Source organism: Heteronotia binoei, chromosome 8 (genome assembly GCF_032191835.1).
Source record: "Heteronotia binoei isolate CCM8104 ecotype False Entrance Well chromosome 8, APGP_CSIRO_Hbin_v1, whole genome shotgun sequence".
Taxonomy (NCBI): domain Eukaryota; kingdom Metazoa; phylum Chordata; class Lepidosauria; order Squamata; family Gekkonidae; genus Heteronotia; species Heteronotia binoei.
The window spans coordinates 82,768,505-82,839,824 of record NC_083230.1 but is presented as its reverse complement, the minus strand read 5'-3'; the positions used below and the strand labels follow the sequence as shown (position 1 = coordinate 82,839,824).

The 71,320-nt window shown below is 44.7% G+C and overlaps 2 protein-coding genes and 1 non-coding gene across 4 annotated transcripts in view; 1 reads left to right on the top strand and 2 right to left on the bottom strand.

Annotated features, from left to right (window-relative positions):
• Positions 1-13,986, bottom strand: part of RPL3 (ribosomal protein L3) — a 16,102-nt gene extending 2,116 nt beyond the window's left edge. Inside the window, exons 1-9 of the mRNA XM_060244430.1 lie at positions 13,969-13,986; positions 13,047-13,239; positions 11,961-12,129; positions 10,806-10,941; positions 10,108-10,294; positions 9,492-9,652; positions 7,421-7,522; positions 6,947-7,042; positions 6,415-6,534 (exon numbers count right to left, since the gene is read on the bottom strand). Coding sequence (XP_060100413.1) covers positions 6,415-6,534; positions 6,947-7,042; positions 7,421-7,522; positions 9,492-9,652; positions 10,108-10,294; positions 10,806-10,941; positions 11,961-12,129; positions 13,047-13,239; positions 13,969-13,986 — 1,182 coding nt within the window. The remainder of the gene's footprint in view (positions 1-6,414; positions 6,535-6,946; positions 7,043-7,420; positions 7,523-9,491; positions 9,653-10,107; positions 10,295-10,805; positions 10,942-11,960; positions 12,130-13,046; positions 13,240-13,968) is intronic.
• On the bottom strand, positions 9,861-9,953 carry LOC132576730 (small nucleolar RNA U83B). The gene has a single exon (XR_009555781.1). It is a non-coding gene; the product is annotated as a small nucleolar RNA U83B (small nucleolar RNA).
• A 16,937-nt stretch (positions 13,987-30,923) lies between the features above and the next one.
• SYNGR1 (synaptogyrin 1) lies at positions 30,924-66,922 on the top strand. Of its 2 annotated transcripts, none has more exons than XM_060245431.1 (4): positions 30,924-31,594; positions 54,443-54,680; positions 62,183-62,328; positions 65,218-65,681. In XM_060245431.1, the coding sequence occupies exons 1-4, from the start codon at positions 31,493-31,495 to the stop codon at positions 65,314-65,316; spliced, it is 585 nt and encodes a 194-aa protein (XP_060101414.1). In that variant the 5' UTR covers positions 30,924-31,492; the 3' UTR covers positions 65,317-65,681. The 2 variants fall into 2 exon arrangements, with proteins under 2 accessions (XP_060101414.1, XP_060101413.1); XM_060245430.1 differs by lacking the exon at positions 65,218-65,681 and adding an exon at positions 66,474-66,922 and having other exon boundaries at positions 31,101-31,594.
• Positions 66,923-71,320: the final 4,398 nt, after the last annotated feature.

The following is a 71,320-nucleotide window of genomic DNA, read 5'->3' as shown; positions in this document are numbered from 1 at the left end:
TGGGTACTCATTTTACCAACTTCAGAAGGATGGAACCTTGGGCTGAGTCAACCTTGGGCCGGCTACCTGAATCCAGCTTCTGCTGGAATCGAACTCAGGTCATGAGCAGAGTTCAGATCACAATACTGCAGTATTGCTGCTTTACCACTCTGCGCCACGGGGCCATTGCTTCCTAGTAGACAGGGCCGCAATTTCAGAGGATCTTTGTGCTGACGTTACAGCCCCTAGGAAGGCCACTTTCCATGATAGGTAGCACAGTTCTACTTTCCTTAGAAGCTCAAATGGGGGTGCTGTTAGAGCCCTGAGGACTTTTGGGAGACTCCATGTGGGAAACCTGCGACAGACTGGTGGTGCCATCTGTCTAGTTCCCAAGAGGAACCTCTTCACATGCTTTTGGATAGGCCCTTGAGCTTCCCCAGGCCCAAACAGGCCTGCAGTGCCGCCACCTGGCGCTTGAGTGAGTTAGGCCGAAGGCAACGCTTCCAGCCATCAAAGAGAAAGAGCACCACCTCCTTGTAAGATGCTTGCAATGGGTCCCAGTTGTTTTCGTACACCCACTTGGTAAAAGCTGTCCACGTGTGGTTGCAAATCCGTCTAGTTGCTGGTCGCCTGGCCTGAACCATAATTTTGATCACCTCCCTGGGGAACCCGAGTCTCTAACCCTGACCTCTCAACCTCCATACCGTCAGTTGTAACCATTCTGGGTGTGGGTGTAGCACAGGACCTTGGTGTAATAAATCCAGTCTGAGTGGCAGTCTCCATGGTTCTGCCATCTGTACCAGGTCAGAGAACCAAGGTCTCCTTGACCAGTAGGGGGCCACAAGCAGTACTTCTGCCTGCTCCCCCCTGATCCTGTTCAGAATCCGGCCTGCAGGACAGGCGGTAGGAAGGCATACAGGAGTCCTTTGGGCCATGGGTGCATCAGCGCATCCATCCCTTTTGCAGCTGGCTCTGTTTCTCGAGGTTGCTAGAAGATCCAGTACAGGAAGTCCAAATCTGTTCACTATCTGGGTGAAGACTTCTCTGTTCAAGGCCCATGCTCCCGGGTCCAGGTCCTCTCTGCTCAGCCAGTCCGCCTGGCAGTTGGCCTGGCCCTTGAGGTGCTCTGCTCTTATGCTTGTGACATTCTCTTCTGCCCATAGGAGCAGAGCTCGTGCTTCCTGAATGAGGGACTTTGGTCTGGTGCCCCCTTGCCGGTTTATGTGGGTCTTCATTGTCATGTTGTCAGTGCGCACAAGAACGTGGTGGTTCTTCAGCAAGTGGCTGAAGGCTACCAGTGCCAGTCTGACTGCCCATAGCGCCAGCCAGTTGATGCTCTGCTTCATTTCGGTCTCTAACCATTTTCCTTGTGCTACCTGATGCCCGCAGTGCGCTCCCCAGCCTCGCTTTCTGGCATCTGCTGTGACCACCATCTGTTGTGGCTGGAGGAAGCTGGTCCCTTTGCTCAGGTTCACTGACATTGCCCACCATTTCAGCTCCCTCTTGAGGTTGTCTGTCACCACAATCCATCTGTCACCAGGTCCGGATGGCATACATCCAAGAGTTCTGAAAGAACTTAAAGTTGAACTTGTGGATCTTCTGACAAAAATCTGTAATCTTTCATTGAAATCTGCCTCTGTTCCTGAGGACTGGAAGGTAGCAAATGTCACCCCCATCTTTAAAAAGGGTTCCAGAGGAGATCCGGGAAATTACAGGCCAGTCAGTCTGACTTCAATACCGGGAAAGTTGGTAGAAACCATTATCAAGGACAGAATGAGTAGGCATACTGATGAACACGGGTTATTGAGGAAGACTCAGCATGGGTTCTGTAGGGGAAGATCTTGCCTCACTAACTTGTTACATTTCTTTGAGGGGTTGAACAAACATGTGGACAAAGGAGACCCGATAGATGTTGTTTACCTTGACTTCCAGAAAGCTTTTGATAAAGTTCCTCATCAAAGGCTCCTTAGAAAGCTTGAGAGTCATGGAGTAAAAGGACAGGTCCTCTTGTGGATCAAAAACTGGCTGAATAATAGGAAGCAGAGAGTGAGTATAAATGGGCAGTCTTCGCAGTGGAGGAGGGTAAGCAGTGGGGTGCCGCAGGGCTCAGTACTGAGTCCCATGCTCTTTAACTTGTTAATAAAGGATTTAGAGTTGGGAGTGAGCAGTGAAGTGGCCAAGTTTGCGGATGACACTGAATTGTTCAGGGTGGTGAGAACCAGAGAGGATTGTGAGGAACTCCAAAGGGATTTGTTGAGGCTGGGTGAGTGGGCGTCAACGTGGCAGATGAGGTTCGATGTGGCCAAGTGCAAAGTAATGCACATTGGGGCCAAGAATCCCAGCTACAAATACAAGTTGATGGGGTGTGAACTGGCAGAGACTGACCAAGAGCGAGATCTTGGGGTCGTGGTAGATAACTCACTGAAAATGTCAAGACAGTGTGCGTTTGCAATAAAAAAGGCCAACGCCATGCTGGGAATTATTAGGAAGGGAATTGAAAACAAATCAGCCAGTATCATAATGCCCCTGTATAAATCGATGGTACGGTCTCATTTGGGGTACTGTGTGCAGTTCTGGTCGCTGCACCTCAAAAAGGATATTATAGCATTGGAGAAAGTCCAGAAAAGGGCAACTAGAATGATTAAAGGGCTGGAACACTTTTCCTATGAGTAAAGATTGAAACGCTTGGGGCTCTTTAGCTTGGAGAAACGTCGACTGCGGGGTGACATAATAAGAGGTTTACAAGATAATGTATGGGATGGAGAAAGTAGAGAAAGAAGTACTTTTCTCCCTTTCTCACAATACAAGAACTCCTGGGCATTCGTGAAACTGCTGAGCAGACAGGCTAAAACGGATAAAAAAAGAAAACTTTTTCACCCAAAGGGTGATTAACATGTGGAATTCACTGCCACAAGAGGTGGTGGCGTCCACAAGCATAGCCACCTTCAAGAGGGGGTTAGATAAAAATATGGAGTAGAGGTCCATCAGTGGCTATTAGCCACAGTGTGTGTCTGTGTATATAATTTTTTTTTGCCACTGTGTGACAGAGTGTTGGACTGGATGGGCCATTGGCCGGATCTAACATGGCTTCTCTTATGTTCTTATCTGTGGCTCCATCTGGCAATGTCCTTCTGGTAGGGAAGAAGCACCCACTCTGGCATGAAAACGTGCCCATGGTACTATGTCTATGCAGGAGATCAGCCCCAGACTGCCGCCAGATGCATTATGTCGGCTTGCCTCTGAGACCTGATGCCTGTCACCACATTGTGGATCTTTTGTTGTGGTTTGGGATGTACACACCCTGGCCCCGAGATGCACTAGGTCTCTCGCTGGTATCATGTTGCTCTTGTCCTCGTCGATGAGGAACCCATGCATGCGCAGGAGGGCAGCTGTCCTCCCTGTGTGATGCATGGCTGTTGTGTGGTCCCTTGCCCATAGTAAAATATCGTCCACATACAGGTAAGTATGAATGCCCTCCAGGCGAAGACCTGCCACCATTACCTTGGTGAAGACCCTGGGCGCTGAAGCAAGGTCAAAGGGCAAGGCTTTGTATTGGAAATGCTGCCTTTGGAAATAAAAGCAGAGGAAACATCTGGATTCCGGGTGTATGGGAATATGTAGATAAGCCTCCTTGAGGTCCATGAATGTAAGAAAGTCCCCTTGCTGCAGCACTTGTAGAATATGTTGCAGGGACTCCATTCTGAACTTCCGTTTTTGCACCCACTTGAGGCCTCTCAGGTTCAAAACTGCTCTCCAGTCCCTTGATTTCTTTGGAACAAATAGGATGGACAAGATCCCTTTGTAGTGTTGCTTCTCTGGAACTTTCTCTATTGCTCCTATGTCCCATAGGTGCTGGATGGCATGTTGTAGCAGTAGTTGTCTGCCTTTTAATTTCGGTGCTGGGGAGGGTGTGAAACTGTAAGGTGGGATAGCACTGAACTCTTATTTTGTAGCCTTGATGAATGATGGACGATACCCACCAGTCTGTGGTGGTGTTGCCCAAGCCTCTGCAAATGCCTGAAGCCAGCCTCCAATCGGATAGTCATGCGGTCTGCTTCTTGCTTGCGGCACCCTTGTCATTCTTGAAGGATGCGGGTTGTCTTGAGTTGTTTCTGGCTCTGTACCTGAATGGTCTGACGTCTCTGTAGTCTTTGTTGTCTCAAAGCGAAAGCTCCAAAAGGACTGTGCAGGTCGGCTTTTGTAGTCCTTGTCCTTATGGAAAGATGAAGGCATGGCCTTTTACTTTTCCTGTCTGTACCAGAACCTTATCCAGGTTTGATTCACCAAAAAGCAGTCTGCCTGAGAACTTCTCTGTAGATAGGTTGCTCGGAGTGTCCACTTTCCAATGTTTTAGCCAGATGTGACAAATTATGATGCCTGCTGCCTGTGCCCTGGCACAAAACTGAACGTTGTCCTGCAATGCATCCAAAGCCAACTCAGCTGCTCTCTTTATTTTAAAAGGGCTCTCCTTAGCTCCAGTGGTGAGACATCTGGGTTCTGGAGAAGACTGCCCAAATGACAATGGCTCTAGTGAAATTTGAGAGTACTGCTGCAGAACGCAGGGCTAGTGACATTGCCTCATGAGTTTTTTTGAGAGCTGTCTCATTCTTTCTGTCTGTAGTATCCTTCAAAGCATTTTCCCCATCCTTTGGTACAACAGCTCCAGAATGTAGAGCTACCACTGACGCATCCACCAGGGGAACCTTTAGGTCCTCCATTGTCTTTGCTGGTAACATGTAGTTTCTTGGCCATTGATAACAAAGAGTTCCCGCCTCCAGGGATGGCCCACTCTGCCTTCATATCGCCAAAGAAGTCTGGGAAGGGAGAAATGGTCTGTACCTTGACTGGTTTCTTGAAGCCCCTTGTGTCCAGTTGAGCTGAAACTGAGGATATAGGCTTCTGTTTCCTGCATCTGGTAGTTCAGTGTGGAAATCACCTTACTCAGCAATTGCTGGAAGTGTTCCATTTGAAACAGTCTAGATGAGGTCTGAGATTCAGATTCTTCCCGACCATTCACCATCCCCCCCTCTCTGATCTTCCCTTACCCAGGGAAGTAATCAAGGATGCAGCATCTCCTCTGTCTGATCCAGATGAGGGGGGGGAGTCTCTGCTGAAAGCTATTGTGCTCATTGCTATTACTTAAAAGGTGCAAGCTGCTCTGCCCCAGCCTCTTCTTCCCCTGAGGCCTCTGGTTGTGCAGGTCTGGCAGGACCTCTGGATCTCTTAGAAGAGGGTGGGGGGGACCTTGATCCTGAAGAGGAATTGAATTGGGGGAAGCATGGTCTCTGCGACCCCTGTGGACCTTGGATGCTGACCTTCCCCTCTGCACTGAAGCAGGGTGATTCTCTGCTGTGCTGGTCACCTCCCCTTGTGTTCCAAAGCTGGGTGCCCATGGGGAAGGAAGGGGCCAGGCGCTATGTCATAGCATGTTGCCCCCTGCTGTTATAAGGGCTGAAGTGGCTGTGGAGGCCCTAGGGGGTGTTGGCTAGCCTGCCCCCAACTTCCAGGCACCCCCGAACCTGCCCAAGGACCTAAGCCTGGCCCCGGGGCCGGTTCTCGCACACCTCCATCAGGCCCTCCCCCGGGGCTGGAACAGGCTCACCACATGGGCTTGCCGGCCCTTTTTGCTTCCTGCGGCATCTAGTTGCTTCCTTTCTGCTGGCTTAAGTCACTTTCTTCGGGTGCAGAGGGGAGCAGGAGCCTGCAGACTCAGACCGCTCAACCTCCCTGTTGCCGCTGTTGTTTGCCAGGGGCTTCTTCTCAGCCTCCCTGATGGCTGTTCCGTCGCTAGCTGCGGTCTTACTCATTCCCCCCCTTCACCTCCGAAGCCTTGGGGGTTAATGGGTCTGGCGCTGCTACTTCCTCTGACTCCTGTGCTGGCCCCTCCACTCCTCCGCCTGAAGCCTCGGATGTGGGAGGGGGCCACTTCCTGCCGGTCTTCTTGGACAGCGTGGAAACAGTCTCTGCAGCCAGCATTCCCTAATCGCTCATGCTTTTGCTGCTGCAAAACTCTCTTCCAAGGGTCTGCCTGTAAACAGCACCAAGCGCTCGCTTTTTTTTTTTTTAAAGCTTGGAGCAGGAGCTCAAGCGACCTATTGAGCACAGGGCTATACAGAACTGGAGGTCAGCTGGGTCTCTCCGACAGGAGCCACACATAACAAAAGAAATCTGCATAGTCCTATCGAGCGAGCAGAAGCTTGATGACTTCCCCCCATTGAAGGAGAATGGGTCTTTCCTAGATAACTAATGCTTGGCAGGAAAAAAGGCTGCTCTTATGCCTGGACTATTCCCTTCACATTTTGGGGAACAAATTCCTGAACTCACAAGTAGCTCAGCCACCACAAATGGGTTGAAGAGTCAATTCAACACAATGAGCATGCCAACATTACATTTAGGGATATGTGCAGCAAGCAGCTATACAACAAATTATCTTACCATGAAAGCCTTCTTTTCCTCTGCTGTCTGGAAACGGCCATGACCAAACTTGGAAGTTGTGTCAATAAACTTCAAGTCAATTTTCTCCAGGGCCCGACGCTTGGTCTGCACAAGCAAGGACTAAAGAGAAAGAGAGGATTAGAATGAACTGGCAACCACAATGACTACAGCCTTCAGACTGCCACACAGGAACACCAGAGACAGGGTGAGAAAAAGCCATAGCCTAAGGGTATTATTCTAGAGCTCTCTCCTCATCCTAAAATGTCTCATGTACAGCAGCCCTGACTTCCTTCAAGGTCTACAGCAGCCCTGACTTCCTTCAAGGTGTGCATGTTGTGCCTTCTGTTCTGGAATGTACCTTGCCTTATATGGCACAGGAAGTATCATCCAAGGTCCTCCTCAGTGTTACTGTATAGATTTCACAATATCCAGGAAGACACACGCACACAATACCACCTCCTTAAAGATGTCAGTTGCTAAATGACCTAGCAATAGAGATTGTGTGACCCAGAAATATCCTTTTATTGCTCACCTTGCGCAGAGTGAGAACTCTCTTCTTGGTCCCAACAACACAGCCTTTCAACATGATAAAGTCATTGGTCACTTCACCATAATGAACAAATCCACCCTGTATGATGAGAACAGCAAGTCAATGTACAAGGCAGGTCTTAATACTAAATGTCCCTAATTAATTCTGCTATCTACCAGCAGCAACGCCAAACCATGGCACCAGAAGTTATTAACTTCACCCCAAGCAGGATTTACAGCAGAAAACTAGCCTGGGGAATCTGCTTGTATGTTTTGTTTTTTTTTAAAATCTACTTGTACGCTGAAGCAAAGCAGCAACTACAGAAGTTGCCAGAGCTATTACTCATCCAAGAACTGGGATTTAGCATCTGTGCCTCAGAGCATACCAGGCTTTCAAACTCTGGCCTACACACAATGCAAATGCTACTGCCTAGAAGTACTCCACCCACAACCCAGTTTTTAATAGAAAACCACTCACCAGAGGGTTGATGCTTTTGATAGACTGATCATACTCCGTGGAAGCATTATTTTTGATCAACTTGCCATCCTTGATTTGGTATCCCTGGCCAATCTTGTAGATCTAAGAAGCCGAGATGGGGGGTGGGAGTTGTTAATGAAATGTGGAAAACTGATGACCAAACCTTGATTTTCACTCTCTTAGGCTGACCTCTTCCACTAAGGAACTAATTCTTCCAATATCTACCAAATGTGAGGGTTTCCAGCTAGCATGCCAATACCATCTATACTGGGATTAATGGACTTTGCTAAGTTTCCCTTAAAGCTATGCTTACAAGAAAGTAAATTTGTTTTAATTTTTAGTTTCAACTGCAGTTATTGCTTTTAGCATGACAATCACTCACTTGGCCATTACAAAACTGCTTTAATTCATTCCTGCATGAGGGAAACAGCAACAACCACTCATCGTTATGGGATGTATTGGATAGACTTAGTTTAAGGAACTAGAAGCATGGATCCTTCCCCAAGCAGCCTGTTTGCTCTGGAAATTCTGATAGCAACAGCCTTGCAAAACAGAATTTATCACAGTATAAAGGACTATTGCAAGGAGAACAAAACACTGCCCCTGTTGGATCCCACCAGTGGTCTCTCTAGCCCAGCATTATATCTCTCACAGTGGCCAGACAACTAACTCTGGAAGGCCAAAAACAGGGCAGACGCGAAGGCTTCAAAAAGTGCTGCCTCCTGGCTCTGGTTTTGAAGTTTACTGTGTCTGAATGTGGAAGAGGAATCAGGTAACATTGCCACCTACTGGAACAAAACTAGATTGTCCCAACGCTATCCAAGAGCCTTTGCTTTTTCATTCAAATAAGCTTTAACAAAGAGTATTATGTTTTGCTGAGATACCACATAAGCTTGGCAAGTAACTCCAAAAGTTGTCTGCAGGCTTACATCCAGCTATCATCCGGCGAAGACAGAGGTCCTTTGCTTGGGTCGTCGGGGTCCGGGGGGAATCCCCCTGCCAGTTTTTGATGGTGCGCCGTTGATAGCGGCGAACAGGGTCAAAAGCCTGGGGGTACTATTGGAGCCTTCCTTAAAGATGGAGGCTCAAATAGCAGCCACTGCCAAGTCCGCATTTTTTCATCTTAGGCGGGCAAGGCAGTTGGCTCCCTTCCTGGAGCGCGACGATCTAGCAACGGTGATCCATGCTACGGTCACCTTGAGGTTGGACTACTGCAATGCCCTCTACATGGGGCTGCCCTTGTGCCGAACCCGGAAGTTGCAGTTAGTGTAGAATGCCGCTGCCCAGCTGTTATTGGGGCTCCCAAGATGGGAGCACATTCGGCCGGGGCTCCGGATTCTGCACTGGCTGCCAATAATATACCGAGTCCGGTACAAGGTGCTGGTCATTTACCTTTAAAGCCCTTTATGGCCTAGGACCTGCCTACCTGAGGACCGTCTCTCCCCACATGTTCCCCAGAGAGTACTGAGATCGGGAACCCAAAATCTTCTCGTCCCCGGGCCAAAGGAACCCCGCCTGAAATCTACCAGGGACAGGGCTTTCTCTGTAATGGCCCCTTCCTGGTGGAACCAGCTGCCGGAGGTGAGAGCCCTGCCGGACCTTGCTCAGTTCCGCAGGGCCTGTAAGACAACCCTCTTCCGGCTGGCCTATAACTAACCGGCATAGGAAAATGAGTGTAGCTCTATTAGATTTCTGCTATGTTTTAATGTTTTTAACTGTGTAAAATGTTTAAACTTAATATTTTTATGTTAGATTTTATGTGCTGTGAGCCGCCCTGAGCCACCTTGGTGGGAAGGGCGGGATATAAATCATAAATAAACTAAACTAAAACTTTTATCTGCACATATGCAGTAACTTCTATGGAGCACATACACCAGGGGTGACCAACGGTAGCTCTCTAGATGTTTTTTGCCTACAACTCCCATCAGCCCCAGCCAGCATGCCAATGGCTGGGGCTGATGGGAGTTGTGGGCAAAAAAAAAAAAAAATACATTGGAGAGCTACTGTTGGCCACCCCTGACATACACCATCAACCCTGTTTACAGCTGTATGCTGCATAACATGTCCATACCTTCTTATTGATTTCTGTGCGGTGATGGTAGCCCTTCTGACCAGCTCGAGCTACAGAGAAGGCTACACGAGCAGGGTGCCACGCTCCAATGCAGGCCACTTTGCGCAGACCTCTGTGAGTCTTGCGGGGCAGCTTTTTGGTATGCCATCGGCTGGTAACACCTAAAAACAAGACAGAACACATTAATCTATTGAATTCAATTCTGTGGAAAAGTAACTGACAAAGCTTTAACTACCTATTCTATACCCCAGACACTTGCCACCATCAGGATCTGACTGCTCTCTTTTTTAGTACTTAATCAAGTCACCCACACATACAACAAAATCACTTTTGAGTGAGAAAAACTCATTCCCAGCCATTGTTTCCAAAGCTGATCTCAGAAGGAAGGCAGCATGGAATGACTCCTCATGGTTATCAGGCACTGTGCCCAGTGCATATTCCATGACCTCATCACTGAACAGCTTCTATCAAGTAACGGCACAATGTACTCCCCCCTCTTTCTTCCCTATGTCCCCAGGCACATATACAAAACCACTGGACATTGTGCAGGGGGTGGACTAGAGGTCCCTTCCAACTCTATGATTTATATCTGCCATACCATCAGGTGGGGAATTACCTTTATACCCTTTTCCCTTGGTGACACCAATGACATCTATCATTTCATCCTGGCCAAAGACAGTTGCTACTGGCACCTGCTGCTCCAGCTTCTCTCGGGCCCAGTCTACTTTTTGAGCCACAGTGCCACCATTCACCTGGATCTCCATCAGGTGAGACTTCTTTTGCCTCAGAGGAAGCATGCGCATCTGAGGACCCAAAAAACAGGTGCTTTTAAAACATGTTCTTATTTTCTAAAAAAATTTAATGCAGCATGACTTACTAAACCCGATTTTGGAACCAAATGCCATTAGAAATAATAACACCCTTCATAAGTTGGTAGTTTTTCCAGGGAGTTCACAGATCTTGCTATATAAAGTAAACAATGTTTTGCAGTGTCTTCAATGTTAATGAAGAAACAGAACAAAGTGTACTGTGCAAGAACTGGTAGTCTTGCAGATAACAGTTGCCTCACTCTCAAGCTGGGGATTCCAAGATTTTGTACAACCTATGAAAATGATCAAGTTCAATAGCCAAAGAGCTGACTTCAGACAGGGTCCTGCCCAAAATGCACAGCAATGTAGAGTTTGGAGCACACTAGCATCTAGACTACATGGCACCAAGAACCACATTACAGTCCCCATTCCATTCAGCTTTCTTCCCTCAGTAAGCAAGCCCCATTAATTCCCAAGGTCTTCTCTGCCAAAAAGAGAGACTAACCTGGGTGTGAGCTATGACCCTGATAACCTGGCAGTACTTCTTCATGCTGTTGAAGTCCTTCTCCAATTGCTTTTTGCCTTCATCATCCTGCCACTTCTTGCAGTACTTGGTAAAAGCCTTCTTCTTGGACTTATGCCTTCAAGGAGGAGCAGAGAGGAGGATTGGCACAGCCCTTCATCAATGCACCCAGGGAGGTGATTGAGTGGAAGAAGCTGCCACAGGAAGTTGGATCTGGCTCATTGTTGGCTTCTAAGGACTTTTCCACCAACAAGTGGAGCCTGGAGCTCATCAGACAAAGGCAAAGCTGCCAAAGCTGAGCGGAGCTACCATAAACACATGCAAAGAATATTAGTATGCACTGTACAGAACAGACACAAGAAATTGCAGTATTTAGAAATTTATTGTACTTGATAGCTACATGCAAGTGAAGCACTCTAACACAATTTTTCCTCTTAAGACTACACAGCAGTGAGTGCCTCCTTCTTGACTCCATTCATTTACAGGAGAAACCTTTGGCTGAGGACAGTGATGGGACAGTAGCTATCCAGCACTCTCAGGTTTCCCAGCCCCCCCCCTTGCCTACCCTCAGAAGCAGGGGAGCAGTGACATTTTGTTTATTCGCTACCTGAATTGTTTTAATTAGCATCTGCTTTTAATGTTATTTAATCTTGGTTTAGACTATGTTGTTTTCATGTTTTATCTTGTTATAAGTTGCCCTGAGCAATTAAGAGTTCTGTATGTGGGAGGAAAGTCTCTGTAGGTGTGAAGATGGCCCAAGAAAAAAAGCTGAAAGTGCATTTCCCACCAATAAAAGAGATAACAGGGCATGCCACCCTGAAGACAGCCTACTACACTCAGTACTCGACATTCAGCAACAAGCGCCAAAGGCGATTTTCTTATGTCCGCCCGTCGAGGAGATCATCATGTGTAGTATTCATCTATGAGTACCAGAGAACTTCCACCACCTTTATCCTAACACAGTATAGTTCCTATAAAGAACCTACCAAAAAGTGTGTGCTCTTTTAATTATTTTTTCCAGATCTACAACATGGAAATCCTGAATTCTCAAATGCTTCCAGAAATACTTTATATTGCCTAGGCTTAATCTTCATAATGCATCTTTCTAACTAGAAACATTAATCGCTGCCCTCATACCAGTTCTTGTAGAAACGACGCTTGCATTCATCACTAATGTGCTCAGCAAAGATTGTCTTGAAGGTGCGAAGGCCCCGGGGAGTTTCCACATAGCCCACAATACCCACAGTGACCATGGGAGGGGTTTCCACTATAGTAACTGCTTCTACAACTTCTTTCTTGTTCACCTCTGTGGAAATAGAAATACAGTTGATATCAATGCTCAGTAACAAATCTAGACTTTCTTACAAGTGAGGGAACTTCCTAACAAATTCCAGAGACATAGCAGTTATCAGTCTGTGGCAGCAACCATAAACAGAAGCCTTCTAGCACTTTAAAGATTAGCTGATTTACTGGGGCAGTAGGTTTTGTGAAATTAAATGATATCAGTTCAAGTTTGAAACACAATGCTTTTGTCCATCTTTAAGGTTTAACAAGCCTCAAGAGGGGGTTAGATAAAAATATGGAGCAGAGGTCCATCAGTGGCTATTAGCCACAGTGTGTGTGTGTGTGTATATGTGTGTGTGTGTGTGTGTGTGTGTGTGTGTGTGTGTATATATATATATATATATATATGTATGTGTACATATAATTTTTTTGCCACTGTGTGACACAGAGTGGATGGGCCATTGGCCTGACCCAACATGGCTTCTCTTATGTTCTTAAATGCTATGCTCAAAATAAAGCATTTTCCCTTTTAATGTAGGTCCAATGAAATAGTAGCAGCTGAAGCTTTCTTTCATTTTGTATGAACTAGTGTAGCATAAAAACAAAGCAAACTGTGAACTGTCGGGCGATTCTTGCCTCTGCACACTCACATCCTTCATGCTTATCTGTCACATGGAGATGATAACGCCCTTATGGCCTATCAAGAGAGCTGCAATAAGGTTTACTGGGTGCATATGTAAAGCACTCTCAAGCAATATATTTTTAATTGGTCTTTTATTGTTTTTATTGTTGATTGCTTTATGATGCAATCTGCCCTGAGTTTGTCCTACAGGAAGGGTGGGCTAAAAATCGAATAAAATAAAAATAAATAAATAAAACGTTTGGTATTCATTTCACTTTCCTCCCTCCCAAATGTGTTCCCATTTCATAAATACATACTTGATCCAGGCCTGTCAACCTCACGAACAATGTGGGTCATGCCAGCTTTATACCCAAGAAATGCAGTGAGGTGGATGGGCTTGCTGGGGTCATCCTTCGGGAAGCTCTTCACTTTGCCCCGGTGGCGACGGCTGCGCTTGCGAGGCAGAAAGCCCAGAGAGCCATGCCTGGGAGCTGAGAACTTACGATGGGACTAGAAGAAATACATATATTACTCAGTAGGTAGTTGTGGTCAGATCATACCCTTCCCCTACCTCAAATTAGGGTCCTTGTGAGGATAAGATGCTTTACACTCCTTGGGAAAATAGGACACAAACTTTCCATGAAACCCTTTCCTCCATCAATCTCCTAAAGTAAGAACCACAATGTGCTTCTGCTATCTGCCTACACCTACACAGTCTGCTTACAAAATATGCAACAAAATTTTTAGAGCGATGGTACTATAAGCTCATTTCAGGATTTAGTCTCAACCATTGCACAATTTAAGCAGGATTATGTTAATACCATTTTAAAATGATAAACTAACTCTCTTATGGACTTTCCAGGATATTTAGGAACCAATACCAATTCTGTTTCAGCATAGTTCCAGAATATAAGTCTGTCATAAGTCTATCAGCAACAGCAATTATGGGATGCATTACTGGTTTTGCATCTATCAGACAAATACTCTATGCTATTACTACTCATGTAACAGTACAAGGTAACCAACCCCCTTGCCCCAAATATCCTACAACTATGGAAGACCATGCTGTGTAAAAAAACAACCCCCATACCTGAAGTTGATTATTCTTATATAAAAATCAATTCCCCTACTACAAGCACCCACCAATGATAGAAGCGTCAACCGCTTACTGTATCCGAATACCACTGGAGACTCCCCTCCCTACTTAACAAAAAGCATCCCCATAATCGTTAGACCTACGTCAGCTATCTGTGACATTATCACCAGCTTGTAATTTTTTTTATTAAACGCTTATATTCACAGGATGGCAAGTAACAATTCTAGATAGACCCCCTCCTCCCCCACCCCGTTAATGGAAGGCCTGTTCTACGCTATCCATGCTTTTTGGTAGGACAGGCCTTAAGAGTGGAAAAGGCTAAAAAAAAATTACGCACACATCCCACTTTCCAAATATTTTTAAAGAGATGGGTCAGCTGCTAAGTGGGTTTACTGCCAATACACTCCAACTTAAGCAGCCATTAAAAGTTTCAGGGACATCGAGGCAGCGTCTACAAAATTCAAAAAGCCGATATCACAATCGAAACTAAACCATATACGGCTTGCACAAATAAGGAAGAATTTCCTCACACCATCTACGGACAGGCCTCAGTGTTGGGCCTAGTGTTGCTTCAACGAACGCAGAGTGGGGAAACTCCTAAATAGTTCTCGAATTACCGAAAACAAAAGCCCTGCGATAAGAAAAGGTAGGGCCCCATTTGGTAAAAGCGATCACATAACCGATGACGATGGATAACATTTTCTCTACACACAGCTACCACTCACCATTTTGCGCCCGAGCCGACGAAGAGGACGAAAAGAAAGCGCATGCGCTATTTATGTCCTCACCCTTGTACGCGTATACGTAAGCACGCCATTCTAACAGACGCGCTTTCTAAAACATCTATGCGCGTTCGAACTCGCGAGATGTTAAAACTGAAACGTTGCGAGCCGGTAAATCAGGAGTGGGGAACCACCGGCCCACGGGCCCTAAACGGATTGGCCGGCGCCAGCCTCTCCGTGCCCAGCTTACCGGCGGGGATCGCTGAGCCGGCCCAGCGATAGGGTTGCCAATCCCCAGGTGGGGACAGGGAATCCCCCGTTTTTTAGGCCCTCCCCCTGCTTCAGGGTCATCAGAAAGCGGGGAGGGAAATGTCTGCTGGGCACTCATTATTCCCTATGGAGGCCGATTTCCATAAGGAATAATAGAGAATTGATTGGCGGGTATCTGGGGCTTGGGGGGGGGGCTGTTTTTTGAGGTAGCGGCACCAAATTTGCAGAATAGCATCCGATGCCTCTCCTCAAAAGACCCTCCAAGTTTCAAAAAGATTGGACTGTGAGGTCCAATTCTATGAGCCCCCAAAGAAGGTGCCCCTATCCATTATTTCCAAGGAGGGAAGGCATTTAAAAGGTGTGCAGTCCCTTTAAATGTGACAGCCAGAACTCCCTTTGCAGTTCAATCATACTTGCCACAACCTTGCTTCTGGCTCCACCCCCAAGGTCCCCAGATATTTCTTGAATTGGACTTGGCAACCCTACCCAACAATCGGCCTGCGAGCTGGAGGTTCCCCACCCCTGAGCTAAAAATTAAGAAGCACTTCCTTACCATTACAGCAGTTCCTCAGAGAACAAGCTTCCTCAGGAGATGGTGGGTCCTCATTTGGAGGTTTTTAAGCAGAGGCTAGATGGCCATCTGACAGCAATGCTGAATCTGTTAACTTAGGTAGATCATGAGAGGGAGGGCAGGAAGGCTTGCATCAGTACTTAGTTCTCATGGCCCTTTCTTACATGCCCATGGAAATACTGATCGCCACTTAGGGTTGTCTGCAATTTTTCTCCAGGCCAGTTTTGCCAGGGATCCTGGAAGTTTTTTACCATTTCCTGGGCATGGAACAGGAGTGGGGGGAGGTATTTGTGAATTTCCTGCATTGTACAGGGGGTTGGACTAGATGACCCTGGAAGTCCCTTCCAGCTCTATGATTCTAATCAGAAGAAACCATGTAATTTATCTGAGACTTATAGGTACAAGGCCATTCTCAGCGGTTGGCAGTGATGCAAGCGGAACCAATGTCTCTTAAGTGCTGTTATGTTCATGTTATGTCTATGATAGTCACAACTCGAAAGTTATGTCAGACAGATGAGGAAAAATGACTGCTTGAAAAACAGTGTGAAGCTCATTCTGTTAGTAACCTTTACACAGTGGTGCAGCAAATGTGTGTGTGGCTGTATCCAGGAAAGCCTAGAGGCAGAAGATGGTCACTCTGCCTCAATATGACAATTTAGTCCTCTTTCTGATGCAATCAACTGTAATGATATCACTCAGCCTTGTGAGGAGAAGTGTCCAACACTGAAGCTGAGGTCAGAAGAGATCAAGACATTTGTAGTAGGATAAGTGTGGCTTTACAGCAATGTTAACAAGAAAGAACCTATAGTTTTCTAGCCATCTGGGAACTGCTACCAGACTATGATGAGGGCAGAACAGACATGGGGGTTGCCCCAAACTCATCTGATAGCACTCTTCTTAATGTACTCTTTTTCTGTGAAAATCTACAGGACACTGCTGCATCCCCTTAGCACCATAGCAAGTTTAATCTTCCATTGGGTCACTGTCTGTGTGGCTGGGATCTTCATCCTTTGGCACTGCAGCCTAAAGATGTCGAGCATGATGCTTTCAGTTCTGTTTAGGAAACTTGGGAGGGAAGTGCTGCTCCCAGTAGTCCAAATCATCTGGCAATCCCAGTTGGCTGTCCAGAGCTGTTGCTCTTATTTGGCCAATGCCTTGTTGTATTGCGTTGCCAGACAGGCTTTGGAACTCTTGAGACAACCAGTCTTGCCAGCTGCTTCATCTACAGAGCACCCATCCCACTATTGCCTGGATTCCTTTCTCCAACACAACAGTGAAAGCTACCAGACAGCATTGCGGCCAGTTATGCAGCAAATAGCTATTGCACTCTTCCTTGGGTTCCTTGATGGGGTGCAGGAAGCATTCCGTCAGTCAGTAACAGCAGTGAAAGATGAACTAATCCAATTTTTTAAAAGCGTCAGACCAACACACTATCCAGCATACAAAGAAAACATCTTGGATGACATCACCTATGGCCTCCCACTTACCCGCATCCCTTTGTGCAACCGTTTCAAGAGTTCTGCACCTTGTACTGTCAAAGACATACCTCATTCCATTGCCATGCTTAAGTTTGTTGTGGCTAGTGAGAACATCATCACGGGACCAGGCAAGTATGGTTTAGAGGCCACAGCTATCCCTCTGCATGTGAGATTCCAGAACAGCAGCAGAATGAAGAGTGCAGTTTCGACACATGGTGCAGACCCAGCTGTGAAGCAGATGAAGAAGGCCTGTATGGTCTTCATTGCTTTCTATCTTTCTGTGCTCTCCATCATCATGAAGATGGTCAAATAAAGAGACAGGACATGTCACTGCTTAGAAGCTGGATTTCTAATGTAGGAAAAATTCTTCTCTTAGTGGTTTTGAACAATTAAGGGTGGGTTTATCCAGAAGAGTCCCTCCCTGACTTTGATGACAGATGATAATAGTGGAAATGATGAAAGTGCAGGATCTTCCAGGGCCTAAAATGCATGTGATGTGTTCCTATTTTGTGACCTTCCAAATGTGAAGTGTGGTCTGGGAAATCAATTAAGTGTTGATTAGACAGCACTCAAAGCTGAACTACAAATTACACAAGAGTTCTATATTGAACTTTCTGGGGTTTTTGTTAGTGTTTTAAAGTTGTATGGGTACTGAATTTGTCTGGAACATTGACATTTGTGGTAAGTGGGATGGGGTGTTCCTTTCCCAGCACACAAACAATTTCCCTGATTGAAGCTGAACACACTGAAGCTGGTGTTAGCTTGGGTGAGGATCTGAATTCCATCGCACCCTTCTGAAAAGTTAACAACAGTTTTGAGGGAATGATTTAGACTAGGAAAATAATGGGAGGATGAAATTCTTCCTTCTCTAACACCACTGCTCCAGCTGACTTCAGAGCTCACAGTGGCTGCTTGAAGCATCAGAAGATTCAAGTGTGGATCTCACATGTAATATGTTTGCCCTCAGGAGATATAATTGCATGCTATGAAGCAGTCATTATTATATTTCTCCATAAAAACATAGTAGCTGGTGTTTGTTTGCTCATTCATCTCGGGGCTTTTTCAGTGGAGTCGGGACAGGAAAAGAGTGCAGTTCAGTGAGGTGGTCAGTGCAGGCCTGTTCTGCAATTGGCAGGAAGGACTGACAGCTCTGCTTCTTCTGTCAGTATTTTTATCACTTTGTAGGAGAACTTTTTATATCTTCAGTAAACAGGATCTGGACATGGGAAAGTGATACAACGTGTGCCATAAAACACAAGTGGTGATAAAAACCAACAGAATTATTCAAGGCTATGATAAAATCTGGCGATATACTAAATATCAGTCTTATCAGAACAATAGCAGGCACATTCAGATTGTGAAATACTTTCAAGGCTATATATGGGAACTTTAGGGGACACTGTTTCATCCACTGGAGGGTCCCAACCCTAGCTATCACACAAACATTATTTTCTCTCTTCAAAATATGACTGACTCCTGGTATTTTGTAAGAAGGGGATGTCAGAAGTTGAAATATAAAGCACAGTGTGAAAAACTGCTTTAGCGGTCATAACAATAAGATTATCTTTACATTGCAATATTTAAAATATACAATATATATATATATATAATAAATACAAATATGCAATACGATATATTATCTTCCTTAGACCCTATCATATTCCACACTCTGTACAATATGGATATGATATTAATAAGTGATATTATTCACTGCTGTTGGATGTAATCATGTCATTTACAGATTTAAACCAGAATTTTCTGATAAGGCACTGTGTACAATGCTGGCTAAGTAGATCAGAATTGCAACCTGAACAGGTATTAACTGAGAGCTAGAAGATCAGTGATGAATTATTAATTCTACTTTTGGCAAACAGACAGTTATGTTGAAGGTGAGTTGTACTCTCTGAAGGCCATCTGGATTTGATGCCATGCAAGTCCTAAAATGCTTTCCTGGGAGTAAGTCCTATTGAATAACATGGGACTTGTTTCTGAGTAGACCTGCTTATAAGTACTCCCTAAACTAACTTAAAGAGTCCTGTGGCATAGAGTATTAAAGCTGCAGTACTGCAGTCCTAAGCTGTGCTCACGAACTGAGTTCGATCCCCAGAGGTAGCTGGGTTTTCAGGTAGCCGGCTCCAGGTTGACTCAGCCTTCCATTCTTCTGAGGTCGGTAGAAAGCTTGCTGGGGGGAAAGTGTGGATGAATGGGGAAGGCAATGGCAAATAACCCTGTAAAATGTCTGCTGTGAAAATGGGAAAGCAACGTCACCCCAGAGTTGGAAACGACTGGTGCTTGCACAGGGGACCTTACCTTTCCTTTTCCTAAACTAATTTAAAGCTGTAATGTTCTCATAATCTCACAGTGAAAAGTGTCAATGGATTGTTATAAATAATGATATAGCATTTCCTATCTTCTTAAAAAACAAAGCCTCCCAGGATGGTAACCATTTCCAGGTATCCCATTAGTACATTGTGACAAGGTGCAAACACATCACCATGCCCCCCAGGTAACACTTTGCCTATAACTGGATGCACACAGCTCCATTATAGTGTTTCTTGTCTTGGGAGCCTAGTGACATGGCACCCTCAAATCTGTTTGGGTCCTTCCAGGGTTTTTTTCCCCTGGAAAAAAAGGTGCTGGAACTCTCGAGAAGGAAATGAAGGAGAAACATACGGGTGCCCCTCAATAACTTTTAATATTTTTTTGAGAATTTTGTTTCCAATAATTGGTTTCAGAACTTTGTTCTACTGCTTTCCCACATGGGAAAAATCCCGGGGTTCCATGAGATACTGGTTTGTTTCACAACCTTTCTCTGCATAAGCTGCCCTCCTGAACAGATACCTATCATCCCTTGAACCCCCTGCTATATGCCCTCTGTGAGGATTTGCCAGTTATTGATCTCAAATCAACACAGCACATATAGGAATGGTCAGTTTATTCAGGATCAATACAAACAATGGATCTTTGTGCTACGAAGCCATTGCTGAGAATAGCACATATAAAGAACCAATAATATACCTAGCAAAAAGGTGCACAAATTAAGACAGTCGCTGGCAGTTATGTTTCCGGGGTTAGGTGTACAGCATAGAGAGCTGGATGCTCAAGGTCGTCTGGCTGAAGGCAGATGCTATCATTGTTACTAGATAAGAGTCCTACTTCCCACATCTTCCTGTGCATCTTGAGAAAGTTACAGCAAGCAAAATATCAAAACATGTTCAATTAGAAACAGATTTGAGCAGAATATGACTTGACTACATAGTGCAGATTATATTGGTATGCGGTGCCAGGTTATGCAGACTAAAGACAATGAGTAAACAAGCAAGACCCCCCCCCCCCCCGCACACACAGCAGAACCGATTGTCAGGAAACCTGACATCCTCTCACCTCTGTATTGCTGCTAGCTGGTGTGTTTGTTTTCAACATGCATTCAACATCTGTATATGTGCATTATTCATTTATTTCCTCTTTCAATAAAGCCTTTCTTGATTAAGCAATGGATGTGCTATTTCTGAGAGTTCTTAAGGGGAAAATCCCAGTAAAAAGCAGGTGGAGAATCTCGCTAGTTACCTCCCTCTTGCAAGATTTCTGTCTTGTGACTAATTCCCTCAACAAGAACAGGAGACAATGTTCCTTTTGGGACAATCAGTAGCATTTGATATAACACTTAATGTAAGTGCATCCATTGAGAAACTTGCAACATAGGTATGTGAGGTTTTGTCAGGCCTGGTGCCAGGGATTTTGGCACCCTAGGCTGCAGGGCCCCCCACACCTGACTTCCTGCCCTGCCCCCATGCAGGAACATACTCCAGCATATGCCTGGGGTGGGCTGGAGTTGGTGAGGGCAAGTGCATGTGAGCCCACTAACTAAACAAGGTAGGCATGCAGGAGCTCCCCCTGCTGCCAGATGGCACTATAAGCGACTGCCTACCTTGTTGCGCTGGCCCTGGGTGTTGCATTGCTTTGTGGATGCTGGTCTGCATGTTAAATGCAGAGCTGGTGCCAGGCTTTTTGGTGCCTTAGGTGAGACTAGGGTGCCCATGTCCACCCGCCCATGTCCACTTGCCTGCAATGCCTCTGCCTACCTGTCTGCCTCACCTGCTGGCCCATCCACCTTGGCGGACCCTGCCCTTGACCACCAGCTGGGGGAAGATATGGCAGCCTTACCTAAGTGGGTTGGCCTCTGCCATTGGCCACGACCATTGCCACTCTGGTAGGGGGTGTGGTGTGCAGGGCACACAAGGTTCTGCTACCAATTACTTGTGGGGCCTGGCTGCAGGAGGCCGCTTCTACCTTCTCCTGTGCTGTGGCATCCTTAACCCTTAAGTTCCCAGGGTGGTGGAGGTAGCCCCAATGGCATTGCAAGCTTTTGGGCAGCGGCAGCACGGAATGTTTCAAGGCATGCAGAATGTTTTGTGCATGCAGGACCCTGCCTCTGTGACCAGATGACACTCTAAGCAACAGCCTACCTTGTTGACTCCCTTGTGCCAGCCCTGGTTAAATTTGAGAAGTGCATATTTGGTTGTCTCAGACTGAATTCCTTGGCTATCTTACTGATACAGACAGTATTCATCCTACTCTGGCTGAGGTTAAACCGATCCATGATGCCCCAGTGCCAGAGACTAAGCAGGAACTTCAAGCATTTTTAGGACTTTTGAATTTCTATATTCCTGCATAAGGCAACAGTAGCAGAACCTTTGCATCACCTTCTGGATAAGCAGGCTAAGTGGCAATGGACAGCGCGGCATGATAGGGCTTTTTGTGATGTAAAAAGTTTGTTATAATCTGATAATGGCTTTTGTTCATCACAGTGGAGCAAACCACTAATACTTACATGTGATGCTTTCCCATATGGTATTGGGACTGTTCTAAGACATCAACTTGCAGCTTCTCATGAGGCCCGTATTGCATTCTATTTATGACTCCCAACTGAATGGAATTATGCACAAATTTATAAGAAAGCTCTTGTAATTGTAGCAAGTATGAAAAAATCCCATGATTATAGTTGACCCTTTGTCATAGTTACTAACCATAAACTGTTGTTGTGACTGTTTGCTCCTAATTGACAGACACTGCAGATGTTGTTTCCATGTATACTTTCATGGATGAATGCTTTTGATCACACCCTGTTGCCTAGGCCAGGTAAGGGTATTGCCCATGATGATGCTTTGAGCCATCTTTCCCTTCCATCAGTTGAGGTGGATCCTCCTTACCTGAACCACCCCTTCATGCAACTGAAATTGCAACTATGTCATCTGAGTGCACAGGTCTTGCTCATGTTCTCAACAGAGTGTGCAGGAGGTGGCCAGTAGAGAAGCCTGAGGAGAAATTTGTGCCATTTGTGATGAGACAACATGAATGATCATTGCACAAAGGTCACCTCCTTTGGGAAAATAGAGTTATCATTCCTACAGCCTTAGGGCATCATGTGTTGGACACGCTACACTTTGGGCACCCTGGCATTGTGCGGATGAAAGCTCTTGCACGCAGTTATGTGTGGTGGCCCAAGATAGATAGTGAGGTGGGAGAGTGGGTCAAGAAGTGTGATGAATGTCAGGCCTCAAGGTCAACTCCACCACATGTTCCAGTTCATCTGTGGAAGTCAACAAAAACTCTGTGGTCACAGCTTCAAATTGATTTTGCTTGTCCAGTTCAGGGCCAAAGTTTTTTGATACTGGTGGATTCGTATTTCAAATGGTTGGAAGTTGTTCCTGTTTAATGACATCCTGTGTTGTTATTAGAGCATAACAGCAACTCTTTGTAGCACATGGACTGCCAGATGCTGTTGTCTCTGAAAATGGCACCCAGTTTACATCAGAGGAACTAATGGGCAAGCTGAGAAAATGGTGAGAACAAAAAAGGATGCATTAAAACAAATTGTTGGGGGTGACTGGGATCATCACCTGGCAAGTTTTCTTTTGATGCAACACATCACACCTGTATTACCAAAAGCAGGAGGAGTCCTGCTGAATTGTTAATGAACAAGCAGCTCACAACTCTTTTAGATCACATGCACTCTGATCAGGGCTTTTTTGTAGAGAAAGCCCAGCAGGAACTCATTTGTATATTAGGCCACACACCCTGATGTCACCATTGCTTCACACAGGGCTTTTTGTAGAAAAAAGTCCAGCAAGAATTCATTTACATATTAGGCCACACACCCTGACACCAAACCAGCCAGAACTGCGTTCCTGTGCATTCGTGCTCAAAAAAAGCCCTGACTCTGACCAAATGATGGAGGTGGAGTTCAAAGGCCAGTCCACACATTTGCCCCCAGATGATCCTTTCTGTGTCAGGAATCATGGTTCCAGTTCAGCATGGATCCCTGCCTACTGTAATGCAAGCTACAGAGCCATTATCCTATCAGACAGGCCTTGTGCTGGTCTTGATGGTCTTACATTAGATGGTCTTGCGCTGAAGACATGTGGACCAAATGAGGGGACAGGTGCCTGGATTATCTGTTGCAAGTGTTAATGAAGCATGTGTCAGCAGTGCTCCAGCAGTGGGAATGGTTGAGTTAACTTCTGCTCAGGAATCTGTACAAAGACTTTTTTAAAAATTATTTTTCCAAGTTTTCTCATATGTACAAGGACATGGTGATATGAAGCCTGAACTTCAAAATGAGCTATAAGCTACTGAAACATCAGAGGTTACATCAGCCCCAGTGCAGAACCAAGGTTGCCCACAGTTTGACCACAGCATCTGCAGGACTATGTCAGCTAGAGGTAATGGGTGTACTGTACTGGCCCCTTTGGCTTGCCATACATGGCGGTGCTGGAGCTCAGCCCTTTAATTTCATAAGTACTGGGGGGTGGGGGCAAACCTTTTCTTGCACACAGACAACTCCCCTATCTCATGCCAACAGTGTCCTTTGGTTCTGAACATAGGGCAAACAGGACAAACCCTACACCAAAGGATAAATGGACATAAATATGACACCAGGAATCACAAGATTGAGAAACCTGTAGGAGAACACTTTAACCTCCTAGAATATTCAGTGGGTGACCTCAAAGTAGCTGTTTTATTGCAAAGGAACTTCAGGAACAGAATGGAAAGAGAAATTGCTGAATTACAGGTTATTACAACACTCAGAAGACACCCCCCCCCCAGACTTAACAGGGATACCAGTTTCTTATCTCTACCTATGCTAAATCAGAGATTCAAAACCTTTAATGGTATAAAATAATGAAACAAAAACACAGACAAAATCCAAAACAAGCAAAACCAAGTAAAAATTATACTGTCCAGAAAGGCCTTCAAGACAACACCACAGAAAAACAATGCAGAGGAGCAAAATCAATCAAGTAGTCATTGCCCTTGCCCAAAAATAATGAAAACCCTTATGCAATACAACAGCCAAACACCCAGCCACCAGCCCCATCAATCTGGGGGATCCACCAGCAAGCAAACACTGGGCAACTCCCACTGGAGAGCTGGAAAGGTCAGAGGCAACAGGATTAAGAAGTTGCTGATGAATCCCCCAAAACACAGAGCAACAGAGCAGAATACGAGCAATCAAATCAGGCTCCAACAAGCAACACCCACATAATCTGTTCTTTTATGCATCTCTCTCTCTCTCTTTTTGAATAATATATTGCAATACTGTTCGTAAAGCAATATAGAATAGATTTTCCTGACAGTGCACCTATAAAGAATAATATATTGGCACAGTATTTAGAACAAGATATAGTGATTGTAATGCAATGAAATTTGAAATATATTTCCCTACATTTCCCATCCCATCCCATCCCAACAAAACAAAACAAAACATGATGTTTGTTATCCTCATGCTTGAGAGGAGGAATGGTTAACTTCTCACAATTAGAAATGATTCTCTTACACGTTTATTTCCTATTTTGAGATATTTATTGCCTAAAATGTTGTTCCCTCTTAATTAAATCCATACAGCTGTTGACCCTATACACTTAACTTGTTATTCCTGTTTTGCCTCAAAATATCTCCATCATGTTATATTCTGATTTGCTGTTCAGCCTTTGTCTGTAAGTCTGAATGGTTTTCTTCCATTTCATTATATCTGAAGAAGCGTGTGCATACACACAAAAGTTTATACCTTAAATAAAGCTTTTTGTGTCTTAAAGGTGCCTATTCTGTTGCTTCAGACCAACACAGCTACCCACCTCGATCTATCACTCACATCTCTTTTTTTCAGTTTCCACTTTGTTCATGCCAAAAGCTGCAGTTATTTGAAGGATGTTGTTTTGTATGGAGCTAAATAAAGGTGTCAGTTTTATCTCCTTGATTAAGTCTTCTTTCAGAGAGCTTAACAGAGACAAGACAACTTATCTATTGACTTTGCTTAGCAGCCCAACACACAGAAATTTAGTAGGTAAAACTTCTCCAGACCTGGGAATAAGTAATGGGGATTGCACTGTTTCACTGCTGCTATTAAAGCTGTAGGAGTAGAGAAGATAAAAAATTATGATTTTTTTGCTGAGGCTGTTGGGGGAGAGATAATTTCTGCATTCTCACACAAGGAATTGCGCCTACAGTACAGCTCATAAACTAATGCAAAATGTTTAATTAAAAACAAGCCAGTGAAATCTGGAGGCATTAATCTTGCTGAGCAGCACAGAACTTGTTCAAGAAACCTCCCTGAAATTCATTTTAGTTTTCAGACTTGAATGGACCAGAGATTAACTCCCTTGCAACATCCTTCTACAGAGGAGGTTTTATACTTAACAGAGCACAGAGTGAGTGGATTTTAAAACAAGCAGATTGGCTTCTCTCCAAATACTGTAATATTGCCATGCCACTACCTCTTTCTGAAAAACAGATTATTCTGATAACTAGCTAATCTGGTATTTTTAAGGCCATTAGGGAAAAAAGAGAGAGGGAATGTAGTGCCATTGCCAAAGAACCCCTTGAGGAGGAGTAAGGAACAGTGTTGTCAGGGAAACTTATCAGAATTTAGAGCACATAGGCAGCTGTGTTCCATCCAAGTAGCTGCAGGATCACTTCCTAATAAGGGGATGTCAGGTGTGCAAGCACTAGAGCCTGACTCAGCATGCCTGCCAGGTGATGCTAGGAGGTGGCACCTAAGCAGGATATAAAGAGGAAGTGGAAATGGTAGCAAGTGGGATTCATTGCTGCTTTGTTGGAGACCTGGAGCTGCTGAAAATTGTTGTTGCTGCTGTTGTTGTAAGAAGTCCCCAGAGTGGCTATGGGATCACATCCCCACTAAGCTTCTTCCCTGAACTCTGCTCTCTGCAGACATGGCTCTGAATTCTCTAGAAGTATCCCAAGCTGCAGTGCTTAGTCTTTTCAAAGAATTAAAAATTGCTCTCCTCTAGACATGGACACAAACCGAGCCATGATTCATGCACCGGCACTGTTCGTCTTCTCTCTCTGATGAGATAATACAAGGAAATAGGGAACAAAAAAAAGACAACTAAAATCAGCTTTAGTATTTAAAGAAACTGCTTTTGAGATCTAGAAAAGCTGAACCTGAAAAGAAAAGTTAAATTCAGCAGTCAACTAACTGGTGCAAAAAAGCATATCGAATTCATTTAAAAAGATACTAAAAACTGGCCTCTATTTTCTTCATTACATGAAGAAAACCTAATTTAGCAATCAAAAGGGAAAATCAATTGTGCCTATAGAAAACTTGCCAATTGGTACTCCTTTTATCATTTTATCCCCCAAACAAAAGGAAAGGTAGCACCTTTACAGGTAGCAGGGTGTAATGGTTAGGCTGCAGTAGGACCTGGCATAGTCAGGTTCAAACCTCTCTGCCTGGGAGATTTTGGACCAGTTATTCTTTCTCAACTTCACAGCCCCCACCCCACCGGGCCACCGACCACAAGACTCCCAGCCAGCCATCTGTGTATGCCCCCCCTCGGTCTCCCCCCCCCCCCACAGGCACCTGGCCTGCCTTGCCACAGCAGGGCCTCCTTCCTTCCTTCCCAAGGGGATGTGGCAGTGACACTCCATCTCCAGCCAAACCTTTATTTGCCCTCTTAACAGCCACTAGGCCTGCAGTGGGTGTGTGGTCGCTCAACTGCAGGGGAGAATGACCCCTGGGAAGCTGATGAGTGCCTTACCCAGGGTCATCATCCTCCCTTTCCACCCCAGCCCAGTTGGGACTGAGATGCTGCCTTGCCACTGAGGCATGCTTAGGTCAGGTGCTTTGCCAGGGGCTTCCAGCTGACAGAGCCAGCACTACCAAATTCAGGGCAGAGAGAGTGCAGAGGAGACGTGCGAAAGGTGGTGGGGTGATGCCTCTCCTCTCATCTTGGCAGCCTCCGCGGCCATCCTGGGAACGCCAGAGCTGCAGGTGCGTGCCACCTGGGACAGTCCTGGGGCTTGCTGGCAGGGCTCAGGTACCGGGGAGGTGGTGCTCCTCTGACCCCAGCCCACCTCTCACACCTCTCACACTGGGGGGCTTGGTGTGTGCTGCAGACTGGCAAATAGGATGGTGGAGTGGGGAGGGCAGGGGAGCCTGTGTGCCACTGCGAGTCTGACAGTAGCCTCCCGCCCTGCCTCGGTTAGAGCCTCTTCCTTTGCCCAGGCAAGGAGCCCTCTGGTGCCACTTAAGGTGACCAGAAAGTGGAGTGGCATAGGCTGCCTGCCTTCACTCCGGCTGGCTTCGATGGGAGAGAGAGGCTGAAGGTGGCAGGGTTTCCTTTCCCCCACAGGAGTGAGAAGGCTTTGGGGATGCACCTTGCTCTGCTCATTTGTTTAGGGCTGCCGGGGGGGTGTTGGAGTTGGTCTCACCGCCCCTTGGATCTCAGCCCCTGAATTCCACTCATGAGGACAACCATTGAGCCAGAAGCACAGCAGCCACAGAAGCCAACTGTCCATTGCCTAGGCAATGGCAAGTGATGCTCCCCCCACCTCCAAGTGGGGCCTCCTGGTGGCAGGGCTCATGGGACTTGTAGTGCTGAAGGCCTGCCCCTCAGCTCCCTCCAGGCCAAGGAACTACAACGGCCGCAATGCGCCTGGCCTTGGCGTGCTGAGGTGCTGAAAGCCAGGTGGGACAGTGGAGAGAGAGGGTACACACAGAAAGAGCTGTGTGGCTGCAGGGAGGGGGCACTCGCCGCCCTGTGGCCAGATGGCATCCTAGGTGGCTGCCTACCTGAGCTACTCGATAGCCTCGGCCCTGTGAGTGCCCTTCCTTCTACAGTTTTAAAATCTGAGTATCAGTTATTCATAGAACTCTCAAAATATGGTAACAAAATATGGCAAATCAATTTTTGTAATATATACCATGTTGAGGGTGTATAAACACAATGTAGAGGCTGCCTATGAAATCTGGGGCAGGGGAAGAAAATTCAAATAGGGAGGCACAGTATGGTAAAAATATACTGCTAAATTAAATAAATATGCTGTTCTTTAATAATGTGCTTCCTGAGATGGGCTGCCTCACCTTGTCCACTGAAGTCTCTTTACTGGTCCTATGTGTATCCATGTGTACTATATATAGATCCATTCACATTGTATGATCATATTCTAAAGCTTTGCATGTTATTTTTGGTGAAGACATAATTTTGCAACCCAAAGCTTCATGCAGACTCCTTACTATGTGCGATGAGAAGCTCTAGGGGAGAGTTACCTGAGCTGATTCTGATTCCCTTTGGAGGGAGTATGCACTGTAGACATGTGTATTTTCATACTTGCTTTATAAAGGTAAAGAGGAACTCCTACACACAGGGCCGGCCCTGCCACTAGGCAAACTAGGCAATTGTCTAGGGCACCAGCCTTCTGGGTGTGCCAAATTGGGTGCCCCCCATGTGACTCAGTGATGTTATCAGTGCAGAGCGACACCAGAATTTAGCTTTGCCTAGGGTGCCAGACAGTCTAGGGCCGGCCTTGCCTACACGACCGCAGATCTACTACGGTACCTCACAACAGATCTTGAGAGAAATTTTGCCCTCCAAGACACTTCATCCATTCTACAGCACAGCAGTCTTTGTATTTTCTGAACGCAACCTTTTTCCTTTTAAACATGCAAACACAGATGGCCTTTCCTATGCTCTGAAGGGTACCATACTTCACTGAGCTATCAGGGGACCATCGCTGTGCAATTAGCACCCACTGAGGAACATTAACATTCTTTTGTCATTAGGCTCTGGTTCCCAGTAGACAATGTAAATTGCCTAGGCATTCCCAAACCTGAGGTGACAGACCCATATGTCCATTCATAGTAATCAGGCAGTAAACCACTGCTGTAGGTGACTGGTGTGTGTGTGTGTGTGGGGGGGGAGCGTAGTTGCCTCCTCTGCTTTAGCAAAATGCCCAGTAGTACCTGAAAGAATAACAACATATATTGCATCTGAAGCTTTCCTGAGAAGTCACTTTACAGATGCTCTGTAAAAGCTTATGCTGGAATATATTTTGTTAGTCCAATCCAATCACACCTTTATTGGCATAATGAAAAGAGATATACAGAGACTTGTCAACCAAACAACAATCAGATATGTCTGTTCAAAGCATAAAAGGCTAAACTAAGATTAAGATCACAATAAAACCTGCTTAGAATAATTTTTAACAATTTCAATGATAGCAATTATGTTGTCATTTAATAGGAAATGGCAATTGATCCTATTTTCTTGAATGTAGGACAGTAATCTAACAGAACCTTCCAGAGATTAGTATACAGTTGGCAGTTCAATAAAATATGCGGGATGGAATCCGGCGAGCTTGACCCGCATAGACAATGTCTCGTGCTAAAGAGGACTTGAAGAAATCTCCCATAGAGAACATTGGAGGGAAATGCATTCATCCTAGCCAGCATAAAAACTCTCTGATGTTGCGGATTATCTAGTTCAGATAAATATTTGGCCATTTTCCTGGCCGTCTGATCAAGTCCAAGTGAGGCAGGAGAGCAAGTATAAAATTGGACAGGACACAGTTTATGATTCTAGATCTAAGATTCTCTGTTTGATAAATCTAAAATTATAAGATTCATCAGATAAAAATAGGTCGTCAATTGCAATTCCCATGTGTTTTAGCTTTGACATGATTCCATCTTGCCAAGCAGCATTAAAAGGGTCTCTTTTTAGATAGTTGAGCAAGCTAGCTGGTTCAGCCCTATAAAATATCTGTAACCAATATTTAAAACTTAAGAGTCCAAGCTTTTGTTTCAATCAGAGATTGGCCTTTTTTCTGAACAGATTACAAAATAAGGAACACGGAGATTCCTAAAAGTTGTCGCAGAAATGCATCCTGGATATTTTCTATTTTTTGGTTCAGAGCATTAATCCACAGAGGGATACCATACAAAATTTGTGATAGTGTTTTAGCATTAAAAGCTCTGATTGCGGCAAACATTGGTTACCTTTTTATAATAAAACTGTTCAATTTGAGATGAACAACAACGAGCTATATTTATTATTCTGTCACGGTGAACTATCCATTTGAGATTGTAATTAAAGGTTATGCCCAAATATTTAAAGCATTTGGATTGCTCAATTTCCTGCTTGCCTATATACCACTTTTTGTGGTCGCCGACTTTTAGAAAAGACCACAACCTTAGATTTGGAATAGTTTATAGCAAGTGAGTTAAGCTGGCAGTAGTTGTTAAAAGCTTTCAGGTATCGCTGCAGGCCGACTCTTGTGCAGGAAAGTACAGTTGTATCATCAGCATACAATAATATTGGGACTGAGAGAACTTAGGTGGGTGCCCATTTATGGAACTAATATATTGTGCCATATCATTTAAGAAACGATTAAACAGATGTGGGGCTAACACACACCCTTGTTTAACTCCTTTACAAACTGGTATTTTTTCAGTTAGGTGTCCTTTAGATGAGAATTTTACCTGACAAGTTGTATTTGTATGTAAATTCTTTAATAGATTTAACAGACAGGGAGCTATATTAAGATTTTGTTAGTCTTTAGGAGTCCACTGGATTCTTAGATAGAATGCCAAATTATGTGTGACCTGCGAAATGTCGAAAGTCGTGTCTTTAAAGTTTACTTTAAAGTACTCTGAAGGGTTTCCACAGACGGTTTTTTCTCTGACTGACGGGGGGCGGGGGGAGCGAAGAGTGACAGCCCACCGTTTGTCCATAAAACTGTTAATTTATTCAATGCCACTTATAGCAGCCATTATATCTGTCCAAAAGCCCCTTCAGAAAAAAGCAAGCAAGCGAGCACTAAGCCTCCTCACAAGACCGAGCCACCCCGGAGCCACCCCCACCGCTCTGCAGTGGCCCGTCAGCGCTCGCCTTCCCCGCCCCCTCTAACCCGCCGGGCTGGAAGTGCACGCAGGCGCGCTCTTTTTTCCCGCTCCGGTGCTCGCGCCCGTCTGTCGGCTGCTGCGAAGCGGGAACGCGCCAGGTTGAGTCAAGCCGGAGCCTGCTGTTTTGGCTTGGGCCGTGTTTTCTTCTCCTTCTCTCGTCATCCAGCCCACCCGGGGGTGAGTGAGAACCGAATCAGAGCCAGAGCTGCCATGCCCTACTAGCTCTGGACAGCCTTTGCAGCGCCCCTCTGTGCCAAGCTGCCTTCGTTTAACACGGCCCCTGCACGGCGGGCATTGGCGGGCCTCTTACCCCAGCCCTCTCACCCACCCCCTCGCTGCTATAAACTTTGGTGCTTGTGATCAGCTGAGAGAGCGAGGAGAAGGTAGCTCGGCGGCGGCGGGTCTTGCCACGGGGCTCCTCTGAGGATGGAAGCTGGCGCCGCGTATGGAGCCGGCAAAGCCGGAGGCGCTTTCGACCTGCAGACCTTCATCCGGCAACCTCACACCATCCTCCGGATGGTTTCTTGGGTAAGGAGGACGTGTCTCTGGCTGCTTCGGGTCCGCCCCGCGGTGGCAAGTAAAGCAAAAATGATCTGAGCACTCCATCCAACCTGGGCTCAGGTCTTGTGCTGCTGTTTTGGAGGAGGAGAGTTTGGCAGAAAGTGAATTAATTTGAGCAAGGGCTGTTGCCCGCGCCCCTTGGATGAGTGCAGCCCAGAGGAGCGAGAGCTGACATTCTGCAGGGTTTGGAGAAGGCGAAGGCAAGGCCCTCCTAGTGAGGGAAAAGGACTGAGTCTGCCCAGCCTTCGCGGGCCTCTTTAGGGCCACTGGTTGGATTTCTTGCTGCTTCTTTAACGCGGAGTGGGCAGTTCCTCCTTTCGGCGGGGGTGGCAAGAGGCGCTAGCGAAGCGGCGGTAACGAGGGCACTATGCGCCTGCCCAAAATGACCTCTAAAATGGGAGCAAGGCGGTGTCCCTCATGGAACCCCCGGCTCGGGTTGCTTCTCTCTTCTCGGTTTTCTGCCGCTTGACTTGTGTGATCTGGTCTCTATCCCGCAGGACCAGCACTGTTGATAAACCGGGGCTGTGTGTGTGCGTCTAGTGAGGGGGCTGCAATGGAAAAAGACAGCTAAGAAGTGCATTGCGAGACCTCTGCTTTCTGTCGTTTACATTTCATATAGGATGAAATTATAAAAGGAAGGACGGAATAGTTTTGCTTTCTGTATCGTGACCTCTCCAAAATCACAAACAGTTTTTTTTTAAGGGAATGGCTAAACCTGTTGTTTTCATCTTTAAGTATAATGAACTGTAATACTGGGGGAAGGTTGGAGAGAATTACCAATGTGATTCTGCATCATAGCTCTTTTTCTAGCCGTATCCTTAACTCTTACTGGAGTGTGGTAAGGAAACAAGGGAGATGTTGGGTAAAATGCAAGCTTTCCTAGCTTTCTGTCACCCATTCCAAATCCTCAGCACATTTACTCCCACTTTAATGTGAAATAGTTTTCACATAAACAGCGTGTCTAGTGTATAATTAAGGAAAAGATGCAGTTAATGGGATCAGGCAGCAAGGGTTTCCTCCCTTCTTTTTCGTGTATTTTCCCTTGGGGTAGCTGTAGTGGGGGGAAGGCTGCTTATCTCCTGACATTCTTGCCATGGCTGCCTATGTGCTTGTAGCATAAGCAAGAAGGTCATTGGGATTAAGACAGCAGGCTGCAAACCTTGAAGCTGGAGAGGGATTTGTTTCCTAGGGGAATTTGCAGAGAGAAGAGAGAGGGTGTTGTACCAAGCTGATCAAGGAGTGACTTCTCCAGGTTATATGAAAAAAGTTGGATTAGATGGGGGAGATTTATTGAGATACAGAAGTTGGTGGGAGGTGAGAGTCACTTAGCCAGTTACATCGAATAAGATTAAGCCAGCTGAAATTTTTGCTCTTGAGTTTCTTGCTTCATGAGTACCATCCATGTGTCTCCACCCACTTTTGTCCAATGCTGTGTTGCTACCTTGCTGCATATGACTTTCAAACTGGTGTTGGGAGAAAAGAGGGGGTGAGCCCTACAGAATTCTAGCAGGGCCTTGAGAAGACAGAAGATGAGTTAGCATCTCCTGCGCATTATCTTATTTTACAGCATAGCACAGTATGCTAGAGTTCCTTTATCAGAGGGCACTCTACAGATATTCTCCCAACTCATATCTGCCTCTGCAATCTGTCATGGCATACTGGAAGAACCTTTTTGTTAAAAGAGCAGTTGAAATTTGAATTGGGAAAGCAGAAGATAGCATAGGCAGTAACGCAGCACCTCTCAGTTTATGATGCCCATGATGTGACAGTAGATGGACATTTCTGTCCTTAGTAAACTGGGACAGAACGTTCTCCCCTTTTGAAGCTATGAGTTTATTCTGTTGCTGCAGGGTTTCCTGAGTACAAGAGAGGGGAGAGAGGGGGTTTTTGCAGTGTGTGCTGCTTTTTTCCTTCAGAATGGCTTTCTTTTTGAGATCAGATGTTCTTTCAGCTCCAGAAAGATAGCCAGCATCCAAAATATTCTTGGATGTGCTCCTGTTTCCCCAGAGAACCAACTGCCTATTGCATCTTCTTGACCTTGGAAGCGACTTTCAGCCCTGTTATATCCAGAGTTTAGGAGCATCAATCTCAGCAGGTGGTAGTGACAGAATGGTATTTGTGGATTTCCTATGCTATTGTTCTATTTGGAAAGAAAAAAAGCCTATTGTGTATGATAAGGTATACAATGGCATATTTCTTCAATATTTGCAAAGAACAAGAGCTGCCTAGTCAGGTGCATCTTTACCTGAAAATAAACCATGCTGAGCTTTATTCCCAAATTCTGAAGCTTAATGCCGTGTGTGCTTACTCAGATGTGTCATTCAGTACAATAGGATTTACTCCTAAGTGTGCATAATGTATACTTGTCCACTAGATTCAAAGCATTTGGGATATATCAAAAGCAGGACTTTTTTGAGCAGGAACACAAGGAATGCAGTTCCAGCTGGCTTGGTGGCAGGGGGTGTGGTCTAATATGCAAATTAGTTCACACTGGGCTTTTTCTAAAAAAAAAAAAAACCTCGATCAAAAGTGGTTTACTTAACAATCCTGGGAAATTAGTTTCTTTGCATGTTATAACCAGGGATCCACTATGCAAATATGTGTGTGTTGCAACATCTATTTTCTGAATAATGGGAAAACGGGTTTCACTGCGATGAGAACTTTTTTGCTTGCTCTGAACTGAGGGACAGTAGAGCTGTTTTTTTCTTGTATTTTTTTTTTAAAGTACTGGTCAGTGAGCGTTACATGGTGAGCAAGTAGAGTTCTCCTTTGCTTCAGCTACTGGGCCTTGAAGAGAAAATGGATGGATTGATACCTTAAACCAGGAGTGAGCTGAGGAGCCACATGTGGCTATTTGACATGCCAGCTGTGGCTCTTCACTGCACTGCTTCCCAATGTAGATAGCTCCAGGTGGGCAGCACTGTTGGTCTAAAGCAATAGAACAAAGTAGGAGTCCAGTAGCACCTTTAAGACCAACAAAGTTTTATTCAGATTGTAAGCTTTCGTATGCATGCATACTTCTTCAGACAAGGAATGAGGTACAGTGAGCAAAGCTACATATAGCTGGTGGGCAGTGGTTTAGAATGCAAAATGGTACAAAGTTAAAACTCAATGGCAAAATAGTATAATTAACAAACTGAAAGAACATTTGGTCTGGATAGCATTTGTGTGGGAAACCAATAAAAGGTAATAAAAGCTGTCTGTTAATTGCCCTATTGCTAGCAAGTAGGGTTAAACTAAGGGCACATTTTTTCTTAAATATGTTCTTGTTCACCTGATTTACTTTTTAAAATGTAACATGCATTATAAACATCATTCTGGTTTGTCATAAGAAGAAATATTAAAATATAATGAAAATGGGTTTAGTATATGTAACGAGATAAACAGCCAATATCCCTTATTTGAGTATGTCAATACAAAAAACATTATTCTGATACACTATTCTAAAAGAGAAATACATTAGAATATTGTGGTTATATAGCTATAATTGGTGAGAATAGGTTTAGCATATGTAATAAGATAAAAAACCAATATCCCTGTTCAGTCCTGGTTTCCCTATGTGACACACACTGCATGATCTGAGGAAATGAGCAAGGCATTGGCAGCCTCACTGCCTTGCCCAACCTACTTTGCCTCTTATGGGAAGGTAAAGTCCTTCCCCATCACTCTGGGTACACAAGGGTTGGTTATGGTTCAGCAGTGACAGAAAGATACATGCACACAGGTATTTTAGTAATTTAAAAGGTTATACTTTTGTATATAGTATTAATAGCTATATCGTATTATATCTGTGTATTTAGTGGGGTAGTTCACAGGCTACACAATAGTTACATGGTAGTGGTAATTGTGAAGTCATTCACCGTTTCCACTGTCTGCACTGTAGGTAACCTTGCACTCATCTCTGATGATGTCTGTTGAAAGTAGAGGAAGAATAGTTTACCACCTTTATCCTCATGCAGATGACATAACCCTGAGGCAACTCAACTCTTCACTTGCCTCATTTTAATTCAAGCAAATATGCTGCTTCATTCTACTTTTCTATAAGCATATTTCACTTCCTCTTTGAAAAAGCTTGGCTGCCTGATTGTCTGAAAATGAATTTTATTTGCCAAAGGGGACCTGGAAAGTAGCTGTTTCCAGATCTGAATTAGAACAGATAATTCAGCAGTCTGCGAGGAATTGCAGGAAGGGGAATAATTTGGGGATCTTCTGCATCTCAGGATTTTCTTAAAATCTCAGAAATGAATTCCTCTTCCTTTTCACCATCCTTTTAACTGACTCTTGACTGCTCTACATGTTGTGTGACTCATGAATGTATTTACAGAATTTGTACCCCACATTTCTGCCCCATCAGGACACCCCCCCTTCAGTTTTCATCACAAGCCATTTTCAGATGGTATGTTCATGCGTACCAAGAGGGCAACAATTGCCTGTATTATGGGTGTATTTTGTAAGCAAATACAGCTTCATGCACACTGACCCACTGGGTTCTCCCAATGTTCTATCTTGTTCACATATGCTATAGGGCAGGGGTGTCGAACTCATTTGTTATGAGGGCTGGATCTGACCCATGCCGGGTTGGGCCAAGATGCGTTGGGCCGGGCCATGTGTGTACCTATTTAAGATTAGGTAGCAGAGATATAAATTTTATAAAGAACACGAACACAATTTTTTAAAACTTAAAACATGCTTAAAATGTTAGCACTCATTGGTCTTAAAGGTGCTTTTTTTGTATTTCTGCCATGGGATCCAGGGAACTGGGCAAAGGAAGCTCTGGCTCTTTCCTTCCTTCCCCAGGGACTTGAGGGGCGGGGAGCCTCATTCAATAGAAGGAAGAGAAGCTTGGCTCAGTAGCTCTGCTGTGCAATTGAGAGAGCCTAGCAAAGCAAGATATAGGGAGAAGGAAGCAGATGGCAGCCAGTTGCTCAGGGGCCCTTCAGGGGCCTGATTCGGCCCCCAAACCGCATGTTTGACACCCCTGCTAGGGCATCATGCAAAATATACTTGGTGCCCCTGTTCAGACAGGGTGTACTGGGAGCATGTTCATGATACATGCACTTGCTAGCCATCCTGTATGCACAGTTATAATCTCTGAAAAGGGCATATGTATTTGTTTTTAAAAAGTTAATTACAAAGTAATTTTCTACATACTTGGGGAGTCTCCTGAGTACGCAGGAAACTTCTACCTTATCTCTTGGTAGTCTGGTTTTGCTGCTTCTGTGATTGGCACAAGCCACCCAGTTTACTGTTAAATATAATAATAATAATATAATATAATAATTTTTTTATTTCTATCCCGCCCTCCCCACCGGAGCAGGCTCAGGGCGGCTCACAACATAAAATGCACAGTACATCAGTTATACTTATAAAAACATGGTTAAAACAAATTATAAATTTTTAAAATTAGCATTAACAATATGGCGTTATAAACATTAAATCTTCAATGGGATTCAGTAAATAAAAAGCATTTTCAGCAGTATTCCTAGCTTTATCACTAGTTGAAGGCCATCTTGAAGAGGTGAGTCTTACAGGCCCTACGGAATTGATCTAAGCATCGTAGGGCCCTCACCTCCTCAGGGAGTTGATTCCACAGTAGTGGAGCTGTGACAGAGAAGGCCCAGTCCCGGGTGGCCTGCAATCTGGCCTCCCTTGGCCCAGGGACATTCAGCTGGTTTTTCCCAGATGACCTCAGTGCTCTCTGGGGCTCATATGGGGAGAGACGGTCCCTCAGGTAGGTAGGTCCTCGGCCATATAGGGCTTTAAAGGTAATAACCAGGTAATAATGTCATCCATTTTAGGCTAATGTTGATTCATGACTAGTGGTAATTTGCATTCACATGTACAAAGGCAAATGGACTTTTCTGCCTGTAAGAGGAGTTAGAAGAGTTATTTGTTCAGTTTTGTGTAGAAGGCTACATTTTTCACATTTAACTCACCAATAGGAGAATAATGACTGCAGTCATGGGGAGATCATTCTCCTTTGCAGTCTTCCTCTTCATGGTATTAAATCTGAAAACCAAAGTGTGGCCTGTAAGCTTTAAAGCAAGCCTTTTATCTCATCAGCAAATGAAACAATGATTGTAATGAGATGTGCCTGTTGCATGTTCCAGATTGCCTTGGGAGCTGTTGATTCTATAGACAGCTGTACTTTTCCATTTAAAACACTTAAACAGCTTCAGGCTGTTTCTTTGTTTTAGCAATAAGGGCTTTTGAAATGGCATATGCTAAAGAAAACTAGCAAATAAGACAATCACATGTGAATAGAGAACAAATGCAACATGAACCCAGGCTCATAGTAGAATAGAGTTGCCACTGTTTTTCATTGGCTAGTTACGGTGACTTTAACAGCTACTTCAGCACAAAGGCTTCAGTTCTGTACACACACATCTGTGTGTGTGTTATGTTCGGTCAAGTTGCTTCTGACTTATGGTGACCCTGTGAATTAATGACCTCCAGAATATTCTATTGTTAACAGCCTTGCTCAGGTTTTGCAAGCTGGAGGTCATGGCTTCCATGTCTGAGTCAATCCATCTCATGTTGTTTCTTCCTCTTTTCCTACTGCCTTCAACTTTTCCTAGCTTTATTGTTTTTTCCAGTGAGTCTTTTCACTTGGGAATAGATCATTTCAAAATAAGCATGGCCCTTTGGTGGGACGTAAGTAAACATGCATATAATTGCAGTACAAGGGTAGAATTACATTCTTTTTTGTGACAGGGCTTCTTCTGTAAAATCTGAGTGGTAAGCAGAAATTTGGTGGCTGAAGTGAATACAGATGAGTTGGGGGACTTTTACTGCATCTTTGCGCCACAAAAAGGAGGTTCATCTCTTTAGAATACAGCAGCCCTGCCAAAAGAAAAGCTGGCAGTTTTATGTATTCATATCTCTCTCTTTCATCCTCCATGTCACTTGTGTGCTTTGTTTTTAGATATATCAGTGGATCTGTCATTGATAAGACTGTTGGTAAGACAACAACAATATATGTCATGCATTCCCATTTTGTTACTATTACATGCTGTCATGAGATCTTACTCCTGACTTTTAAAAGATGCTCTTTGATAAGAACTGTCATGTGAGCAGAAAGAAGCTGACTGGAAATCATAACTACATACTAGTAACTGAAAATATAAATAAGCAGCACTATGCTGGTTAATATCTAAGAACAGGGTTTGTTTAAAAGTTAAGATGCATTGAAAGCTGGCCTTTTAATCTGGGAGTAGGAATACAAAACAGTATGTAAAGAAACAGACCTGGCACTATGCAATAGAAGTTGCAAGCAGGTTTACATTGAATGGGGATGGGTTGCAGTGAAGGTGTTTTCTGTAAGAAGTTTCTCCAAAATGATAGATTATATATAAAGCTGAAATGCTGTGAAAAATCTGGAGAGGCAGCTGTACTGTGAATGACATGCAAGTTGCGGTTGCCACTTACTTCAGGCAACATATATATGCAAGTAGGCATTAATGGAGCAAAAAAGGTTTATTTTCTCTCTATGTGTACTGGGAATGGTGGGTTCAACCTGAGCCACTTCTTTAAAATACCATATCAAGAAATGGGCAGACATTGTAAGCAAGACTAGTCTTGCATAATAATCTTATAAAACAGGAGTTGATAGCACTTTAAAGACTAACAAAATTTATTCCAGCATAACCTTTTCTTAGTACAAGGTGCGTAGGAGCTCAGATACATAGCAATCCATCAGGTCCAACTTACATACACAACAGAAGGAGGAAATGTTACAGAGAGGCTGGTTCAAAACAAGATTCTATCCAAAGAATTATCAGAATTGATGGCCTTTTGGATAGGGTCTTGTACCATTTGGTTATTGTTTTGTCTCTTTATCTGAAGAATTATAGATGCTTCTGTCCTAATAGTGTATCAGCAGATTATTCCAGGACAAAACAGAAAAAGAGTGTTACACCTCAACTAACCTTTTATTGGGGAATATTAATATTTCTTAGCTCAAAATGGTGAGTCTACGAGAGGTGAGGTGAGCAAGGATCTCTGTTGATGTTTACAGGGATAGACCACTGAAAATCCTTTGGTTAATAATGGATTTTATTATAGGTATAGGTTTTCAAATAGTTACATCCCAATCAAACAATTTCAAGCATACAAGAGGAATACAGTGGTTAGCTGAACAAGTATGGATGGGGGGAGAGGTGATATAATACCTAGATCTTGCAGAGTAGGCTCAGTCAGAGGAAACACAAGGCCTCTGGAGGGAGATTTCTCTTGAGAAGAAGGGGGGGGTGAGGGCAGGAAAGGATGGAGGGAGGAGAGGATGGACGAATTCCCTTTTTCTAATCCTGACAGGTGGGATTGCCTGTTTTCTAGGGTAAATTATGTCAAATCAAGCGATTCAATTACCCAATGAGGAAGCAGAGTGTCACACCAATGGAAAATCAGAGTGTCATATGTGGAATATCCAATCAGAGATCATTGTGTCAAAGATCCATACCACCAACAGAGGAATTTTAATTACACTGGCCAAATGACATTTTATGGCCCTGTTTTTCCAAACATTCCTTTGAAGCTCCCCAAAAGTGATAGCTTTCTCCCTTAATGTCAAACATGGATAGGCATCCATCAAGTGTACGGGAGATTGGTTGACTTTGATGGCTTTAGCAGTAATTAAAGAAAAATAGAAATCTTGATAAAAGTCAGATTCTCTGGCAGAAATGTGAGACCAGTTTACAGGTATACCACACATTCACAACAAGATGGCCACTTAACCTTTAGCCTTTGTGTTTCTGCTGTCTTGCCCTGAAGAATAACAGAACATATATATACAAGCCATTTATTTGTGTTGCAGGAGTCCTGGTAACCCCTATTTTTATGTTTTGATAACAGGACTTAAAAGGTTGCCAAAAGAAGTGAAGGAACTTTTACAGCTCTGCCCACTACGTGTCCCTCTCTGGGCCTGGAATTCTTCATTTCCAGGAGCAGAAAGATGGATGCTCCTTAGCCGTTCAGCATTGGCCACCATGTCTGTCCAGCCTGTGAACCAGACTTGACATCATTCCAGCTTGCCTGGGGCCTAGAAGGAACTGGATTTTTCTCCCTTATGCGCAAGAAAGACCACTCCAATTCAAATGGGCATTGTTGTGTCATATTAATATTTTAGGGTTACCTTGCAATATCACATTCCAGGGGTGCATGGCTTGGGAATCAGTACAAGGGTGTCTTTCTGGATATCAAGAGAAAATCCTAATATTTCCCTGATGAAGAGCTGAAATGCTCAAAACTCAGGACTGTTAGCATGCTTAGTAAATACTCTTGCATTTGAACAAAAAATAGCAGAAATAACATTACTTGGAAAGAGTATTTGAATGGCATTAAAGTATTTCTCTAGGATATGATTTCCAAGTCTAAAGCTTGAGATTGCTCTTGTCCCTTTAGAAGTGGTTTGAAGCAGGTCCTTTCAGAAGTCTAGAGAGGTCTGGGTCACCACCAGCTTTTAACGTACTTAGCTGTAATAAAAATTAAAAATGACACATTGAAACAAAGTAAGGCATTAAAAAAGACATAATTTGAATTCTGGCCCTGCTGGTTGACCTCCTGATGGCACCTGGGTTTTGGCCACTGTGTGACATAGAGTGCTAGACTAGATGGGCCACTGGACTGATCCAACATGGTTCTCTTTTGTTGTTAAGAATTTTTAAAAATTTAATAGATGCTTTTCTAGCCTTTTTCTGTGCAAGTGCAGTAATAATTGAGGCAGTTATAGTGCAACATGACAGTTGATATTGAACACGGCAAACCTAGTCAAATGTTCTTGTTCCATAGTGAATCTTTTGCCAACTTATATCACTTTGCAAATGTAAGGTGAGAACATATGTAATATTTTGGTCTGACAGGTTTGCACATAAACATTTTGGTCTGACAATGATGCATTTGAAATCACTCCCCTCCCCCCCAAATTACAGGTGTCTAATTTGAGACCTAGTCTAGGGTTACAGACTTGGAAATTCCTGGAGACTTGGGGATGCTGCCATTTTCTCCATGGGAATGGATATCTGCAGTCTGGAGGTCAGTTGCAATTCTGGGAAAGACTCCATTTTGAAGTTGGCAGTCCTAGGCCCAGACCAGATGGGAACACCTCCCCCGCATTGGTGCTGCTTAGAACACAGTGATTTATTAGAAGCTGCTTCACCTGTCCCCTGTGTTGCAGTGACAGAGTCTCAGCCATTTTTGTTGATGCATTCAAGAGTATAAGCCACCTTCCCAGGTGCAGTCAGATACATAAAGCCTTAGTAGTTCTCTGCTTAAAAAGAGAAGCAAAACAAACTGTGCTCACTATATAACATCAGTGTAGAAATTAGCACCACAACTGGCAGAGGTATGTGTGTGGAGAAGAATCTTGTTTTGGTGAAATTAGATAGAACAGTGTTTTCTCTGTCTCCAGGTGATGAATATCCGTAAGGGCTGCCCAAGGCAGGTATGTTAGGCCATTAGCATCCATAGCAACTGTGGAACCTACCTCAGTCCTGGCTTTTGCAAAGCATTTTGCCAGCTATATGTCTCCTGCCACCACCAGTTAATTGACAAAAACTGAGCATCAGATAGCAAAGAAAACCTTTCCACACACAGTGAAAAATCATATCTGTTAGATTTTCATGTATAAACTGCTTTGTGATATGGAAGTGGCCTGTATGGATTCTCTGTGATGGTGCATGTGTGAAAGCAGAGATGGTAGATTAAACTGTGATTTTTAAACTTGCCTGGAGGGATTTCAGTGTTCTGGGTTTTTGTTGTTTTTGGTTTACAGCCTTTGAAGTGCCCCTTCATACATTTGTAAGGGGAAAGCAGTGAAACAGCTCTTACTACTGACATTTAAGCAGACCGTGCAGAGATTGGAAAGATGAAATGATGGTGGGGGAAGAGCTCCTAAACAGGCACAGACTGTCCAAATGCAGAGGCTGGGTGCACACATACAACAGCAAAATAGCATTAGGTACTGCTGTAGGAATAATTTCAGAGCAATTACATGCTTTCTGTTCATACATTCTGTAGAATCTCGAGAGAGAAATCTCAGACTCTGTGGCAGTGGTTTCAAGAGATGCAGAAACAGTTATCCTTGGGTGGAAACAAGCATCCTTGGGAAGGTGCTGTGTTTTTTCTGTATTCAAGAACAAACACTAATCAATACAAGCTGAAATTCATCAGATGAAGTTTTTCCTTGGGTAGATATGCAGGGGAAGAATTTGTCTGCTGAACAATAGATAGAGATGCAAGAATGCTCCAGGATGGAAAGTAGGCCAGCCAGATTCTCCTTCTTTTATGTTTTCTAGATCTTGGGGTTGTCAGACCCAGACATTAAAAATGCTCTTATGCATTTAAGACTTGTACAGGAAGGACAGTTTTTCTTAGATGTGTCTCTTCCCAGCATTGCAGTGATGGGAAGAGTCTCATCCCTTCTATGCAGTTTATAAAGGTACAAGAATAGCCTTGGGGTCTGGACCTGAAGTCCTTGATCTCTCCTCTCTTTCACTCTTTTCCTTGAACAGGAGATAGAAGTGTGATGAGGTTTGGTCAAACTGTGAATGCTTGTGTAAGCTTGGCCTTTGAGGGGCCTTCTATAACAGAATCCCATCAAGGTTCCAGACAAGGAGTCTCCAAGGAAACAGAATTAATGGCTTGCTTCACTGATGTTGAGCTATGCCAGTAGGAGGGAAACCAGTTAATACTATGGGATCTATGATTAAGCTGGAGACTAGGCAGTCGATAGGGGCAAGTTGTAGCAGCTTTGGAATACCATTCAAAGGGAAGGAAAGAATGGAGAAATTGGAATTAGGGAGCAGTTTGCCCCTTTTTATCATTTGCTGCAGCAATATAATAGTAGTTCTTCATTAGGCAACAGAAGTTGTGACTTTTTTGAGAGAAATATAAGAGAGGCATTTAGTATTTCCAAAACATTAAATTGCCATAAGGAATGATTATTCCAATTGACTTTCAGAAATAGGTACTGCTAACATAGCCCTGACTTGGATAGCCCAGGCTAGCCTGATCTCATCAGATGCTTAGCGTCTGACATCCACAGGTTACATGGTTGCTGTGGGTAATGTCACTGTTTCCAGCACGAATTTTAATATGTGGAACTGCTGGAAGTGTATTTCTGCCTTTAAAATGTAGTCCTGAATTCCTTAAAAAAAAAAAAGGTGGGGAAGGTGGTGTTCACAATTTTAGATGGATGCAATTCTGGGCATTTTTGAAAAATAGTGTTAGTGGTTTCTCTTCGTGTCTTTCACTGAGATACATATTTGAAGAGGATCTCAAGAGAGATCAATATTAGAATTGGGTTTGAAATCTGATCTCCTCTCTCACACATTCCAGATGTATTGCCGCAAATAAAGACACAGTAGAATTGTGTTGGGGTGCTGGTGGTGAATTGTTTGTAAATGTGTTGCCCAGTGCTGTGATCAGCATAAGCTGATGATGCTTCACATCTTCAGAGCTATCAATGCTGGCTGGGGCAGTACTGCTTCTTGCTTTGCAGAGCAAGTGCATGGTTGTAGATGCAGTCCTCTCCACTACCTGTGCCATGATTTGCACCAAAAATCTGTAGCCAGAGAGACTACTATTTGGTTGTGAGACTTTTTAGACAAAAATACTCGTGTTGAACATGTTTGGAAGCAAAGTGATTTGGTAACAGATGGAACTTGTGGTAATATAATTGTGGAACTTGTTGAGGGTGAAAGAGGAGAGCACAAAAGTAGGCTTGAAACTCAACATCAAAAAAACTAAGATCATGGCATCCGGCCCCATCACACCTTGGCAAATAGAAAGGGAAGACGTGGAAGTAGTGACAGACTTCACATTTCTGAGATCCAAGATCACTGCAGATGGTGACTGTAGCCATGAAATCAAAAGACGTTTGCTCCTTGAGAGGACAGCTTTTATTATACCTGGGCAGTATAATAAAAAGTAGAGACATCACCCTGCCAACAAAAGTCCGTATAGTCAAAGCGATGGTATTCCCAGTAGTAATGTATGGCTGTGAGAGCTGGACCATAAGGAAGGCCAAGCGCAGAAGAATAGATGCTTTTGAGATGTGGTGCTGGAGAAGACTCTTGAGAGTCCCTTGGACTGCAAGAAGATCAAATCAGTCAGTCCTAAGGGAAATCAACCCAGACTGTTCCCTAGAAGGTCAGATGCTGAAACTGAAGCTCAAATACTTTGGCCACCAAATGAGAAGGGAGCACTCACTGGAGAAGATCCTGATGCTGGAAAAGACAGAAGGGGACAGCAAAAGATGAGATGGCTGGACAGTGTTACTGATGTAACAAACATGAATTTGAGCAGACTTCAGAGGATGGTGGAAGATAGGAGGGCCTGGTTTGACTTTGTGCATGGGGTCGCAAAGAGTCGGACTCGATTGTGTGACTGAACAACAAAGTTCTTGTTTCTTTAAAAAAAATTTTTTTTGTAGTTCTTGTTTCAATCAGTTTTAGTTAGGGTTAGATGTAGGCAACCAACTGAGTCAGACTCATATCTTGGCAGGATAATCAGTGTCTGCTTTTGGTAAATTAGAGTGCTAAACAGTTTTATATTAGTGGTTGACCACCATTTATTCTAGCATATCCACTTCATTGCATAGCTCTTGCCTGATTGCTAATCTTCATTGATAGGACAAGTTTGCTGAGGAATGGCCAGCTGCCCTACAGCCTCAGACTGTATTGAATACTTTGGCTTATGACTTGGGTATGGCTTTGGAACTGCGCTTATTGACCCCATTTGGGAACTGTAATTCGGGATGGACACAGATTTCATCACAGAGCGGAGGATGATTTGTGGTCATTTGGCTTGGTCCATGCACTCGTGGTTTTTGACATATTTTAGGTGGCCCATTTGGTCTGTTAGAGTGGTTCATGGGCCAAGACATGCTGGTATCAAGGTAACCCTTTGAAGGAGTCCAGATTGCGACACAGCTGCAGCAGTGTGACATGGTACATTTACACATCAATCTCCAATTTTCATATATTTATTTGCTTCACTGTGTTCTCCCCCCCACCTGAATTAAATCCAAACAAATGGTGACCATATAAACTAAGCTTGTTGTTCCTTGCATCTATTAAACCCGCAACTTGGCTACAATGCAGTGGTCACTTAATTGGATGTGGAAACACAACTCCCAGCCTTGGGTGAGGCATCACCAACATCACCACCGAAAGTGAAGAGCCTTGGGGTAATGACTGGATGCCTCATTATCTATGGAGGCCCAGCTCACCGCAGTTGCCAAATCAGCTTTTTTCCACCTCTGGCAGTTACAGCAGCTGGTCCCATACCTCTGCACCTGCAACTTGGCTAGAGTGATCCATGCAATGGTCACTTCCAGATTGGACTATTGTAACTCTCTCTATGTGGGCCTACCCTTGTATTTGACCCAGAAATTGTAGCAAGTGCAGAATGCGGCAGCTTATGTGCTGGCAGTGATGTCTTTGCGGCCACACATTCAGCCTTTGCTTTGTGAATTTGTAATGTACCGAGACTGGAGACGATGATAGGGCAACATGCTTTATTGGAGGCACATCACAAGAGAGCGAACACGCGGGCCGGGTCCCGCTTATATACATAACCCGGAACAACCTCCCAGGCTGGCCAGCCCAATCCTGGCCAGTCAAACTTCCCGCCACTGATGGTCATAGGCGGAGCCTTTCGCGCGCTGTGCAGAGTCGGCTAGGGACTGTCCCCCCAGTCGCCTCCGCTGCATGGCTGCGCGGTGCTTGTCTTACGACATGGTGTAATAACGCAATAACGTGATAGGGTATTAATGCAATACACTACACTCCTCCCCCCTAGTTGGTGTACATAGTCTGTAGGTAGGCGGGAGCCCGGCGCTCCCGGGTTGATCGCCTAGGGGCTGCTTGTGGTGTCGGGGTGGCTCCCGTGGCTGGAGTCTCCCCAGGGAGTGATCCCTCCGATGGCTGCCCGTTCGGTTCTGTTGAGGGCTCTGGTTCTGCCAGTTTCGGGGAATCGTGTGCGGGCAGGATTGGTTCTGGCGCTGTCGCTTCTGGCAGACCCCTTGTTGGCTCACCCCTGGCCCTCGCGTCCCTTGCCTCGGTGGGTTCCTCCGGCAAGGTGCGGCGGCGCAATTGGTCAATGTGCCATCTTAAGATCTGGCCCCCCTCTGTCAACACTTCATAATGGCGGGACCCTAGTACATGCAGCACTCGTCCCGCCACCCACTCAGGGCCCTGCACGTAATTCCGAGCGAACACCGGATGCCCTGCGAAGAAGCCCCTGGCCGCTTCCCTGATTTCGGGGGACCTGCGGACGTCCGAGGCTCTGTCGGGATGCACCCGGTCCAGCCTTGTGGTGAGCTTGCGCCCCAAGAGGAGCTTCGCCGGGCTCACCCCCGTGGCTGGGTTGGGGATTACCCTGCTGTCAAACAGGAATGCGGCTAGCCGGTGGTCCCAATCGCCCTGCACAATCCGCCCCAGGGCCTCCTTAGTTGTGCGCACCAGGCGCTCCGCCTGGCCATTGGCGGCCGGGTGGAATGGGGCGGACCGTATGTGTCTGATTAGGTACCTCTGTAAGAATGCCTGGAACTCCCCAGAGGTAAAAGCCGTCCCGTTGTCCGAGACTATTGTGTCCGGGATACCGTGTGTGCTCAGGGCCCTGCGCAGCACTCGGATTGCGGCTGCTGATGAGGTGGACGCTCTGGAATGACCTCCAGCCACTTAGTGTAGGCGTCCACCACAATCAAAAATATCTGACCCTGGAAGGGGCCCGCAAAGTCTATGTGGAGCCTCGGCAATGGTTTCCGGTTGGTTTCCCATCGTGTGGCGGGGGCGCTGGGTGGTTCGGGTCGAGACTCCTGGCACACGCTACACCTCCGAACCCAGTTCTCTATCTTCTCGTCCATCCCCGGCCACCAGACATAGCTCCGCGCTAAGGCTTTCATCCTTACTATACCTGGGTGGGTTTCGTGGAGCGACTCTAGTACTCGCTTCTGCAGCGGTGGGGGGGGGAACCACCACCCTGCTGCCCCACAAGAGGCACCCTTTGTGGGTGGCTAGTTCCTCCCTCCTTGTGCTGTATGGCTTGAACTCTTCCCCCATCTTCCCATCCGGCCACCCCCTTACCACCCAGTCGAGGACCCTCGCCAGTGTTTTATTCTTCCCAGTGGCTTTTGCCACCTCAGCTGCGTGTAGGGGCTGCTCCGGGAGTGTTTCGACTAACATAACATGGTGGGCCGGGGCTGGGGCTGGGTTCATGGCGGGTAGCAGCAAACGGCTGAGCGCGTCCGCATGGCCCATTGCCTTGCCGGGCTGGTGGTCCAAGGTGTACGTGTAAAAGTTAAGGAATTGGTTCCACCTCAACACGCCCTGCGATAGGATTTGCGGGGTTTGGCGGTCCGGGGCTAACAGACCCAAGAGTGGCTTGTGGTCTGTGGCTATGGTGAACCTCCTCCCATACAAATAATCATTGAACTTGTGGACCCCTGCTATGACTGCCAGAGCCTCCTTGTCAATTTGAGCGTAATTACGCTCTGCCGGGGATAGTGTTCGGGAGTAATATGCCACCGGTACCTCCCTCCCGTCCGGGAGTTGGTGCCCCAGGACTGCGCTCACCCCATATGGCGACGCATCGCAAGCCAGGATTATTGGGAGGCTCTTGTCAAAGTGGTGGAGCACTGCGTTTGAGACTAGGATGTCTTTCACCGCCTGAAACGCGGCGGCTTGTCGCTTGCCCCATTCCCAAGGGGCTTGTTTGTCCAGCAGCCGGTGGAGTGGTTCCGCGATGGCTGCTTTATGGGGCAAGAACGAATGATAAAAGTTCAGCAATCCTAAGAAGCTTTGTAGCTCCGCCTTGCATGTGGGGGCCGGGGCTTGCACGATTGCTCGGGTCTTGTCCTCCGTCGGGTGGATTCCCGCTGCGTCCATGGCGAACCCCAGGAACTCCACCCGCGGTACCCCTAGCAAGCATTTCTCCCTCTTGACCTTAAGCCCCGCCGCTTCGAACCGGCAGAGTACTTCTCTCAGGCGGTTGCTGAACTCCTCTGGGTCTGGGGCGGCGATTAAAACATCGTCGAAAAATGGTTGGACTCTGGGGATCCCTTTGAGAAGAGAGTCCATTATGCTCTGGAAAATCCCTGGAGCTACACTGACCCCAAACTGCAGCCTCCTCACCCTGAAGGCCCCCCTGTGGGTCACTATTGTCTGGGCCTCGGCCGTTTTGGCGTCTACTGGGAGCTGTTGGTAGGCTTGTGCCAGATCCAGCTTCCCGAATACCTTGGACCCAGCTAAGGCTGCCAATACGTGGCTGACCACCGGAACGGGGTAGGGGTTGTCCTGCAGTGCCTTATTGATTGTGCACTTGTAGTCTGCACATATCCGCACCTCCCCGTTGGGCTTAACCGGGGTCACTATGGGGGTTTCCCACGTGGCATAGTTGACCAGTTCCAGAACCCCTTGGGCTGTGAGGCGGTCCAGTTCTGCCTCAATGTTTTGGTTTCAAGGCGAACGGAACCCGCCTAGCCTTGAGCCTAATCGGTCTGACCGTGGGGTCAAGCGGTAGGGAGATGGGCGGTCCCTTGTAGCTCCCCAGGGACCCATCGAACACGTCGGGGAACTTGCAGTATACCTCCCCGAACCCCCTGGTTGCTTGGATTTGCTTCACACCCTCTAAACGGATCCCCAATGGGCGAAACCATGCCAGCCCCAGCAGGGTGGTGAGCTGGCGCTTGACCACCAGGATGTCCAGCGGTCCCCTGAAAGCCCCTCTCTTCACTTGCACCCGGGCCCACCCCACGATGTGTACCGGGTTTTTTTGAAAGTCCCACAGAATAAAGTCCGCCGGCCTCAGTTGGAGCCGGTGGCGGGGGCACAATTTCCTCAGGGTTTCCTCCGCAGTTATGGAGATAGAGGAACCGTAGTCCACCTCCATGATGCATGGGGCCCCCTCGATGAGGACCGCCATTTTGACCTTGTCGAGGGTGGCGAGGGGCAAGTTCAGTACCTGTAGACTGGTGGATCCAGTAGTGTGGGTCTCCGCTGACTCGTGGTGAGTGGTCGGCCTCCGGCGGCTGGACTTGGCTCGGCAAGCCCGCGTGATGTGGCCAGTCTTCCCGCAGCTCCGGCAGTCCCAGTTGCGGTACTGGCAGTCCCTTCGTTCGTGGGGGTCGCCGCAGCTGGCACATTTCGTTGCGGGCAGTTTCTCCGTCGTCCGGGGTCGCTGTGGCGCTCGGGTGGTCGCCCCTGCTGGGCGGCGCAGCTGGAACGCTTCTTCCTCCTGTCAGTCGGGGTCCAACTTACTCTTGGTGGACCGTGTCTGCTCTCGCCTTGGGGAAGGTCCTCGTGGTCCTTTCGAACGCCACGGCTTCGCTGAAGGCGCTCTGGAGGGTGAGCTCTTCCTTCGCGAAGACCTTCTGTTGGAGCCTCTCGTCTCGTAGGCCCCATGTGAATCGGTCCGCCAGGGTCTCCTCCAGCTGTGCGAAGCTGCAGTTGCCCACGATCTGGCGTAGGGCTGCCAGGTAGTCGGTGGCCGATTCTCCTGCTGCCTGGTCCCTCTGGTGGAAGAGGAAATGGCGGGCCACCCTTGAAGGTTGAGGCAAGAAGTGGCCAGTGAGGAGTCTGACGATTTCCTCGTAGGACTTCTCCGTGATCCTTGCGGGGGCCGAGAGACCCTTGGCGATTTCGAACATGGCCGCCCCGCAGACGCTCAGGAGAACGTCCCTCTTCATACTGTCTTCCGTAATTCAGTTGGCCCTCAGGTAGCACTCAACCCGTTCCGAATAGGACTCCCAGCCCTCTGGATTCGAGGGGTTGAACGCCTCGACGTGACCTGTGGTTCCGCTCTGGTTAGCCATGGTGGCTGCGGCGGCGGCGGTCGTTGACTGTGCGTTGCCCTTGAGGTCTCCGATGTAGCCCTGTTTCCCGGGCTAATATCCCATCCTCGTCGCCACTGTAATGTACCGAGACTGGAGACGATGATAGGGCAACATGCTTTATTGGAGGCACATCACAAGAGACCCGCTTATATACATAACCTGGAACAACCTCCCAGGCTGGCCAGCCCAATCCTGGCCAGTCAAACTTCCCGCCACTGATGGTCATAGGCGGAGCCTTTAGCGTGCTGCGCAGAGTCGCCTGGGGGCTGTCCCCCCAGTCGCCTCCGCTGCATGGCTGCGCGGTGCTTGTCTTACGACATGGCGTAATAACGCAATAACGTGATAGTGTATTAACGCAATACACTACAGAATTGCACTGGTTGCCAATATAATACTGAATCAATTTCAGGGTGTTGATACTAACCTTCAAGACTTTGAGTGGCTTGGGACCAACATACCTGTAGGACTGCCTCTCTCCATATGTACCCTGTTGAGCCTTGCACTCATTGGATCAGCATTTAGTGGTAATCCCCAACCCTAAGGATGTCTGTTTAGCCTCCACCAGGGCCAGGGGTATTTTTGGCCCTGGCCCCAATCTGATGGAATGAGCTCCCTCTAGAGATCAGGGACCTGCAGGACTTTATACAGTTCCTTAAGGCCTATAAGACGGAGCTTTTCTGGCAGGCTTTAGGATGAGGCTGTGGACGTCAAATACCATCTACCATCTTGCCCCTCCTGTTATTGTCTGTCATGATTTATAAGATTGACTGAGGATCTTAGATGACAGTCCTTGCCTTGACTTGGCCAAGAGCAGGGCATTGACTATCTTTTATACTAAATGCTATCGGGACACCATTGTCTGAATGCCATCTTGTTAGGGTGATAGTTTTACAAATTTTAATGTTTGATTTATTGTTTTAATCTAATGTTGTAACCCACCCTGAGCCCTTTCATGGGAAGGGAAGGACAGAAATGGAATAAAATAAATAATGTTCTCATTGTGTTGTATGCTAATTTGCTTCTCACCCTTCACCATTTCAATGTATCTGAAGAAGTGTGCATACACATGAAGCTTGTACCTTGAATAAAACCTTGGTGGTCTTAAAAGTGCCACTGGATTTGAATTTTGTTCTGAATCAAAAAGTAACAAACTTTTTAAATAACTTGCAAATGGCTTTAGGGATTGTGGAAGAAAGATGCACTGGATGTGTGAATGCAAGAATTGGTGACCTCCACATTTGGTTTTTTCCTTTTAGAGCTACACTAAAATCCTCTAGTGCTTATCTGTATAGTGAAAAATGTACATTTATCTCGGCAGTAATGGAGCTACTACCAGGCAACATTCATTATTCCTGTAATATTATGTCTTGTCTCCACCCATAGGTGAACTCAACAATCAAATGATTGATGGTTTCTCTGTAATCTTGAAAGTTGTTCCTTAGGATGTCTGCCAGGATATGAGCATGAGCTGCTAGGGATCACCCTAAGGATATTCTTAGAGAAATTCAAATAGTGGTAATAATGAATTACAAATGCAATAGTAGAAATGTATTTGGGAACAAAGTCAATTCCTAGTTCTCAAGCAATATCCCAAATTTGCAGCGGTAAATAGTTGAATACAAATAAAATGAGAGCTGGATAATCTTTAACCAAAGGCTTGTTGAATTTTCTTCCTGTGGATTTTGAAACATTTCTCCCCCCCCCCCCTCGATTGCTTTTATATTTAGCAGTTGGTCCCTCAAACACAAGAAGAGCTTTTGCTTTATTCTTTCTGAAGTAGATTTGATTATAAATCCTGTGAGGAATATTACGTAACAGAACAATTTCCTTTTTATAACTGAATTTAAAAAGGAGCAGAGGAGAGTGAGAGAGGCACTGTAGCAGCCTCGTGACTGAAGGGGATAATGGGAAGTTGAAGGGCTGGGAGTGCAGTAGAGTGGAGCATGTACATTCTTCAGTCAAAAACAAGATCTTCCTAAATTAAGTAGTAAGATGCTGAGGCACTGTGACAGTTTCCCTTGTATGGTGTTCAAGAAACACTAATGGGCTGAGTTGTGGAGACATCACATGATACCCAGGAAATGGGCATCACAGTGGAAGCATCACATCGTCTGTGGTACAGATGATCCCTCCTCCCTTGTTCAGCTTACTGTGGGGCCTGAAAAGGAATCCCTGGGGCAGGCCTTGCCTGCTGAAATGTGATTTAGTGAAGAAAGTATCTTTGTGTGTGTGTGTAAACTGCTGTCAGGTTGCAAACACCCATGAGGGGAGGGGGTATCCAAAACTGTTAAGCAGTGTGGGGAAACATTACCAATCCTTTTGTCATGTAGGGTAGACTGTGCTGGTGATCATAAGCTACAATAATTACATAAACAAAAGTAGAGACCATGTACAATTTACAACCTGCATTTGGTTTGGTGTTGCCTGGTGCCCTCCTCCAGTTGCGATGGTATTTTGCTAGTGTTAAAACAGTTCTTTCTGTCTTCTCATTTTTCTGATTTGTAATGGCAGTGTCTAATTATGACACGTAAAGCCCTTAAAGAGAAGGGGAGCCTTTAGATACCAGTGTATCTGTCCCCTTACCTTCAGTAGTTAGGTTGGTGACTACCAGAAAAAGAGGTCTTTTCTGTTGTGGTACTCTCAGCTGTGGAGAGCCATGGACAAATGTATCTGTCTGTCATCTACTTAGATAATCTTCTGGATACCAAATGAGAACAGTCACTTACTCAGATCTTTGGGAAATGTTAATGTGTTGGCTTTTATCTGTTTAGGGCATTTGAAATTTAATTTGTTTTAATTCTAAAACTTAGATTGCTTTTTAAATGGTAAACTACCTGGAAATTCTATTTGAACTCAGTAAAACAAAAATAAAACAAAAGTAAAGGGGAAACAAGAAACACATGGAGTTGCTGTATACACACCAAAATGTTCATGTTTAAATTTGATTATTATTAAATATATTGAATATGTACATAAATCTGATGTTTATAGATGATTTTAAAAAGGAAGCTAGATATTGAAACAGAGCATACACTGTGGAGATGGAATATTCAGGAGCCTGGAAGCTTCCTTATAGAACAGTTATGTTTACCATGACAGTGTATTCTGGTGTTTAATGCATTAAACATACAAAGCTGGGAGGCCGAGTGCATAGCCCTAATTACACAGGAGCTGTAGCCAGTCAGGGACCATGTGTTATCCCCCTGTTTCCATAAAACAGCAATTTAAATACACACATGCTGGATTCTCATAGTGCTAATAGTTTAGAAGTCGTTAAGGTGGGGAAGGGTCAGGGAGCAGCAGCTGATGGTCTCTGAATCTTTTTGGACAAATCTTCATTTGAAAATTTAACTCCTAAAACTGGCTAGCCAGTCTGCTGTTTGGTCATATGCATATTGCTGGGTCATGAAAGATAATGGATAATGTGTGGTACAAGATAAAAAGAAAGATGTAGCAATCACACACAATAGTGGGAAAGGTAAGAAATTGCAACAGATGGATTGCTGGTGAATGGAGAGGGAAACATAAGGCATCACTATAATGAATGGAAAGTGGGATACTAGTATTTGGATAGACAAAAGGAAGCAGGGGGGTGGAGAAAATAATGAGTTAGCAGATGGGGAAATTATATTGCAATGAGATGGCAAGTGAAGGATTGAGTGGGTGGGTGAATCGTAGTGGTAAATGACTACTAGATTTTTGTAGTTTGAAAATAAGTACCTTTTTCAATGGCTAACCTATCAACTGGAATAGAAAGCATACTGGGGTCCACTCATAACTAGGTGCTAGATTAAAATGCCTCTTGTATAGGCCAACCACAGTGAAACATGTGTAAGTCCCATTTATTTAAATGAGAGAGTTAAGCATGCATTTGTGTGCTTAACTTTTGTCTACCAAAATCAGTAGAATTTTGCAGTGCTTGACTTTGGTTGGATTGTAGAGGGAGTCCGTTTTTAACTGTTTTCTTGCCTCCTTGTACCTAGCTGTTCTCCATTGTTGTGTTTGGCTCCATTGTGAATGAAGGCTACCTTAACCATCAAGATGAATCAGAGGAGTTTTGCATCTTCAATCGCAACCAGGATGCCTGTGGTTACGGTATCACCGTGGGAGTCCTTGCCTTCCTCAGTTGCCTTCTTTACCTGGCACTAGATGTCTACTTTCCACAGATTAGCAGTGTCAAAGATCGCAAGAAAGTTGTACTCTCCGATATTGGTGTGTCTGGTGAGTTTCTCCATGGAGTCACACTGCTTGAGATTCTGTAGCGATGTTAATATTCTGTAGCATCCAAGACTGACCTATCTTTAATTTCCAGAGCATGAGCTTTCTGGAGGCTGTTACATACCTCTGGAGGCTGCTATTTGCTAGTGAAACTGTTAGCTGCAAGCTGAGGAAATTGGTGGAATGTTTGCAGATATTTAGAGTTATAGTTATCTATGTGCTATGTCTGATATTCTCAACAGAAAAACCTGTGTTCACAGCACACCCTTTGCTGATACCTGGCTTCTCTCTCTCCTTTTTCAATGCCTTTTCTTATGCTAGTCCCCTCTCCCTTCATGCTTTTTCACTATCCTCCTTTTTTTTTTCTTAGGTAGTCCCAGTAAACATTTGCACACACAATTAAAAACAAAATCTCTTGCACATGCTAATTTATACCCAAATGTTTATCCATTGTCTCTGAGCACTGATGCGTACATGAGCTCCCCAATTAAATGTGAAGTTATCACAAGACTCCTCCTGTGAAATAGACCTGCAGACCAAACTGCCACAGATATTGGAGCTTTTCTTAACACCAGGCAGTTTTGACAGAAAATACTTGTTGGATAAACTCAGCCTGTCTACAATCTAATAGCTCAGTCGTTTGTAACCATCTTCAGGCAGGTCCATTCCTTGCAGACTTGTCTGACAAGGAAACTTTTAAGCATAGTGGAAGATTCTGTGGCATATTCTAAGGCAGGGGTCTCCATCCTTTTTGATCCTGTGAGCACCTTTGGAATTTTGAGAGGGGGTGGTGAGTGCCACCCAAAAGTGGCTGCCAGAGCCAAACACCAATGCCTTTCTCCCTGCAGAATAGCAGAAGGGGAATAAAAAGAAATGAAAGAAAGCCTCTGGGGATAGGAAGGGAGGTGGGAATTAAAAAAAGAAGGAAAGTCTGAAGGGGGAATGAAACCACAAGACTGGATCCTGTTGGTCTTCCTGATCTTCCAGTGGCTGCTGAGGCTGTTGCATCTTTGGAAAGAGAGCCCTTTCATTTGAATGTGGACAGCCATTAACAAGCTCTGACCACTTACTGAAAAACTCAGTGGGTGCTAGAAAAAATACTGGCAAGTACTATGATGCCCTTGGGTACCATATTTGGAAACCCTGTTCTCAGGTGTCTTTTTAGTTCATCCAGGTTGCTGGTGAGGTTTGTGCACAGATAAAGAGAGCAACACACTGGAACATACCTAAGGCTTCACTGCAGCTGTGGATTGCTGGGTAATATAACATGAAGTGCAGAGGAACTGTGATGACTAACAGAATCCGTTTCCAAATAAGCTTTTCTGAGTCAGTTCATTTCCTCATCATATACATGAAAGGTGGTGCATCCATAGCAGTTAAAGTTACAAGCAGCAGAAGTGGGGAATTGGAGGAGATGCTACAAAGAAAATCCAGTTTGAAACACACAAAGAGAAGTCTGTCCATTCAGAGTTGGGGAGGACTTCTCTTAACTGTTGAAGATGAGGGTAAAGTTGGATGCAATGATAAGGAAGAGTAGTGGTGATAGTACTCTTACTTCTAATATAAATAATTGGTGTTTACTTAGAGCTTTCTGCATTCAAAGCACTTTGGACACTATCACAGCAATTCTTAAAACAGCTTTGTAATACAGGCTGGTATAATTATTCCCATATTGCAGATGGTAGAAGGCTGAAAAAGAGTGACTTCCCTAAGGCCACTTAAGGAATTTCTGGCAGAGGCAAGATTTGAACCAGAGACTTCAAGGATTTCACAAGTCATTGTTTTAGCCACAGTAATGGTAGTCAAATTATGTTTTATGGGAAACAGCTCTGCCACTGCTCACTTTTTCACCGAGGAACCCTTAATGACTCTTCCAGGAAGCCTCTGGGATCCATTGGACACAGTGCAAAAAGAGCACTGCAGCATCTTTTCTGGCTCATATTTTTTATTCTCCCTCCCCAGTTATCAGTCATCAACCTGAAACACTCTCAATGCATAAGACCAAATAGTTCAGATAGTCCCCTGTGAAGATGATATATATGCAAAAGGAAAAGTAGCTTGTATCCAATTGTGCAGTTCCAAAAACCCAAAGACTTTTAAATTTTGGGAGCCCCACCTTCTGCAGCCCATTAACGTCCCTCCCCTTCCCAAAGGGAATCAGTGGACCCTGAGGGGACAGCACAGGATACAAAATGGTGGTTTGCTGTGGGAGAGGAAAAATGGTGGAAATCACTGTCCCCACTTAAGAGTTAAATGCCCTCACGTCTTTGTAACTGCATGGCCAAAGCATTTAAACATAATATTTTTTGTATAGAAGGAAAGGAACAATGTAGTCATAGCACAGAAAATAAAGTATTAAAAGGGGGTTCTTTATTTAACTCTTATGTGCTCTGTAAAGACAGTAACTCAAATCTACCTTGGGCCCTGAGATGCTCAGGAGAAAGGCAGGTATATAAAGATCTTAATTTTTTTTAAAATGAGTGTGTTTTTAGGTTGCAAAAGTTAGGTAAAGATTCTAGGTTCTGTCTCAAAGTGAAGTCCCCTCTCAAAGCTCAGTGAAGGCAAACCTGTGCTCATGCACAGCTGCTGATGCCAGTATACATACCATTTAAAGCATACTGTGAAATGCTTTCTCTGCTTGTCCGTTTGCTTCCCTCTTCAAAAATGTACATCCTTTTTGCTCCTACTAAAAGTCATATTCAGGTACACTGGTCATACAATGAAGGGGTTTTCTTCGAACTCCACATCAATATTGATTAATATTTGCTCTGAGACTTCACCCCATTCCTTACAAACGGGTCATTTTGTAGAAAAATAGGTGACAGAGCTCATTAGCATAAATCATTAGCATATGTCCTCCCCCGCAGCCAAAAGCAATGCAATGCAAGAAAGGAGAGCCCTGGGTGAATGAGGCCTGCTTGGGTTGGCTAGAGATCCAGCCAGCCCAAGCAGGCCTCACTCTCCTGGGCTTCCCTCCCCCCACCCCAGTCAAAAGGCCAGCAAGCCACCTGCTGCCCAAAATCACATAAGAAGTGGAGAAAGGGTGGCATAGGGCTTCTTCAGGGGTTTGTGAGGGCTGCTGGGGGCATGGCAAAGCCCCTGGTGGCTGGCTGGCTGGCTGCCTGCTCTCCTAATCCAGGGGTTGTTATGCAGCTGTACCTACTATTCAATGGACAAGGTAGGTAGGGAGGAAGAGGGGGAACCATCAGAAAGATTCAGGAGCGGTGCTCCTGTAAGCTCCTGCTGAATCTGTTTACAAAACATGAGGTCTATTCAGACATAACATTTTTTATTAGAACAGCAGACTTTCTGGAGTAGGCTTGCAAACAGCCTGCTGTCAGTGATGAGGGAGTTTTGACTCCAAGCTGCCAGTTAGAAGAGATGGGGTTCGTTTTTGCTTTCCTTTAGAGGTTTTTCATGTGTAGCAAATGACAAATATAGGTGTGTGTGTAAATAGGTTCATAATTATTTTTGTTTGTAATAACTGGAGTTGTAATGTTTATTTGGTTTAGTTCAGATGCTGGGGGACCTGCAAGGACGTGGGAGGGAAAGCTCATTCTTCATGCTATCCCTCTCACCTGTCCTCTTTGTTCTCCTTTGGCCCCAAATGGCAGCTTTTCCCCCAATTCCTTTTTCCTGTCCTCAGCTCCTGTCCCACTTATTTCCTGGTGTTCTTCTGTTGTCTTGCACATGTGGATTTGCCTTTTAAAAACTTTTAGCCATCTTTTAACCAGGTTTGGGTTTTTCTCCAACTCTGAAGTTTTCTGCAGATTTGTAGAAACATTTATGTGGCCCAATTTGACAGAAATTTGGATCCACATTCTGAGGCCAGATTTAAAATTACATAGATAATTTATCAGTTAAGGAAAACTTTGTCTAAAAAAATGCTCCTGATAAAATGGGCAGCTGTTATAATTTTAAAAATTGTTTTTAATACAGTTATAGTATTATGAATGGCAAGTGTCATTTGGAAGCACAATCCCTCTGCATGAGAGAACAAGAAATGCCTGTTTTAGCATGTGTATGAGTGGGAAAGGCTAAGGAACATTATTCATTAATACTCCAGAGGGGGGGAAATAGTTCTTCTAAAGATCCAGCAACAGCTTGGCAGTTCCTTTGTCTCTCTAAAAGATGAATAACAGCTTGTATTAAACCTTCTCAAGTGTCATTTTTAGGTCAAAAAGTGATTTGTCGGGGACATTTGGTCTGCAGTGTAGCAAGGTTCCTTTGGAGAAGTAAATCATCCTGCTTGTTCGGTTACTACCATGACTGTCAGGTTGCTTATATTTTCTTTCATTAGTACAGCAAATCATTTCCCCTTATCACCCTTAAAATAAACTATCCATTTATTTTTAATACGTTCATGTCACTGTATGAGCTTGAAGTGTAGGTGTAAATTCCAAATTCCAAGTGTAAATTCCAAACATTACTCTTGTCTGCTATAGTCGGTGATGCTGGTAAGGAGTAGAATAATATGAGGGGACTCTTGGGTCAATGCTTGTTTGCTTTGCATTACTTGGTTTTGTAATTAAACTTACAATCTGTTTGGGGAGAAATTTCTTCCCATTTGACAAATTCTGTAGTACAAATGAGAACAGCTGTGATGTTTTATGAGTTAGAAGTCTTGTAATATAGTGACAGGTGATAATCTAGAATGTGCAGCCTTCTTATAGCCCCTATCCTCCTAGACACAGTGATATTTATTTATACATGACTGGGACCCAAATTAGCTTACAACATTCACCCTTTCTTAATTTTATCATCGCAACAACCTTGTAAGGTGGGTTAGCTGGAAGTGGATGGGCTCAAGGTTGATTCTAGTGTGATAATCTACACCATGCTGCCTTATGTAATAATACTTCCCCAGCTTCATGCTTCTGATGTACCCTAAGCATGCATACATGAGAGTAAGCCTCACTCCAGTGAGACTTATTTCTATGAATAGGATTGAATTATAAACTGCAGTGCAGTGATATTCAGTGGTTTGGGAGCCACAGATGGATCTCTGACATGCTACCTGTTGCTCTTCCCCAATGTGGCACCCTTCCCAGGTGCCAGGAAAGTGGGCAAGAACATTGCCTGGTAAATAGAGCCTGTGATTGGCAGATAGTTCCCACCTTGAAACAGCCACTGCTGGAGGGACTAGAGGAAGGGTAAGAGATGAGTCTCCCTGAGGTGTGAGCCTCATTCTAGGGATGGAAGTAAAGGGTCTGTCATAAGAACGTAAGAAGAGCTCTGCTGGATCTGACCAGTGGTCCATCTAGTCCAGTGTCCTATCTCGCACAGTAGCCAACAAGCTCTTTCAGTGTTCCCAAACACTATATAATTCCTTGGAACTCCAGCCCAAGTCCAGTGCAGATGGATGAAGGCCCTGATTATTTCTCTGGAAGAACTGGAACAGGCCATGGCTCAATGATATAGCACAAGTGTTACATGCAGACAGTCCCAGGTTCAAACTTTAAAAACTCTGGTTGAAGAATATTCACTGGCAAGCTAGATGGATAAATCATATGGCCAGGCACTTGATACATTGCCTGGTTTATGTTATGACAAGGAAGAGTTTCTTCATGTCATTCTCCCCATATATTTTAAAAAAAGAACTAGGCATGGTGTGCTTTGGGAGTTTTATGAATGGAGCTCCCTGTAGTTCGGGGGTGGCCAAACTGCAGCTCAGGAGCCACATGCGGCTCTTTCACACATTTGTGTGGCTCTCAAAGCTCCGACCACCTCATTGGCCAGCTTGGAGAAAGCATTTATAAATCACGTCTCCAAGCCAGCCAGCAGCTTGGAAAATGCATTTAGATTTAAAGTTGCTTTCTTTCCACCTCTCCCCATTCCCCCCATCTGTTTTCTTTACTTCCTTCTTGACTTGCGGCTCTCAAACTTCTGGCTCTTACATTAAGCAGGTTTGGCCACCCTTGCTGTAGTTCATTAAAAAAAACAAAACACCAGCAAGTATTTATGAATTTGATCTGGATTAGGATTGCAGAATCATATTGGTTCCTGTTTGTTTCCTCATGTAGCTCTCTCTGTGGGGTTGTTTCACACTGGGTGAAAGAGGGGAAGGATGGTTTGAACTTCTTTCTCTGTGATTACAGTTGGAATCCGTCTGTTCCTGTGTGTTGTTTATGTAAAAGAGGGTGGGGTGGATCTCGGAACTCCGCTGATGAAATTCCCTGGTTCAGCTGAAGTTGCCAAAATATATGCATATCAAAATGCAGCAAAGAAAGCTCACTGAGGAAGAGATTAGATAACCAGATAGTTCCAATTTGGGCACTACTTCCCACTTAAAGCGTTGTCCTGCACTCACCCATGTTTTTATGATGTATTTTTCTCGTATGGGAGGTGGTGATTCTAGAAGAATTGAAAGTAGCTGAGAGGTTCCACTTCCCACAAGGGAGACACGTTTCATTTATTTCACCATTTCATCTGGTCTGGCAGGTTTTGTAGGGTTTCTAATCAGCATGAATACTGGAAAAATACCAGAGGTGAAAGTAGGATGAGTTTATGCTCTGCAAAAAGCCATTCATTTTTCAAAATAATTGCAATCTTGGGCAGGGGAGATAATTTCTTTTCTCCTGCAGGATTCTTATCCTGTGCCTGTGTTTCTAGAGTTTGGATTTGTATGTGTGAAATGTGTCTCTTTGTCTCACCTCCATGTGTTCCCTGTTACTGCTTGTCAGACTCACCCATCAAAAGAGTCCAGTCACGCTAGGAATATCGTATTAATGATTCTATGGCATTTTCTTCCTTTCAGAATAAGGAAACTAGCCTTAGAATTTTGGCAGGATTCCAGTTGCTGTGTATGCAGTCTGGCTGTAGTTCCTCTGCAGTTGATTTTGGAGACATTTGTCCTTTAGCTGTGCTTTCCAGAGCAGTGTTTGGTAATGTGGCTTAATTCTGCAGAAGGCCTGCATTTCAGGAATAAGTGAGCAAGTGATGCTACTTTTGTGAGGCCCAGTCATGGATAATAACACCTTCTATGAATTAGGCTACAGGCTCAGTATTTCTGAAACTGTCTTTCCTTCCCCATGTCACAGAATGTTTGTTTTTCTTCACTCAGGTAGAGCTTAAGCATGTTTCTCAATCTGCATTCACCAAGGTAACACAGATGCAGGGATAGTTGGGAGCAGGGGGTAACCCACACATTACTGATTCTCTTCCCTTGCGGATACCATTCACCAAGGTCATTTTGCCTTGAGCTGGGCTTCGATAAGGTGGGGGGCAGGAATCAGTTTTTTAAAATTGGCTGGAACAGGGCATCTGCTGATGAAAACTGTCAGAAAGAGGGAGGGATAGCCATCCGCCTCTCACGTGCTTTCCCCCTATATCAGCTTTTTAGCATTCCACTCTGCCCTACACAAATGTGCCCAATCTGTAAAATGCTTTGGAATGCTATATATTAGTATATATATTTACACATATATTGTGTATATGTGTACTTACACATATATTGTTTTTCCATTTCTTCCTCCTCCTCATTTTGACGGTGCTCTCTCTCTAAGGCTTATGGGCATTCCTCTGGTTTGTCAGTTTTTGTTTCCTGGCTGACCAATGGCGAGTTTCAAGACCAGAAGATAATCCAATGAATGAAGGAACAGATGCAGCTCGAGCAGCGATTGCATTCTCTTTTTTCTCCATTTTCACCTGGGTAAGTACTGCAGCTGAGTAATTGTGGTTCTCCTCACTAAGACATCCTGTTACTTCAGATTCCAGTACTGTTACATCCAATGGAATTTCCTTCTTGCAAGTTTCACAGTTCAAAAGGTCTTCACATATATCCAAATAAATCACTGGATAGACTACAGCTGAAACTTACTGGACAGTTTTGTGCCAGATTTTATGTAATGTAAATATTTGGTTGTTTGCACAGATCTGTCTTTTCTGTCTCATCAAAGCATCCAAAGAAGAGCTAGCACAGCCCTGTATGAACTCCAGCTCCACCTAGTAGGGCAGAGTGGCACTACAGCTCTCTGTGCCATCTTAGGCCAAAGACAGACATAAATATCTTGACTTTATTGTGGATCTGCATTCACCTACTGGGCCCAATTATAATGTCTCTGGGTGCTGTTCAAACCTCTTAATAGAGGGTCTCTCTGATCCCATCTCCATAATGCACTCTCACAAGCCAGATTTTTTTTTAAATCACATTCCTCAAATAAATGTTGTAAACTGACCATACCATGATAAGAGCCTTTCATGTCTGGGCTGGGGTCATCAGGGCATAGTAAAGGATAACCATTGCTTCTTCCTGCCCCTTATCATTCTTGGGCTATGCTCCCCGTATTTTGGGGTTTTTTACACAGACCCAGAAACTTCCAAAGTCAGCTGTGTAGAGTGGTAATCGACTGTTCCTTGAGATCCAGTTTGGTGCAGTGATTAAGAGTGGTGGACTCTAATCTGGGAGAACTGGGTTTGATTCCCAGTTGCTGGGTGACCTTGGATCAGTCACAATTCTCTTACACTTGTTCTCTCAAGAGCAGTTCTCTCAGCACTCTCTCAGCCTCACCTACTTCACAGTGGTGTCTGTTGTGGGGAGGGGAAGGGAAGGAGACTGTAAGCTGCTCTGAGACTTCAAGTGAAGAGCATGGTATAAATCTAATCTCTTCTCTTCTTGTAGTACTCATTAAGCCCGCCACCCACCCAGAGCTGTGCATCAAGTTAAATAGTGACTTTTAACACAAAAATGCCCAAAGGAGGGGGAGGCTTACAGTATGAGGGCAGCGTGATAAAAAATCATGTTGGCATTAGAGCTAGAAGTGTGTGCAGAAATATGGAGGGGGGGGAGAGGCAGAGGTCACCCCAAAGCAGAAGGAAGCAAGAAGAAGATGAAGAAGAAGATATTGGATTTATATCCCGCCCTCCACTCCGAAGAGTCTCAGAGCAGCTCACAATCTCCTTTACCTTCCTCCCCCACAACAGACACCCTGTGAGGTGGGCGGGGCTGGAGAGGGCTCTCACAGCAGCTGCCCTTTCAAGAACAACCTCTGCCAGAGCTATGGCTGACCCAAGGCCATGCTAGCAGGTGCAAGTGGAGGAGTGGGGAATCAAACCCGGTTCTCCCAGATAAGAGTCCGCACACTTAACCACTGCACCAAACTGGCACCAAACAGAGGTCACCCCAAAGCAACCCAAAGCAGAAGTATCACTGGATATTGTACTGTCAGTGCAGTATGATTGTTCGCAACTGGGTTATCCTGTGTGGACAAGACAAGTCCAGCAGCATATGACTGCTATTGTGCAACGATAGTGCAGTATTCAATGATGTGTGGATGCAGCCCTAGTCTTGCTCCTTTGTCTTCTCTCTTGGATAAGCAAGGGTAGAATGTGAAGATTCAGAGAATATAGTGCAGTACTACAGCTCCTGTTGTTTTTCTGCTTACCACTGATTTCAGTGGACCTCAAACAACTGCTGCATGGCACCTTGAATACTCTTAAGAATCCCCCCTCAGGCTTTCTTGCCTGCCTTTTACCCTCATTTGTTTCAGTAAAGATGAGAAGGGGAACTCTTTCAGTGTAGGACAAGGTCAGGACCAGCTCAGCCATTTTACTCTGCCAACTAAGGTTGACATTTTTTTCTACCACATCACCAGAAGGTTGTTTTTTAAAAAAATCCAGTCATCGCAGCAGCATTATAGTGCTATAGCAATTAATGGTGTGTGTGTGGGGGGGTGGGGTTAGAGATTACCGATGTGTGTTTTTTTAAGTCCTCCACAGAAAATGATAGAAGGACTGACTGAAGGAAAATGACAGCAGTGTGGGTGAGACCTTTGAAAATACATACCTAAAATACATATGTCCAGATAGTGTGCTAAAATACTTGGACTCCATTTTGTTCTTAAAAGGTTTGAGAGTTATATAGAGCTCTCCAGTTTAGAGTAAAGGCAGAGGAACATTTGTCTATGAAAGCAGCTCTTTATTCACACTGGCTGTCTCATATGCTATCACTCATCAACACTGTGAGGAATTTCCAAGGAAATTTGTTACTATGCAGAGTTGAGGCCCATCTAGTCCTCATTTGCATATGTACATTAAAATTGTCTAATTAGAAGTTTCTCATTGACAAATGCAGCAAATAAAAAGTGTATATGACAGACTACTTCAGTCCATCCACTAAAAAAATATTGATAGTGTCCAGTATTTATCTGTGACATAGGAGACATTCCACTTTCCAGCACGTATTCTGTACAGGCAAATGGCTTGTTTTTTCTTTGGTAACAAAACTTCTGCATTCTGAGCACACTTTCTGCTATTTTAAGTCCTTTCAGTGAACTGGTTTTGCTCAATTTTTAAAGATTCTCTTAAATGCAGCTTTTTATCTTGGGCTTGTGTCGAGGCCTTTTTCGTTAGAGTACAGCGGCACTAAAGGAAGCATTTGTGGTCATGTGACATCTTCGGAAAAGGAGGGGAGGCCCTCCAATGATCCCCAGCATTCCCTTTTTTCTGTTATTGCATAGGATGCCTTATTTTAACCAAGGGGGTCTTGCTGAATCGTCTCCTTCATTAACGCCCCTTATTACATCCTGTTCTCTCCCTACAGAGCACGCTGACATTTCTGGCTTTTCGGAGACTTGGAGAGATTACCTTTCAGGAAGAATACAACACTCTGTTTCCTAACGCTCCACCACTGTTGCCCTAATGCTAGTGTCCAGAAAGGTTGGGCATAGCAGTGAGGAAATTGTTGGAGTGAAAATGTTTCCAGCTCCATGCTGAAAGGCAGGAAGGAAGATGAGAGGCAGAAAAATTTTATAGTGAGTGATTGGGCAGCCGATGTGGTAAGAAGAGTGAGAACATCGAGATGCCTTGGAGTTTGGGAGAGCCTCTGCCTGCCCTTTAGCACTGAATAGCTGAAAGTAGAATTTATCCTGTTCATGTTCTCCTCTTCCTGCCTCTGTGCCCCTCTCCCCAAGTAATGCCAAATAACACCAATGTACCTTTCTCTCAACCTTAGTATTATTTAACTGCCATGGGTCGCTGCCAAAATACACTTTCTGCTTCTAATCATTCTTTTGTTTTTCTGGTTTGCTGTTCCCCCAGCACAAATTGATGGTGTTAGGAAGGCAGCTGGTGATCTCTGAGCCTTTCTCCATCCTAGTTTTGCCAAAAAGCATAGCACAAGAACTTTTTGTGTTGATGCTGGGCCTCCTGACCACTGCTCTGATGATTCTTGTGTGTTGAAAATGACCATCTTGCCTTGGCTCCCAGAGTGCCAGCATAGCTAGCCTCCAAAGAACTACTGAAGGTGTGTCTGCATGTGCAGGATGCCCCCCCCCTGGAAAAGGAGCTGAAACCTTTTTCTCCCAAGCCATTCTAATGCTAGCACAACAAAACATGTTCTGTGCTGAGCCCACAGTCATCCTTCACAGCCACTGGAATGAGCAAGGGATTCTACAAGGCTGAAGCCAGTTACATGAAAATAAGCATCATGATCTGTATGGTGAATTGGAATATGCACATAATCTTTCTCCTGTTGGTCCTTTTCTTAATACCATGAGATACAAGATGGCAAGGGGAAGAGTTGCTTGGGTGCATTCTGGTTTCTTCCCTGACTTGTGCTCTCTGTAGGGTGTTTCAAAACCTTCTTACTGTTTTTTAATGCCTTTATGTTTGATTTGTTAATAATTCCAATGTCTCATGCACTAACAATGTCTTGTGCGCTAACCACCACTAATCCTGCTTTTGTTTGTTCCCCCTTTGTATGTTTCCCCTCTGTTTTTCCTCCCTTCCATGTCTTTCTCCTTCCTGTTTTTTCCTCCCCAAAACATTTTCCCTGGACTGCTGTATCCTCCTTCAAAGGTGGGCCAGTCATTTCTGGCATTCCAGCGATATCTGCTTGGTGCCGATTCGGCTCTCTTCTCCCAGGACTACATGGATCCAAGCCAGGAGGCCGGCATGCCTTATGCTCCCTACACAAATGAGGATGACACTACAGCTAGCATGGGGACGTACCAGCAGCCTCCTTCGGTGGATGCTTTTGATGCTGACACACAGGGGTACCAAGCACAGAACTACTGAGAGTTGTCCAGGAGCCCTTCTCCTTTTCCCTCCCTTCTGCCCACTCTTCTCTGCTACCAACAAGCCAAGGTGCAAAACAGACACGTGTGTTTTGGAGCAACAGGTGGCTCTGGGCCACCCTCCAGCCTTCTAGGGTCTTTGTTTTTAATTTCATAGTTTTTTAAACTGAAAAACTTAACGCCTCGCTGCTCCTCTGAATTCTCTACCAAGATTGAATTGTTGAATCCAAAGCGTTTCACTGTCTATATTTAAAGAAAGAATCTTCTTTCATTTTCTGTAGAAAGCTGCTATGGAAAGAGATCTGGCTTTTACTTTCTGTAAGGGGAAAAGAGAGAAAGACCTTGAAGGCACAACAGCTAAGCTGGAATGGGTGACAGGCAGAGATAGAGCCAGAGTCTGTGCATAAGTGCAAGAAGCAAAGAAAGAGAACAGGACTTAGATGAGCAGAAAAACTGTATGTGTGGGTTGACAGTGAGCAGGTGGGCATGCAGCCAGCCAAAGGTGAGTGAGGCAGGAGGGTGAACATGATATACATGGAGGGAGAGATGTCAGGTAGGCCTGAGATTACCTTTTCACCAAGTTTGGCTTCAGGGCCAGCACCAACTCCAACCTGACAGTTCCAAACTAAAAAAGAAGGCATTGCCTTTCTCAAATCTGGTTAATTCATATGGATATTTTTTTCCATATTAGGTTGCATTTTTTTAACCAAGGTTATCTTTATTGGCATTTTTCCCCCCAGGGGAAATCTGCCTTGGATAGCTTCTGTCATAAGTATGGACTGCAGCTGGCCAATCGCTCTCAGATTGTTTTTTGAAGTGCTCAACAGCATTCTGAGTGTATGGCAGAAGAATTGCATGACTATCTTGCTATGAACAAAATGTCAGGTGAAAGATAAACCAAGCTGAAGAAGAAGAGCTATGAGAATTTATTTTAGTCATGGGGTATTGGTTTGCATTTGTGGGGAGCAGGTAAAAACTCCTCCTCCTGCATCACAAAGTCTTATGTTGACCAATTTTTAATTGTTAGTTTACTGAGAGAGGTTTTCATGTGCTTCGGGGGTATATGAACGAACTTGCTGGCACTTATCAACATGGGCAGGAACATGTCAGTGTCTACTAAGCAAGCTGATTATTTTTACATGGTGAAATCAACATTCCCCCCCAGTGTGTTTTTGGCATGTGGAACTATGGTTTATAAATGCTCCAACATAAGACCTGTTCATTACTGAACACAGAGGAGCTGAAATTGTATGGAATCCCAAATCCAAAAGATGCTGTTTTCATATTTGATGCCCAGTTAATAAGGCTTCCAGTAGGGTTAGAAACAGACACATGTGGTCTGGAGAATTTCTGTTCAACACTCAGAATGAACTTTCGGTGTATCAGTTCACTTGCAAGAGTAGTCCAACATGCTTAAATCCCCTGAAAACACTAAATCGTCTTGGCTATACAAGTCAAGCTTCCATGGAACAAAATTATTCTGGCTATACCAAAGCATACCAAAATAATTATTCTTCTAAAAAAAAAAATTGTGTCTTCAGTTTCTTGTCTTGTGTAGTCAAGAAAATAACACACTGAAAGGGAAACAATAATTAGTGATTCATAAGAAATCATATTCCATACATCAATGGAAACTGTTATGCAGTTCTGTCCTTTCCAAGATTGGTCAAAGATAAGACCCATTCAGTACAGCTGGGTTTACTCCTGAAAGACAGTCTATATAGAACTGCAGCTATGGGATGTTTGCTCTCACACCATAAGACTTAAAGATGTCAGGCTGAAAAACTGCTTGGAAGATACATTTGCAGCATTAGCCAGGCTCTATTAATAGGACAGTGAATTTGCTTTGTATACCAAGTAGTGAAACAAACTCTTTACCACTTGCTACCTTGCCATGAAGAGTTGGTCTCAGTGATTACAATCCATGGTGTTAGAACCAGGTGGGCAGCCATGTTGGTCTGAAGCAGTAGAACAAATTTTGAGTCTAGTGGCACTTTTAAGAACAACAAAAGTTTATTCAAGGTATGCAAGCACACTCCTTCAGATACACAGAAATGAAAGTTAACTTTTCATATATATAGACAGATGCCGCTACATAGCTGGACAGCAAATTAGCATACAACTTAATGAATCCAAACATACCGTGACCGATAAACTTAGCTTGTTATTACTATTTAGTCTTTTCATGTCAAAAAAACTTCGTTAAGTACTAGAGCACATTCCCCAAAATCACATTTTTTTTATTAATACCTGAGGAAATGTGCTTACACACAAAAGCTCATACCTTGAATAAATTTTTGTTGGTCTTAAAGGTGCCACTGGACTCAAATTTGTTCTAATCCATAGTGTTGTTTATCATGACTAGGAGAGAAAAAGTAACTGGGCTGACTTGTAGGAAAAACTAGCTTTAAAGATGGTGAAATCTTGCCATTCAATTGTGTGAGCCCTGTTGCCTTCAATCCTTGTTGGTATGGACAGAAACTTGTGTCCCACTGGGCAAATTCTCTTACTTTCTTGGGGTTAAGGAGAAAGACAATTTAGTTCTAGTGCAGAACGAACCATGTCACACATCGCTGTGGTCAAAGACCAGCCTGAATTCCCACTGTGAATGTTTTGCTCAGCTGGAAGGAAGGCAGTTTGTTGTGTTGGCCAAGATCAGCTTCCATGCTTAATATCCCTCTTGTTATTGTATGTTTTCTCTGTTTTCCTTATTTGAGCCTAATCCTTCAAGGGAGTCTTCCGATGGCTAAGAGAATCATAGAGAAAACACATCTCTCCCCCCCCCCCCCACCAATAAAGTACTGGAGCACATTCCCCAGAATCACATTTGGGGGGAAATTAATAGTTTGGAATATCTATTACCTATTCATATTTGCTATTCCAGCAGTGAAGTGAATGGACTTAGAAGGATGTAATTTGATAGGATGATGCTCTAAATAACTGTGATCACTCAGTGAAAATATGTACATTGAAAGATCAGGTGGAAAAACACTTCACAGCCACTCAGCTGTGTGTCTGCTCCTCCTACCCAATGCTGCTTGAGCTCCCAGTCCCCTTGTTTACCCACAAGAAGGGAAATGTAATCTTGGAAGTGATCCAAAGCAATAACACGGTAAACTGCTGCATTACCTTGGGCTTAGTGCCTGATCCTGTGTCCCAGTTCCTAATTTCATGGCACCTAAAAGTTATGGTTTGGCCCCTGTGCCTTTCTAGATCTGTGTATTTTGGGGTCAGTAGCTGAGGCCTTAAGAGTTTCATGCATTCTTTACTTCCAGGAAAGTAAATGCCTACAAATGATTTAAGTTCAGATCCATGAATGTTCCATCAGAGCATCACAAAATAAGGTTATTACAGGGACAGAGTTTATACAGGTGCCATCAACCTTTTTGAGCTTATGGGCCCCTTTGGAATTCTGACATTGTGTGTGGGGGGGGGCTACCACAAAATAGCTGCTGCAGAAGACAAAGATGGGGAAAAAATGGATGCTGAGGCTTACCCTCAGTTGCACAGTGAAGATCCTTGTGCTGTGGGGACACTTACTGCCAAAGCAACATTTTTTTTTTTAAAAAAAATCTGCATAGCCAGAAGTCTTGCTGGGCAAAAGCCCCACCTGCCTTCTAAAAACACTTGGGGGTGTTATGGCATCTACGGGCACCACACTGGGGACCCCAGCCTTAGGGAAATGCTTACCATTTCACTATGATGATGTAACAGACAAGTGTGCTTACAAAGCTTGTCCCATCGATCTTTGTCAAGAGCCATTCCACTGATGTCTCTAGGCAGGCTTTGCTATTGTGATCTTTTTAACAGCATTGCCTGTTCCTACTTGTCCTGTCTGAAGGGTAAGCTAGATTGAAAACTCTGTACCCTTTTAATGCCTTAGTTTGTGCCTGCCAGGGCAGGAGTCAACACACAATGCAATAGCCTCTGAAGAAGTTAATACCTTAACTTAAGGGGAAGTTTTAAAATTGGCGACTACAAAGAAAGAAACTTCCTGTAGCTGTAGAAAGTATAAAATGGTTAAGAGAATAGGCTTGAAGTACATTTGGTTTCTATCCCCCTAAGCGTCTGCAGAGCTGCAGGAGTGCCGCGCTAACCATTCAGATACGAGATTAGAAGAGGAACCCAACATGAAGTCCTGGGTAAAGAAGTGAGCACAACCCTAAGAGTTCAGGCCACTAACAACAACATGACATTGCCCTGTGTCGAAGTCAAAATGGCCAGCTGTGTGTCTTTGTCACCAGGATCTTCTGTCTTACAAAGCTACTACAATCTTTCTGTTGTTCAGTGTTGCTAACTTGCTTGGAGGAAAAAAAGTGTCATGTTATTTATTCCCATGCCCCAAAAAGCTTCAGCTGCGATTCTACAATATAAGCCTATATTAAAGGGACAGCAGTTTTAGCCCAGACCCATTGGCCGCCTTACTTGTGGCTGACCTTTATAGTGTTATGAAAACAGTTCACTGTGGCCAACCTGTAGCTGTTTCTCTTTTTAAAGATGAGGGTATTGTTAAAAGTAGTCTTTCCATCCATGCTGTCTGTCTGTTGGTATGGATGCCAGTACAACATGGGGGCTTCCATGTGGCAGGTTTCCCTACAGTTGCCTTGCCCCAATCCCCCAGCAGTGGCT

Coding starts and splice junctions, on each gene's coding strand:
- SYNGR1 (XM_060245430.1), top strand. CDS start 31,493: ATGGAAGCTGGCGCCGCGTATGGAGCCGGCAAAGCCGGAGGCGCTTTC. Junction 31,595..54,442: donor TCCTCCGGATGGTTTCTTGG/GTAAGGAGGACG, acceptor CCTTGTACCTAG/CTGTTCTCCATTGTTGTGTT. Junction 62,329..66,473: donor TTTTCTCCATTTTCACCTGG/GTAAGTACTGCA, acceptor CCTCCTTCAAAG/GTGGGCCAGTCATTTCTGGC.